This window comes from Sinohyriopsis cumingii, chromosome 19, assembly GCF_028554795.1.
Source record: "Sinohyriopsis cumingii isolate HCF-2022 chromosome 19, ASM2855479v2, whole genome shotgun sequence".
NCBI classification, from domain to species: domain Eukaryota; kingdom Metazoa; phylum Mollusca; class Bivalvia; order Unionida; family Unionidae; genus Sinohyriopsis; species Sinohyriopsis cumingii.
In genome coordinates, this window is record NC_142979.1 from 66,295,672 (window position 1) to 66,367,760 (window position 72,089).

General features: G+C 36.0%; 1 long non-coding RNA gene across 1 annotated transcript; it reads right to left on the reverse strand.

Annotated features, from left to right (window-relative positions):
* Positions 1–20,511: 20,511 nt before the first annotated feature.
* Positions 20,512–48,849, reverse strand: LOC149775872 (uncharacterized). Its single transcript, XR_016416566.1, has 3 exons — positions 48,747–48,849; positions 23,198–23,457; positions 20,512–20,755 (listed from the first exon to the last, which is right to left on the reverse strand). It is a non-coding gene; the product is annotated as an uncharacterized LOC149775872 (long non-coding RNA).
* Positions 48,850–72,089: the final 23,240 nt, after the last annotated feature.

Consider the following 72,089-nt stretch of genomic DNA (forward strand, 5'->3'; position numbering starts at 1 on the left):
GTAGAGTACGAATTACAAATTCTCAAACCTGTATGCTAGTATTATTTGTATTGAAATTTTAATATATATATATCCAAACCGCGAGAACACAAAATGTGATACTACCGTCATCAATGACATTGTTAGAAGATATACACCTAAGTTATAAAAACAAAGGAATACCTTACCACCAAGAACTCTAGGGCAAGCAGATATTACCTCCTGCCCAATAAACGGAAACCAGAAAATCCTAAAGACCAATAATTTCTGGTCATGGTAACCCTACGGAGAATATCTCGATTTTAAAATGCTATCTCATAGTTTAACACTCTCCTCTTATCATCCCTGGTACCGGAATATCCAACAAGATAAGTAAATAGCTACACTCCTGGGAGCATGGCATATAACCCCCCGAAAACACCAAGTTATAACAGTACAACAAGTTCAACTTACAACTAAATAACTTAGAATTCAACGGAAAACGCTTCCTGCAATTTGTTGGCACCGCAGTTGACACAGAGGTAGGTCCCAACACCGTTTGCAAATCTTTTCTTGTGCAAACCGGAAGGCCGGAAGCCGACTCTTAGCTTCAGTGGCTTATATTCTATTCCAGTGGCTACGTTTTGTGGAAAATATAAATGTAGGACCATATAAACCTTTTCAAAATATACTCGATTATATGCAATTGCACTAACTGTACTATATACACTTGTTGATGGACAATCGAGTTAATGTGAAAGTAAAGATTATATACGTTAAAAAGGTATATATGATCCTACATTTTTATTTTCAGCTCTACTTCTGGTTGCCATGAAAATCTCTCCTGCTGTTGTAATTATTCCAATATAATTATATAGTTTTCTTGGTAGACTCGTATTTGTAACTTACATTGCCTGTTCATTCTAAATCGAAGTGAAACCAAAACAAAATTGCTTGTTCATTCTTAATCCAAGTGAAACCAAATCGTTGTAATTACCCGTGACACAATTTCTTTACAACAAAATTGTCAACTACAAGAATGTATTATAATTGAGCAGCAAGACCTCTTAATCCTAGTGAAGTGTTCGCAGGTTTCCTCAGAAGTGCGATAAAGTGTTCAAACCACATTTAAACTATGAACAAGAATTAATTAACACACACACTCACACATATATTCAAAATCAACATATGTTCCTACCCCCACCCCCAACACAGGTTTGCTGACCTAAAGAGTATACATGTATGGGCTTTAATGGCACATTAACACAATACTGGCCGTATTGTGTCGAGTAAGTTTAGGCATCCGTAGGAAAGGTATAACGAAAAAAGATAAGGGCAGAAATAGATAACAAATCTCCAAAATTACGATGAAAACATGAAGAAAACATATACATAAAACAGTTAAAATTTAAATAGGCAAAACTATACAGGAATCGCCGGTTTACTCAAATCTTTATTGAAATTATCATTCCCTGTCTATTTCTGAATCGGACAGCAAGTCTATCTCTGTTTGTTTTTCCCATCCCCATGCTATGTAAATATAATATCTTATCATTGAGTCGACATAAAATAGTTCCATACATCGCATCGCTGAACAGAAAGAAGTCAAGGCGAGCAAATAGTTGAACTTAAAACGTTATCTGTTTAACTAGATGTAAATAACATTGATCGTTGGAACAGAAAACGAATTGCGCAAACTGACCTATCCATATCTTTTAGTTGTTACATCGTCGCTGTTCTGCAGAAAACAAAATGACACTATTTTCTGTTTTATTGTGATGTTTGAAACGAAGCAAATTACCCCCCACCGGCCACCCCCCCCCCAAAAAAAAACGAACGAAGAGACAAGACAGCAAATTCATCGTTTCGCTAATTTTATATAAGCTCGAGGTTAAATCGCCACGTGTATCACATCTAATATTGCAATATAATATGTCTTTAGAAAAATGTGTCAGTTACATGTGAGTATAAAATACCTGAATTATATCTTCTGTCACCCTAAAAGCTGTGGAAAAAAATTAGCGTTCCATTCACGCAAAGTTTCCAATACACTTAAAAAGCTATTTAAGGTTTTATTTATTTGAAGCTCCACGTTTCAAAATAATTTCGGAGTGTCAAGGTGAAAAATTCCATTTCTCTTGATACTGACAAACCAATGTATAAACAAAAAATAAAACAAGACAAGAAAAACACAATGGGGAGGAAAAGACAAAAAGAGAATAAGAACAAATCACCATTTCAAACTGGAGTGAGCACTGAAGGTTCAGGTCTAGTTATGTTAGGCTTAAATTCCCTGGATGGCTATGTCGTCTCTCTGTATTGTTGACAACATTTTGTAAGAGAAGTAATAAACAATCTTTCGTTTGAAAGAGATCAAGCCTCTGTAACGAGAACTGTATCTGACTTACATGCGGAGTGTCTGTAAGTCACATGGCGATTGGCAATAGACAACTGGTTATTCAGAAATGGCAGATAATACCCGCTATAAAAGTAATCCAAATTTAGGAAATATTTTATTATATACAGAAATGATTTACTGCATAATAAATTATTTGTAGAAATTATTAACCAAAAGAAGACTAGATTGTAAGTAAACAATGTTGATTTCGACTTTTTTGTGCCAAAGGGAGTAACTAGTATACTGTTTGTAAACAATGGCATTCAGAGTCAACAATGTCAGGCAAAGGATTCTTGTTTTTTTTTTCTACAAATAAATTTATATAAGTTTTGTGCGTAATAAAATTCACTGCATGTTAGTTTACCAGGGAGTACGGAATATTAAGACCATCATGAACCCCATACACCCTGAGTCAAGCATATAACCAGTGTTACTTTCGGGTTTGTTTGGTCGCAAAATGTACTGAACACTTAGAGGACTTAAGTAAGAGAATTTAAAAGATAAAATATCATGATCTATATGATACTTAGGCCTATATCTTGTATTATGCTCTAAGTAACACTAAGCTGGTGGCCTTTGTCTGTAAATAAAGATTATTGCACCTCCTCCCTTTATCCAAATTGAATGGTATTAATTGTTGCTCTTTCCTCGATGGTTTTTTTAAATACACGGTACAAGAAACTAATTGAAATATCGCCATGTTTCTTGATCGTGTTCTACTTGATCCTCCCATCTAATTTGATACACTGCGGGGATGTAACTACAAGATTCCCCCGTGGCGAGACTCAATAAAATGGTTATATAATAGATTAGTCTTGCTTGGCAGATCTTGCATATAACTGCGTTAACCGGTGTTCTGGTTTAAAACATAATAAGACACAAAAAAGAATGGCATTACATTGGTTTTGTTAGAAGCACTGTTGCCGCATCCGATATAACTTTAGATCGGAAGAGTCGGTCGCTAATATATAATTCCATATTTTTAAAAGCATTTCAACAATACTCAGTTTTGACATTCGACAAAGTCATGTTCCATTAGGCACACGTATCATTTTAATTCACTGAAGATGAAAGAACATCTTTGAATAGCTCTCGCTTTCATTCAATCTCATCATCCGTCCATCATCTCCACCACAAATACAATATTCGACCGTACTGATTAAAACGTTTCGTCAGCTAGGACATGTTTTCGCGCGAAGTATTTTACATAAGAGATATTGTATCCCAAAGACCATTGTCCGTAAATCACGTTTTATATTGCATTCTTGGGGACATGAAATGAAATAATTTTTGGAAACAAATCTCAATATTGTCTGTATGCCAGATATAACTACATTTCTATTTGATATTTGAAGGTTGAGGTGAACGAAGTAGATCGACACCTCATGGCTGGCGAAAATGTTGTAATCGTATCATGCATTTTTTCTTGTAAATATACACATTCCATGTGCTGCTGTCATAAAAAACAACCACAGTGGTCCAATTAGGAATTCTAAGAAAATCACTGTTTACTTTAGACTGATACTTGCGTCTGTATTGTTAGATTGTGTACTGGTCACACGTTAGTGAATATCAGATAAAACGATGTCTTAAAAAGTAGTATTCTATATAACGACCTGTGGAATTTGTAATCTGGTCCATTGAGACGCAGCTATTCTTTTGCAAAAGAGGTTAACCTTTCAGTCCCTTTGTCTTAATCAAGGTGTGTACATAAACTCGCTTAACTATCAATCTCGACATTTCGTGGTCGACACTATTGTAATAAGTTCCAATAAATATCATACAAGACCCGATCTCTCTCCTTTGCCTGCTCCATTTTATGAATGCCCAACTATCGTTGTCCTCGGAGCAGGCTCAAGAGAAGGAGGTGAAGAAGGAGCTGGAAAAGTAAGAGCTATTGTCTTTAACAAACATGGTATATTAGTCTGAACCTCATACACATAACAACTTGCTACGCATCTGAAATTTAGCTACTAGTTGATTAAAATGGAATGCATCAAACTGGGACGGTCTTCATATTAAATAAATATTGGAAGCTATACAAGCAATTCGTTTTCAAGAACTATTTCGACCTTTGAGATTAGAAGATATGGGTACACTTTTTAACCCGTGACTGTTTTCAGCGAAGAACTTTTAAATTTATGCATGTAATCATAAATAAATTTCCATCTTCACTAGCGAAATTAATTATTTAGATTGAAAAATAATTTAGGATGTTTATATCGTAAATACCGTAGATAAAGTGGCAAACTCACATTCCAACTACTGTCCGTGGACTCCGTCATGGAGATAATGACATAATAAGTACCATAACGGTACTTATTAAACATTTCACCTGAACAGCACATCGCTCTTTTCCGTTTTATTAAATGAAAGAATAAGAAGAAAGCAAACACGTTTATCTCAATCTCTCTCGTATGATTTAATAGATGGAATAGATATCTGTGTCTAATGGAATGATAGTACCCATGTAGCAGTTACTGATAAAAAGCATACTGAGATCGTATTTTATTATACATTGCATAGGGAGATAATGAAATATATTAGCTAATGAAAAATTGTATCGCCACTATGGTGGTATCGCTTTCATCGACGCAGTGGCGATATTACCTTTGGAACTACTCTCTTCTATTTAGGAAATGTATCTTACATTATGTGTTATTCAGGCACTGAAAATGGGTGACCTGTAGACCCTTTAGTGAACATTTATGCATTCAATGAGTTTCCATCACGAAAGGCCCAAAACTGACTCCAAACAGCTAATTGTAGACTCATAGTGTTATCTTTTTCATAATTAGTTTTCGAGATGACTCATGTCAGGGACTAAGCACAAAACACGTCACACGTGCAATTTTGCATACCGGCATTACTCGTCGACAAAAAGTGCAATAAAAAAAAGAAGAAAGAAACAACTCGTGATTAAATGTAGTAGAACAACTTTTTAAAAGAGCAATTTCAACTCACATCACAATCGTCTTTGCAAAATGAATAAATGAGGCGTTGCTTAGTGTTTTATTGCAATAAAATTAAGTGAAAATTGGATATAGCGTCTGCTACCTTGCTAAAGTGGAAACGTGCCAAAACCAACGCAAAAATTTATTTTTACTGTAGAAATGAATACAACTGAACATTGGAGCACGAAACTGTCCTTTAGGTACGTTTTGATGTATGATTTCTTTGTTAACACAGAAGTCGAGTTACAGGATGGGTCGGGTGCTCAGATGATTTACTATTGCACATATATTTACACATGCAACACTTCTAATAAAATGTACACAATCTAATATTTCAAATTCAGGCAGGTGTGAAATCTCTGCGATTAGTGACAAACCGTTCAATTATTACTATTTTTTATCTTTCAGTCTAATCTTTCTGTATTTCTCTCCTTTTAACATTATGGATACTCTAAACAACGCAACACATCTTTTTGAAAGTGATATGTTACTTGTCAGTGATAAATTAAGACGAGATATGCAATCGGAAAATAAACATGGCAATTACGACTTACTTTCCCCCAAATGGATGATGATGATGAAGGTGATGTTGGTGACGTTTATAAATAGCGCTACTTACGTTGTTACTGCTTCTGGTAGTAATTACCACCACTGCGACCACTCCTCATCCTCTTCTTACTATCTACTACTACCATAACCATCACAATTACTGCTAAACAGTATAATTCCAAAACCCTGATAGGACCTCTTGTCCTGCTTACCCCAGGCCTTTCAATTTTTTCCTAATTGTCTCTAAGGAAGATACTTCAATATTGCTGCTTGTTGGGTTTTCCAGTACTACACGCTTTTTCATTACTACGCGGTTTCAGTGCTACCGTGTTGCCCTGTCGTGTTATAAAGAGCATATTAAAAATCACCCGATGTTCGTTGTCTGATCGTTTTTGATAAATAATCATGGTCAGCCTATACAAACTTTACGAAACTTTCAACACTTGCATGTAATTATACGTCATCATTTGTAAAATTACATGCTTTTATCCCTAATACCAGGCGCCAAATTACAAACTCCAAGGTACAGGGGATAGTACATTCAAAGAAATCTTACTGATTATGGTTGCGGAGGGTAATACGTTAAAAATCTACATAAAGTGCACTCATGTGTTAAAAAGAGAAATAAAATAACATACAGCAATATTATAATGTTTAGTTAATAACAATTCTATGATGAAACATATTGTATTGTCGTAACATCATATTCCTAAATGGTAACATGGTCCGCACAGTTATGGATAATTTATCTTCACTGATAACGTTTGAAATGTTCAATTTCGTTCAGGAGAGAATGTATAGACTCACTGTTCCGTTGTATCCCGGACAATGACCGGATACCATTTGCTGGCAATAAATGAGTTATGTAGATTAATTTTTTTTGGATTCCACTTCAAAGATACATTAATTGAGGCAGGCGAATGAAATACAATTGCGGTCAATTCTGCTATGATCATAGGTTGAATGCACTGAAATGCGCCATAAATAATGAATTTGCATCAAAGGTATTTACGCGAGGACATGGAATTAATCCAGAACGGCGTAGATTGACAATGTGGGTACTATACTGGATTTCATTTCACTGTTTTTTATGCACTTTTCTCCAAAGAAAGTAAAAGTCCATTTTTTAAATACCGAGGGATAGTCTTCAGCTTAAATAAATGAGTGTAGTGGATATTAATGTGGGTTAACAATGTTGTCGACATTCTCCTTTTTAACGTGTTTTTTTCCATCTCTCTCTGTCTCTCTGTGTGATTTTGTTAAACGGCTTTGGTCGATTAATCGATAAATTGATCACCCGATTGTGGAGCAGAAATAAAGAACAAAGCTGAAATGATGCTAAATGAAGGTACATAATGTCTGAGGAATAGGTACATACTGTCTGTAGAATAAGTACATAATGTCCGTAGAATAGGTACATAATGTCTGTAGAATAGGTTGGAGCAATCTGGTTTTAACGATAGTGGAATTGATGGAGAAAGGGTGTATATGTGCCGCAGAAATTACAAGGGATGAAACTCGATAGGACGTGCTCAAGCCTCCGTACCAAATATATACCAAGTTACATAAGGCTTGGGTTACACTGATTGATTCTTCAATCATTTAAATATCGATCCTTGTTTCTCAGTTATCTCAGATTTTGTGTACAAACTTTAATTTGCTTATTTACAACGAATGTTGAGCTGCGAAATGAAAATTCAACCGAGTTCGCATCCTAGCCCCGCCCGAATTTCAGATTGGTATGTTTTAGGGTCACAAAGCAGGAAGGAGATGAAATCATATAATTTATAAAAATTATTCAACAGTGCCGTTACTAGGGTTGGTGTCACCCTCCCATGGACATCCTTCCTGCACACAAATTCAAAACTTGTATAGACAGTCATGTGCGGTAACTCATGGTGTCACCCCATGGACTTCCTTCCTGTACAAAAATTAAAATTGTTATAGACAGTAATTTTGGTGTCACCCCCTCTCATGGTGTCACCTGGTGCGGTCCGTACTCCAACTCCTAGTGACGCCACTGTTATGTAAGTTATCCGTCTTTCATGGCTCCCGTTGTTATAAAAGAAATTTCAGTGCTTTATTGGTGATGCACAAGAAGAAGACTGCGATTAAAATTATATTTTAAACATTGTGGTTATTACATTAATTCAGGTTTATTCTAATTGAATTATGGGTGTAGAGATAACGGAGTTGGTTAGATTTTCGAGTTCGAAGACTATATTAGTCAGCTGATGAGATCAAAGAGACATAACTCAGGCTATAAGATTCGCAATAAAGCCTATTGCTACTTAATAACACTTATAAGCCATAAGTGTTATTTCCCTTAATAAAGTTATCATCTTAGGAAACTTGCTCTCTTGGTAAGAATTACTCCCACCATGCAATATTTATACAGTCATTGTCTTTTTATTTATTTGATTTCGTCTCGCTGCATAAAGCCTTAAACACTTTGTCTTCATAAATACAATTTTCATATTGACAAATGAAATGCTAACATATAAAACGATACGATCGTGTATTGAAAGCGCCGCGTATTCGTTTAAGTTTGTATACTTACTTCTGCAAAGGGCAACAAAAAATACAAGAACAATAAAACCATACGTGGTATGCGAACGGGTATAACTGTCCGCATAGAATAGAAAACAAAGAGTGATTAAGACATGAAAATTAAATCTTTTGTTTGCGTGTTGAATTTGCTTTTAAGTCTGCTTACGTGAACTCATGAGTAGTATTGTATTACTCTTTGATAAAGGGTACACATTTGAAGGAAGAAGAAAACTCATGACTAAATACAGTTAAACAATATTTTTAAGTAGCAATTTGAACTCACATCAAAATGGATGGATAAGTTAGGCGTTGAGTAGTGTTGATTGCAAATCAAAATTAAGTGACAATCGAAAATTGGAAAATGCAGATCGACAGCTTTGCCTTTAAAATATACACTGAAAAGAAATCTACGGTTTTTTTAGTGTATATACGGAAATATTTCATCCGTAAAGTGGTAACATTTTGCATGTTATCTCGTGATTTCGGCACTGGTGACAAAACGACGTTTCCTTTTCACTCGTGAATTATTTCCATATATCAACTGAAAAACAGATAAATATGTTAACAGAAAACGCTGTAAAGCGAGCGATAACTATGCACAGCAATGTTCGAACATTTAAGCATACTTTTTCAACGTTTTGACCCCGTGACATGCGCACTCACTTTTGACACCGATCGTCACCTCCATGACAACAGCATATACATATACACTTACATACGTGTCTAATAAATGAAGATAAGAAACAGCGTACTCATTATGGACGCAAATTCCCTGAAGAGCGCAAGAGTCCTAATTTCAAATAGTCAGTCAGCGTACTCATCTTTCAAAACATTTTATTTATTTATCTATTTTATGTATCTATTGTTTTGGATCGTGCATGAAGTTTGATTTTGACCATAATTTGTAGCTAATGTTGAATCATTTTTAAAGAAGGTTACGTTCAGTTCCCAAACATATATTGATGTTAAATTATATAGACAAAATGGGAATTATTTTTCTTCACACATGTTGTATTGCTTAATTCAACGATCAAAAATGATTCTGTTTTCTCTTTAAAGTATCAACATCTCCTCCCATTTGAAGTAGCTTTCTTATATATATCTCAGTTTAAGCTGTCTTTATTCCCTTTTCACACTTAACCAATAAAGTGTGTGTGTGATTTGGATTTTTAACGTAGCTTTAACAATTTTGCAGTCATATCACTACGACGTCTGCAGTGTGACAGTTTATAGTGATGAAACTTCTATTCTTTCCAGAAAGATGAGACGTCAAGTTGTTTAATGTTGTGTCCAGTTTGGGCTAATTTTTCATTTTCTTAGCATTACTGAAGTTCAAGTGCTTGTTTTTTCTGGAAATACAGAAGTGCTCTGATAATTCTTGGACAAAGACATTCCCTGGAAATTATACAGAATTCAAAACCTGGAATAATATTTTCTGTCATTCAACAAGAGACTGTTGACACATCAGTACAACACGGACTACGTCATCGCCTTCCATCTTGGCGATTTGGAATTTGAACTGTGATTCACTTAGAACATGTCATTGATAAGACTTGTGTTTTTTATTCTTGGATTATTTTTTGACTTAATTCGCAATACCGTAAGTTCCTATATCTTATTTTTCACTTAGTATTTTAGGGAAGGTAATTATTTGTTAAATTTTACAAAGCTTGTTGTCTTCACTCTTTTCTGTTACTTTTTCAAGAGCATAAACTCGTAAAAAAGTTATGTTGTAAACACAATTTTACCTACTAAACATAAGTTTCATCAAATTACACTGGACAACAAATTTTTACAAAAGTCATGTTACTGAAATAAAATTAGTCAATTCTTATCAATTTTTATGTGCTGAACACGAATATGACAGTCAAATTGCAAAATTGGCTCTAGTTTTTTTGTAATCTGCAAGAAATTAATGTTTACATAACGAAATGCATTCTAATAGTAAAAGGTCAACTGTAATAGCCTACCTATAAAAAATCAAGTCATTGACTACATCTTAGATTTCTTCACCTGTCTCTTGTACAGCTGTTCGGGAGCATCTCTGAGGAGTGTCCAGCAGTAGTCAGCCAGCATTGTAGTGGACCATTTTCCCTGGTATCTTTGTTCCATTGTTGCGATATCTTGATGAAAACGTTCGCCGTGTTCATCACTAACAATACCACAGTTGCTAGGAAAGAAATCCAAATGGGAATGAAGGAAGTGAATCTTTAGAGACATATTGCAGCCAAGTTTCTTATACTTCATCAACATGTCTTCTACTAGTTCCTTATAGTTTTCTGCCCTAACATTTCCGAGGAAGTTTGTAGAAACTAGGCGAAAAGCATTCCATGCTTGTTTCGCGTCACCTTCCAGCAAGTTGTTGAACCGGTCATCTTTGAAAAGCTCTCGAATCTGAGGACCCACAAAAACTCCCTCTTTAATCTTTGCTTCGCTGAGTCGAGGGAATTTTTCATGCAGGTATCGGAATGCTGGCAAAGTCCGGTCAATGGCTTTCACGAAGTTCTTCATCAAACCTAGTTTGATGTGAAGGGGTGGTAGCAAGATTTTCTGAGCCTCAACCAGAGCTGGGTGTTGGATATTCTTCTCTCCAATGGCTACATTCTGCCTGTGAGTCCATTCCTTCCTCATGTAGTGCATTTCCCTTGCTCGGCTATCCCACTCGCATAAGAAACACATGTATTTTGTATATCCTTGCTGCAGTCCCATTAAAAGGGCAACTACCTTCAAATCACCACAGAGGTGCCAGCTGTACTTGTTATACTCAATGGAATTCAGTAGCTGCCTTAAGTTATCGTATGTCTCTTTCATCTGGACAGCATACGCTACTGGAATAGATGGAAGAATGTTTCCATTGTGCAAAAGCACAGCCTTGAGACTCAGTTTCGAAGAGTCCACAAATAGTCTCCATTCTTGTGGGTCATGAGTGATTTTTAAAGCATTCATGAGGCCCTCAATATCGGAACAGAATATCAGATTACTTTCCTTTCTGAAGAAAGGCTCCAATTGCTGGTGGTGCTTTCGATATGCAGTAATTGTGACATCTTCTTCTAGAAGATTCCATTGTTGGAGTCTTGATCCTAGCAATTCTGCCTTGTTCTTTGATAAGTCCTAATCACGAATCAGGTCATTTAGTTCTTCCTGTGTTATTCTGTGTGGGGTTGATGATGCACCACAGTGAAAATCTGGATCACTGCATGCTGATGGACCAGGAGAAGAACAGGTCGACTCACCTTTGTCTTCGTCAGATGAATCAAGAGAATATTCTGCTGGAGGTTCTGGAATAGGAAGTCCCTCACCATGTGGAACTGGTCTCAATGCAGACGGAATGTTTGGGTAGACTATTCTCGACTTCTTTCGCTTCGTTATTCCGCCGGAAAGAGGAGGAACCAAGCAGAAGTAACAGTCATTTAGGTGGTTGCTTGGCTCTCTCCACACCATTGGGACTGCAAACGGCATTGATGACCTTTTGCAATTCAACCACTGTGAAAGCTGTGTTGTACATGTAGCACAGCATATATGCGGAGCCCAAGGCTTGTCTTGGTCACCAACCTTGCATCCGAAGTAAAGATGATATGCCTTCTTCACTTGAGAATTGATACTTTTCTTCTGGTTGGCAAATGTCACTTCCCCACAAATATAGCAAAAATTGTCCGCGGTATTAACACACTTTCGAGGCATTACTGTTCTTTATTGTACGTAAATGGATAAAATAATAAGTTTTATGTAACAGTAGCTTGAACTGTCTCGCACAACGTCTAAAATATTTTAAATGCTGAACCTATCTGATTGGGCTTTATATAGTACACTGCTTACGTCAGCTTCAGCAGCCGCCTGGCATTAGTATAATAGGCCTACACATGTATAGTACACTGCTGACGTCAACTTACTTCAGCAGCCGCATGGCATTAGTATTGCATTGCATCAGAAAATGATGCAATCAACTGTGGATGATGTGAGCATGATGGTATTATGCAATGTTACATCATTATTCCGGATGTTGCTGCAGTCCTACTGGAGAAATTTACACAGTGAAACATAGAAAATGAGGTATATGAATATCTTCAAAACGAGAGCCAATACAAATTTTTCACGGTTATATTCGTGTTCGGCACACCAAAATACTACAGATTAGGGCCTTTTCAAGTCAGTAATGATTTCACTGTTGACCAGTGTTACCAAAATGTTTAATCACAATTCGAGTATTAGATAACAAAGAATTTCGAAGAATTCAAGTATGGTAAGAATTCAAGTATGGTGATATGTGCAACAACTTTTTCAAATATTAGGAATCCGTCCACATTTTAACTGAATCGTCTTTTCATCTAAACAATGGATGCCATGTTTAAAAGACATATATTTTAGGACTTAACAACCTCTTGATGCTTAATTTTAAATTATCATTGAACTAATTATATTGTACAGTGGACCAAATTTAATGTTTTATTGGAGAACAGGATAACAAACAGCGCAATAGCCTTATTCCTTTAGTATTAATTTGATGGAGGTTTGTTTGCTTGCTCTCTGTCTGTCTGACCGTCTTTATATATATATATATATATATATATATATATATATATATATATATATATATATATATATATATATATATATATAAGTTCTCTGTGGTTTTTTAAAATTAAATTTGAAAAGAATGATTTTCAAAAGTCATATTCCTACAACAGAAGCATTGTCTGTTGATTATTTAGTAATATGATTACATATTATATTAGTTAATGAATGTATGCCATTAGTTTCTACTGCAGCATTCCTACAGTTGTATACATGCAGACTTTTTCATTGTTGAATAAATACAAACTTTCAAATTGTATTTATAGTTACGACTCTGTGGTCTTATACTAAGTAACAGGAATAATTGATGACCAAAAAGTATTGTAAAATTCAATAAATGCAACAAATAATTCATTACATACTGTGTGATCATTTCGAAAGACCCTACAGTATCATGAATTAAATTCCAAATAGACCTATAACATATATCACAAGTCCAAAAGAATAGATTACTCCAAATTAATTTTTATTCTGAAGGTGATGATATGCGAATAGTCTCGAATGTAGTAATGTGTCCATAGTGTTGATGTATCACAGTGATATAATTCTAAATGCCCTTGTGTATTTTATTAAATTAAAGACTGTTTTCGTAGGTAAATGAAGACTTTTTGTAAACTTTCTGATCATGAGTTTACTTGGACAGATTTTCGTTCATAATTAAGCTAGCAGTTTTCGATTATTAGTATCTGTTATTGCCACATGTATTGAGCTGTATATTTTCTCAAAAATGCGTACCCTTTTTTGTCGTAACGTATTATATTTATGCAATACTGTTTGGTTAATACGTAGCAACAGGTCAAAAGTTTAGTCACCAATAGTTTACATTAATTATGTAGAAATCTAATTATGAAAAGGGGTACTACTTGGAGTCTACGTTCCGCTGTTTGTTTAGACATTTCTTGATGGCACCACATTGACTGCATAAAGTTACACCAGAGACTCGACCATTGTCCCTGTTAATAAGTGTACAGCCTGATGTGGAGAGAGAGAGAGAGAAAGAGAGAGAGAGAGCAAAATAAGAAGAAAAATGAAATAGACCTATATATGGATATACATGCTCGAATAGCAAACATAAGAGCAAATATATTACCTAATTAGTAAAAAAAAAAAGTAGTTCCAAAAGTGATTTCGCCACTGTGGCGATACAATTTTTCTCCATTTGTACTTCAGCGCTGTTAGACATAGTTCTCAAAATGTATGCAATTCAGTATTATTTTCCATTAAAATGTCTGCCCCCGCCCCAATAAAACAAAGGAGATAACCTTTGATATTGATTATTGGTGATCAGAGATTGGGATTATATATAATCTTTTCTCTGTAAAATCATGTAAACCAGATATAAATTAAATGTAAAAAACAAGATGCACAAATTTCGATAGAACAGTTCGTAGAAATTAGCAACCCCACCCCAACCCCCAGCACTTTAGAAATAACATTTAATAATTTGCAGATTATATCGATTAAAATGTTGAAATAGAAATATTTAGAGACAATATAAAATTATCAATAGTTGTTTGCATGTACACGTATATATTTATAATGTCGATTTGCTTTAAAAAGAACATATTTCTTCTTTTAAAATAAGTGTGTAAGTTTCTAAATTTAATTACAGATATCAAACTACTTTTTTAACATTTGAAATTCTGAAATATTTGGAAGCAAGTTTAATATGCTTAGTGCGATAGATTTTATCAGTTACAAAGTATTTCCTTTTCAAAATGCCTGAATTTTAGTACAATCATGATTTCAGTGACCTGGATTTCTGGGACACAATGAAATTAACTTGAAGTAAACCTCAACATAGATTGATCTTGTATTTCGTTTTGAGCGAGGAAGGTTGAATATTGGTCTCACTTGGAATCTTACTCATTTTATATCATTAACGTCGAACCTAATCAATATAGATCATTACACTCGAACGACAAAAGTATTTCATTCGATTTCTGTTCTTACTCTCAATTACAACAATGCAAAGTAAATATGTTCCGCATGATCGCTGTGTCAATGACACAGTAGTCAGTTTGTCGTTCTTAATATGTATTGGAAACATAACTACAATAATTTTTGTTAAAAGGTTTTATATTGCTGGGTTTCATAGAAAGTCGTTCTTGACATATATTTGACATAGTTTATGATACTAAGCAATTGTTAGACACCCAGATGATAATTTAGTAAATCAGAACCAAACTGTATCAATTATATTTGTCAAAGAAAGGACAAAAGTATTGGACGACATTAATTTTGAATGAGATGTTTTATTAAACTTGAGCTTCGCCTACTGAAAAAATGTCTTTAATTAATACGAACGGTTTACAACATAAAGGTAGATAGTTTATTGCGATATATCTCAAAATAAAACAATCCAATAGGTGAATAAGATAAATATGCTTATTATTAGACACCCATAATGTTCGTGATTTCACAAAATGCCTGTCTCACAAATGCAAACTGCCCCAAATGACGAACTCTGGAAACACTCGAATATGTCATAAACACCGGCCCTCGTTACGATCTACAAAGAGCAGAGCTACATACCAAGCATAGAAACATAGGGGAACACAGCAAATACCCGGAGTTACTAGAGACCAGAAACATATATATATATATATATATATATATATATATATATATATATATAAACCCTAGCCACAACGGGAAATGGTCAGAGTGGTTGAGGAACGACCTAAACTTAAACAGAGCCTGGAACAAACAATGCTAAATGAAAACTAAAAGTTAATATTATATCCCAACTTCTCGAACCTGTTAAATCAGCCTCCCCACCCAGCTACGAAAAACCAATAGTCGGAGTGGTCGAAAGACATAACTGTATAGCAACGACTTCATCAAAAACATGAGCTAGGGACACACAAGCTATAGTGACATATAAACAAATACTAACAAAGGAGAAACATCAACATTGTGATCAGAGTATGAATTAAACTAAGGCAAGGGATAACCAAATATATCAACCTCCCAGATAAGGATAGTTTAGCAAATAAATAAAGCAATAAATAAATAAAGCATATTCGGTATCAGCAACCATTCTAACCAATGATTAATCAGGTAAAGGGTACTATGGTAACCGAAACACAGGATCAAGGGTGAGTAAGAGTAGTGATAAAGGATATCAGGACGCAAGCAGAATACAACAACAATGCAGGACAAGGAAACAAGAAGCGGTAGTAAAGAAGATCAAGAAAAGAAGGTAACATCACAGCAGACAAAGAGAGAAGAGGACACGTAGCAGAAATAAAGAAATAAAGAAGACCAGGAACAAGATCAGGAAAAGAAACATCACAGCAGGACAAAGGGACAAAGAAGATTATGAGCAGAATGAGACACAATGGAAGTGTAGTACTAAAGAGGAGAATGAAAACAACCATAAAGCAGTGCAGAGCAGGGATAGACGCAGACACTGTGGGAGAAGCAGTAAAACAAAAAAGAAGCTGCCACCCCAAACAATTAAAATAATTCCCTATACCCGAACACACAGAAAACAATTTGCCATCCCTAAATCTAAATATACCTCCCTCCATCCCACCCACAATAGAAACTCAGGATTCTAAATGCACACTACCAGAAATGTACACAAGATTACATATACATCTATAACTGACATACATCATAGTACCCACACTCCTACCCATCATACCCCTAAAAATATGTACCATATAATAATCATAATGGCTTTCATTCTGACAAAAGAAAGCCCTCTTTAGATGTGTGGTCCTGAAAAGACATCGACTGATTTTGTTTGCAAACTCACGGCATCGAAACACCCGAATGGAGGTCTCAAAAGTCAGTGGCTGCTGCAAGCCAAACTGATTCGGCAAATCTCTCGGAAATCACAAGTAGACAAACTTAACTAGACTAGTAGTCATTGAAAATTTATAGGAGGCGCCACCGCTACCGATTCAGCAGCTGACATACACATATACAAATGCACTTTATAAAGTATGTTAAAGAATAGAACTTTGACTCAAAATCTGTTTAATGACGAGTCATAAATTGAGAGAAGAACTAAGAAAAACAAATGAGAGAATTTCATGACGAAAACATGAGCTGGTTGAAAGATTTGTATGTTAAAATTTGTTTCTCAGCACTTGTTAGACGATGTCCTTAATGAAAGCTAATTTGGAAATTCTTCAAAAACGTGTCGCATGTAAAGTTATTTTACGAACTTAGTGTCGTTCCCTGGTCGAGCGCACTTACAGTAATACCTCGTGCATTCGCGTTTCTGGATTCGCGAATTCACGGATTCGCGAAATTTTCATTGGTATCCTCTACGTACATGCTTTCTTTATTTTATTGAATTATACCTTCGTTATATGACTTCTGTGACATATGAAGTTTACCTAGTTTACCTTCCTGACAATGACAAAGGAAACATCAGTCATTAAGTTTACAGTCCCATTCGTTACTTGGTTTTACCTTACTGTGAGTGCAAAAGAAAATGGCAGCCAATGAATTAGTATAGGGGTAATATTAGTACATGTATACATGTACCGTACTGTAAATGCGCTAGTGTGGCAAATACCCATTAGGCGATACTGTACTCTATTTTTACGTCAGCCATTTATTTCTCTTTTTAAGGGTAATGTATTAAGCTAACTTTTAAATGAAATTAAAGTGCTTTGGAAGCATGATTTGGGTCATATTTAGGGTTTAAACCCTAGAAATAAGCATTTATTAGCATTTTTAGTGACTCGTACCAAACATTCGCGATTCCTCCTGATCCGCGACTGGTTCTGGAACCTAACCTCGCGAATGTTCGAGGTATTACTGTACCATAGACAAGGGTCGAATTTATAAATATTGTGTAATTGTGTCTCCATACCCTTAGATATATTAAAGCTTTAAAACAGTGTTTTCTCTCCTCGGACGTGTATATGCGTCTTGTTTTCTTCGGTCGGACTTTAAAGTTACGCCGGCTGAATATTTTAGAGGTAAGTGAATTTAATTTCCTATCAAGCTCCTTTCTATTTTCTTTTATGTTTATATGTAAATACACATTGCATTGCAATTAAATATAAGTCAGTATATTAATTATATATATTCACTGAGTTATTCATTTTTTTATACAATTTTAAACATTTTGGCTAGAGCTATCATTCTTTCAATATGTACTATTTTGCACTTATTTTTCTGTTATTTCATTTTACCCAGGCACACACTAACACGTACTCGGCATAATTAAAAAGGTATTAAACCTCACGTTTCAATCTAGGAAGCGTTCGGGCTAACATGCAATGCAACGCACGAACAGATAACGCCAAGTTAGCAAAATATTTTACTGTTGTCACAATGTCAAGTCCGCAATTATTGAACATGGGCGCAAATACCCTTTCCAGACTGAAAACATTATAAGCAGTAGTCTCTGGTTTTTTGGGTCTCTGGAGTTTAGTCTATCTCCTGACTTACTGTCCATCGAGACCACATTCTAGGTCCCTCTCCAATCCACGGCGAAATAGGCTGAATGTGTAGACCATTAAAAAATATTTGTGAAGGCATTTTTCCCCAGAACAGGTACAACTCCTTACCACAAGCAGCTAACAAATGCTCTTATGAGTTTATGTCTGTTAGACCCCCGAATGTTCGTTTCCACCTTACCGTATTCAACCTATCTTTGTAGATATTACCCATTCTACTTAAGAACTGGGTGAATGCTTCCTCCGTTTCATGTTTACTATATTTAATCTTCTTACTCAGCTGGAATCTCTTAAGAAGTACATCTATTAGGGCGTCATAATTTAGCGGGTCGTTGTAGACACACGCGAATTCATCCAGCGCTTTACCCTTAAGTAAGTATGTATTTATTCAGTCACATCCTGAGATGTTCATGTTAATTACTGTTCATGGGTTCTATAAAAAAAATCAAGATATATATATATGCAAGACCGAATTTCATTTGGCGTAAGTATACAAGAGTACATCGAGGTCGTCAAGCCGTCGCTTTTATTTATAAGGAACATCAACCAAGTTATTTTCGCCCGGAGGAGACCCATAAGATGATCTAATATGTGTGTGTGTGTGTGTGTGTGTGTGATACAGGAAATGGACAAAACTGTTGTATCGAACACGTTAGATCGATCCAAGGGTGTAAGAATAAATTGGTATGCACAATTGGTATGTAGAGTTTACTATTTTAATATGCCAGGTAAATGTAAACTTTCAACCACCGAGGTTTCATGTTCACCAGTACAAACTCTATTATTCTTGCAAAGATCACTATCATCCTGATAGCAAAGCACTATGCCACCTATTCCTTTGACATAACTTTCATTATCATAAAAGAGTCCACATAGTATTTCAGAAAGCATCATTAAACTCTACAACACAGCGCTTGCAAAATCGTTTCTCATTCTCTGACGTTCAAGAGTTGAGAGAGAGAGAGAGAGAGAGAGAGGAAGGGAAGGAGAGAGAGCGTTCTTATGTGTTGATTTTTATAGGGACAAAAGGGTTTTGAAAGGGGAAAAGGGAGTTTGATCGGGACAAACGAAACTTCGAAATACACATATACATATACATGTAACATGTTAGGGCCTGTCTTGCCACAAGGAAATTTAACATGGTGGGACAATATATGCAAAATGGGAATTTAACATGGCGGGCCTGTCTAGCCTTAGTATGTGGCTGACCATAGTCGGGTGGCTACTGAGTATCAGTGTTTCAAGCGGCATACCTCAATACGAGCTATAGGGACAAAAGTGTTTTTTTTTTATAGGGACAAAGGGAGCTTTAGAGGGACAAAGACATACAGATACGCTCATACACACTCCTAAGCTCTGCGTAAGCTTAGAATTTAAACGAAGGATATGAATATCACAAAATAGAATATCCCTTAAACGACACAAATACTATCCATCACATCAACTATCCCATTTAACACCTGTTTAAATGCACTTTCCCAAAAGTCTTGTGGTTTAGCTTAGAATGTAAAAGAAGAAGATGAAATCTCACTAAATAGATTATCCCATGCACCACAAAAATACTATCCATCACACGACTATACTATACAGCATATCATACTAACTATCCATAATGCCTTGTGTTCGCTCAGAATGTAAGACAAGAAGGTGAAATCTCACAAAATAAACTATCCCTTACACCACATAAATGCTATCCATCACACCACTGTATCATCCAACATCCCTTTTCTATTCAACATCCTATACAATCACAAGTGGCTTGTTTTAGCTTAGAGTGTAAGAGAAGAAGATGAAATAGCACAAAAAATACTCTCACATATGTTATATACCATACAAGATCCCATTATACACTCTATCCAAAACGCCATGGGATAGCTTAGAATGCAAAAGAAGTAGTAAAAAAGCGTAAAGCAGCTGGGTCACTTTTAAAACTATATAAAACTTGTCCATAATTTTAAGATCACAAAAAACATCATTCGAGGAATACATTTCACATGTTGCAAAAGGGTTGAATATTGTTCATCCCGACATGCAAGGGCGCTCTTCTATAAAAAATATAAATTCATTCCCTGCCACAAATGAACAAAGAAACGGAAAGAAATATATTGGCTCTGTTTAATGCATAAATTTTGAGCGTCCTGATTTTACAATGAGAATTAGTTATGATTAGATGTCTATTCAACATGACATACAAGACGAATATGCACAGGAAATTTACTGCAAGATTTTAAAAAGGATTCCAAAACGTTCAGGTCACTCAAGCATTACATGAGAGTCATTCACATTCCAATTCAGCTGTGTTCAGCTATGCAACAATCCTTCACTGTTTCTTTTGAATCCAATCCCTGAAATACAAAATATCGACATTAGTATTTATAATGATTAAATCAGGCATTTACATAGAATGCAGTTGTGTAAAGCTTACTTGCTGTCATTTGTCTGGCAAATGAATTCAATTTTCGTCAGATGCTGAATTGGCCCTTACCCACCCTTGCCCTTATGTGTGATCGCCCATGGGACGTGCTTAATTTCCCCCAGGACGTGCCTCCTTTTCATATTCTGTTTAGCTGTGGTTAAACTGCACCTTAGGTAACGATTAGGCTTAAGTACACAAGCAATAAAGTCAGTGTGACTAATTAACAGTTAATCCTTATTACTGTTTTTGTCTTGTGAATGGACAGCTAATCCAACATACAATAAACCGTGTTATACAAAATGTTTATGTAAACAACAGGCAATTGATTGCCAAATAAACGATTCCCTATTTTGTTGTTATTTATGATGCCACTGACTTCATTTTAACATGACAAATCTGCTGTCACAAGTCACCGTACATGTGGCAACTGTTCCACGTTTTGTATCCCACTTTATTTCCTTAAGGTCAACATGTAAGGCATGTAAAACTGTTTACTAAATAAAATAGTTATTCTGAATCCGTTCTTTGGAGGCACATATACTGCGTGGTATAGTTTATTCATTCCTTGTTTTTTTATTATTTAATCATGGTAATTGAAGTATATACATGTATACTGTGCATCAATGCCAGGCGTTTACTGGTGTAAAGTTCTTTGGTGGAAGTGGAGATGCTATTGTGCTTATAGAGAAAATTACACAGCATTCACAGTGATGATTCATCGGATTGAAACTAATTTGTGACAATTTTATTGTTGTGGTTTATTGTTTTACTACATCATTGTTGTAGGTGTTGCAAAAAATTCTGACATTTGCGTGAATAACGTTTAAGCCTCACATTCCTTTTACTGAAGAAAAAGAACTTTGTTGTGTGATATAATATTCACAAGTGATAAAATAAAACATGGCTTCTCTGGATTGCATACGATACATTAATTTATGTAGGATTTTTTTCGTAGAAATGAAATTCGACATACATAATGTACTAACCGGGAGTTCTATGCTAAAATTCGGGAGGTATTATGAGATCAGGAGGGAAGCGGGGAAGGACCCCAAAATTGTTTCTCCCGGCGTGAGAGCTGACAGGTGTGCTATTTTTACCTAGGCAAAAGCAATTCGTCGCGACACCGAACATTTTCAAATAATACTTCCAATAGAGATAGTAATGAAAACGTTTGCAATTTCAAAGCTTTTCATTGGTGTTTGTTGTTTTTCTTGTCTCTGTTTTATGTTTGCCATTGAGACAGAGTCATTGAGAGTCAAAAGCTGTTAGGGTAGGTAGAACCTAGTTTTACACTATTTGTTGCATACATATATATACACACACAGACAAACAGATAATGTGGAAAGAAAAGCGAAACACGACTATTACCACTATGATTATTACCAATTTCACCATCTGAGTCGAAAGCAATTTGGCCCGATATCGAACACGTTTAAACGATACTTCCAGTAGAGATACTAATATAAACGTTTATAATTTCAACGCTTTTCATAGGTGTTTATTGTTTTTCTTGTCTTTGTTGTGTGCTTGCCTTTGATGAAGACTCATTGAGAGAGCTAAAAACTAGTTTTTCACCGTTTGTTGCATATATATATATACAGGCAGATTGGGTGGAAAAAGAAGCAATCTATTATATCATTATTTCAGTACTGAAAATAATTTCAAAGAATAACAATATAATAGGTCATTAAAACGTATAATTTGAAAGAGTCTTGCTGCATAAATAATGTTATCATATATTATTGTGGACGTATGTTTATTCATGTTCATTTATTTACCAAGAAAAGAATGATTAAATATCATGTTCAAAATTTTTAATTATACGGTGGAAGCAGGTAATCACATTTGCAAGTATATCTGTACCTTATATTTATAAGTCACCTGTAAAATAAACTCAAATTCTTACAGATTGTTAGTATACAGAGGATTGGTTTAGAGCATGAACATTTCCAGAATTTATCAAGTTCCAGGTAGAGTATTTAGGTAATTGTCCATGTGTCTGATCTGACAGATGGTTTTATGAAGATCTGAATAATAAAGAAAATAAAATCATACTTAATGCTGATGTTTACTTACAGAAGATCTTTTCTAGGAAAATGATCTTGTGGTAATTCAGAAAGGTTGCGCTGAAACATCCTTTGAACTAAAACGCACAATTCCAATGTGAAAGAATAATTGTAAATTATTTACATATCTATAATTCTCGTATACCTATTTGTATTTGTAAATTGAACCTTTTGAACTGTATATTATTTACTTAAGTTTGTTTTTGTTGATAAACGGCCATTTGAACAAACTGCGAGTTTTATGTTGTCGTCTCTGTCCGTCTTAAGTGTTATAAACCAGTCTGTCCCGCCCATTTAGACCATACCAGTGCCTGCAGCAGCTTCGTGTGCTTTATCTTCAGCATCTCTCGCTCTCTTAGTGGCGTGGTACTCCACGAACTGAAGACCAGACCTTCCATTATTGCGTATTTCTCGAATTCTTCTACGTACATTTCTCGAATATCCATTCTTTAATCACCGTCAGGCATTATACAAGCACAGGCATCTCTGTTCCATAGACCTGATCCACCTCCTGTTTTCCTGGATCCACCCAACGATATTGATTAGCTTGTATTCCTCCTCATCACTATAATAAATAAAGTCATAACTGTTTAAGTGAAGGTAAAACAGGTTATGATTATTTTACGCTGATAAGCAAGTTACACGTGATCAAGTGCGTATTTAATGCTACCGCATATTTCAATATGTATATTACATTTGTAATAAGATCGCCATTAATATTAATGATTCGCGAAGACGAGGCTATGTTAGGCAGATCAAGAAAAACGGCCGGTCTCTTGTACATCGAGTAACGATCTGAGTTGTTTGCTGTATGTTTTTTGTATTCGTTGAGGATTTAACAGCGGACTTTTCCAGCAGTTCAGGGAGGGAACAGATGACAAAAGGATTTAAGAACTAGAGTGAGGGATATGTCCATTCGCTTAAACGTCAATAGATTTACGTCCAATCTAGGCTATCCATTTTCTCTACTGCACACAATTCGCGTCAACGCCCCATAAAAGAAAATAGTTGAAATATGACTTCTTTCCCTGATTGGGTTTGTTTTGTTTTAAATCGTCAGTTTTGATCAATTTTCACTGTGGGGGAAAACAGGCGGTCAGAATAATACATTTTCAAAATGTACACCAACTGCCTTTTTAATCAATCACGACCCCAAAAATACGTTAGGCAGTAGATAAGGCAAAACATACATCGTCAAGACCACATGCAATGTTGTGCTTTAACAAGGATTTGGATACATGTTGGCATATTTGCATTTTAATGTGTATCAAAAGTGCATTAATTTGTTATGGTGCTTACTTTGTGCGGGGTGGGGTGTAAGGCTCTTGAAATGTGTCTTTAAATGAAATACATTTTCTCCTTTGAACTCGACATAATTTCATTTGTAAACGGACAAAATGGATAGACTATTCCTACAAACATATTTTGTTTCAATACAAAATATACCATCCCCATATTCTCCGTATTCCCCTCCAAGAATTGGTCTCATATTTGTGTGAATCTGTAATAATTATAATTAATATTATTTTTATTGTGTTGATATGAATTTTATCACCCATTGCGTAAATGCAGACATTACACATAATAGCAAACACCGTGTTTGAACAGTACAATATGTTATCATTTGGGGATGGGATACACGAGTTATCTGTTTTGCAAAATAAGTTTGTCTTTCATTTTCAATGTATGAAAATGGAATTGAATACCTTGTCATGGGAATGTGTTTTTTTTATCAGAACCAAAAATGAATCACCACATGTTGAAGAGGTACATATGCCATATTCGTTTAAATTCCTGTACTGAACCATTTTAGATTACACTATGTAACACAATTTTTGCTCCTGGGTAGTAAGAGTTATTTCGTAATTGCTTATGCCTAAAAAGTATAGAAAATGGCTATTATTCCCCACAAACATTTCCTTTGTGACCAGGACAGTGGCATTTTGAGAAAAAGGGCGAATTTGTGTCTTCTCGTTCACATAAAGTCAGAATAAGAACAGTATTTGAATCACAATTAACATGTATTTATGCTAAAATAATACAAATATGACCACAAAAGATTCAGAAGTGAGTAGTTTTTTTTTTTGAGATTTACGATTATACACTAAATTAATTTCATGAATCAGCCCCAAAATGTAGTCTCCCATTTTGTTCTCATTATAATGTTCTTGGTAGTGGCGTTCAAAGTCCAGTATATCTTGGCGGAAGGGCTCGCCGTGCTCCTCCTAGTACGCTCCTATGTTGAATTTATCAAGATGAGCATTAAGGATATGGACTTTGAGGGACATCCTGCAGTCCATTGTGCCGTAGTTCTTCACCTGAGTCTCAACCAGCTCCACGTAGCTTTTGGCCTTGTGATTGCCAAGGAAGCCCCGACCCAATGCGAGAAAGTTGTTCCAAGCCGCTTTCTCCTTACTAGTGAGCTTCTTGGGGAATTCGTTGCACTCAGGATCTTCTTTATCTGTTGTCAAAGGAAGACACCGGCTTTGACCTTTGCCTCAGACAGCTTAGAGAAGAAGTCTTGAAGGCACTTAAAGGTTTCCAACTCCTTATATAGAGCTCTGACAAATTGTTTCATCAGGCCCAATTTGATGTGCAGTTGTGGCATTAGTACCTTCCGTCGGTCCACCAGTGGATCCCACTTGACTTTGTTCCTCTCCACAAAGATAGCGAATTTCATGGCTCTCTTTTCCCCCTCTGTACCATCCTACAAAAATACATCTTTTTTCACCCGTGACTGATGTTTATAAGATTCTCGCAACATTTTCCATACATATTTTTTCAATAACATTGAAAATTGTAAAACATTTTAAATTAAGAACTTTTACAATCTGAAAATGTTTAAGTTTATAACATAAAATTCCGAGCAACAATTGTCCATCTTACTTCCATAGTTTCTTTTTCTTTTAGTGCTCTCAGGTGAAATGAGGTACCCATGGTTTATCTTGGTCCCCGATTGGCATGCCGAAATATGCCTTGTAGACTTCACACATCTTAGCAAATGTTTCCACGGAGTACTTTTTCGCTCGTCTTGATAAATTGGCCGCAGGCAAAGCAAAATGCGTGTGCAGGATGCTTGCAGCCTCTTGATGCCATCTCAGAAAACTGGAGATATGTCTCCACTTAGGCAGCTGTAACTAAACTGAACTGATGGGCCTAAGGCCCATGCATTTATACTACTATTTATATTACTGGAAAGTTATAGAAAGTTCTAGAAGTTACTCCAAGTTTACTCAGCACTGAATCTATCTGAAATGTTCTTTAAAATATGTAATTTTCAAAATATCACTGTCCTGGTCACAAAAGTAAAGTTTGTGTGGAATAATAGCCATTTTCTATTTTTTGAGGCATAAGCAATTAGGAAATAACACTTACTACCCAGGAACAAAAGAATTGTTACACGATGTTATTTATGTAACTGGGATCTATCATCAAACATCAGTTCAGGATTGTTCTGCGGGTTACAGCTTGTGATCATAACTGCACAAATGTTATCAACAAAGAGAATTACAATTTATTTATAATAACATTATAATTCAATGACCAATTCGATTTATTTTATACATTTTGGATTTTTTCAAATGAGTTTGAATGTTTTCATTTATCCGTTTAACAGGGAAAAGCCAGCAGGTATTTTTATGCATACAAATGTAATGTGTTTAAACATTTACATCTTATAGGCTGTCATTTCTACAGAAAATGGATACTCGGAAAGACACGCATGCACAATTGACATAACTTGACCATTTTTTCAACCTTTTGTCACGAATTTTGTATGCACTCAGCAAATAGCACTGCTTTACAATTAGTAAGTGTGATGTTACATGATGCGTTATGCCAATGACTAAGGCTAGATTGTGTCTGCTTTAGGTAGGTGAATAAAATTCATGTTATAACATACTATTCAGGTCTCTCTCATTGGACTTTAAGATGATTAGAAAAGGACAAATGCATTAAATTATATATATATATATATATTAGAATACTTTATAAGCGTATATTATCATGTGAATCAGACAAATAGGTCCTAAAGTGAAAGTAACTCTCTTCTTGGAAGTCTAACCTACATATTCCATCAATATCAGGGACAAACGTTTTACGAAAAATGAGTCATCGTGTCATACCAAGGCTGTACTTATTATGAATATAAACCTATCCTTATCTTAGGTACCGACAAAAGCTCCTTCCAGATCAGTGGTTTGCAAATGATGTGAAATATGATTACCGACAGCATTTGTGGTTCAAGGCAATATGATTCGTGTTACCACAGCAATTACATGATCATTTTACTCTGAAAACGTATTGGTTATAGTTATAATGACATATAAATATGGGGCTCTTCGTGCTAAACAGTTCTTTACAATAATAATAATAATAATAATAATAATAATAATAATAATATAAATATCTTAAGATATTTAAGTAGTTTACATGCTGAAAGTAAATCTAACATTTTGAAATTGTAATTGAGAACATTAAACATTTTCTTTTTAAACAGTTACCCCTCACATTGTCTCTGGATTTTTTTTTATATCTCTTACATAATGGTAATTTTCTACCCACCCACCCCATTTTAATGATATTGTATTTGATTTTCACAGTAAAACGGTTATTATTCAAACCAAAGTTACTGAATACGACGTCCTGCATATTTTAGAGAAAGAAGATTAAAAGAGTGCTGATATTATGTAGAACTCATACAGTTTTATTCATAAAGGTATTGCCGTTAAAAGTTCTCACGCATAGTGGACAAAATGTATATTGTTCCATTGCAGAATATGGCGTTTGTTCAGGCATCAGATCTGTAAGTGCAAGAATTTGTAATAAACTTTCTGTGAGTTTGTCCTATGTGCCTAAAATTGCCTAAATTCTTAGGGAAAGTTTTAGGATGTACCAGTCTCATGAAGTTCTTCAACCGCTTGGTAATAAATACTATCGGGATCAATTGTCAGTTTTTTCATTTCCGTTTGAGCAGCAGAGAGAGTGAGCCCACCTCTTTTTTGAAGGGTCCAAAAGCCGAAATAAACGTTGTAAAAAAGACGATCAAAACCTCGTAAATAACGTTAAAATTGAACCTTCTAACTCTGTTGAGGCTACTCTAATTGAGTTTATTATATTTCGTTTTTTTTGTTCTTCTTCATACTGAGATCATAAAGCATGTACGTATATTACCGTGCTGAGCCTGTTTGAGGTCGCTCACTCCTCTGCTGCAATTCATAAACGTTACAACTATTTCTTATCCAAATATTTTATCAATACCTGTACGATATATTGATCTATCCATCACCGTAAGTTGTTTTATAAACCGGTAATCGCGAGTTTGTTACTCTAACCGTGGTTGGTCCACGTTGAGCATTATGTATAATTATTTTATTTGTTATTTATTTATTTAATCGCAGTAACCTAGTCACTATAATAATCATCGACAAGTTCATTATTGAGAGATCGATACACATTGATATCCATGATACCGCCTGTGAATAATCTTCGACAAATATCTGGTATTTCATTAACTTTTTCCAGCACGTTTTCCTCCAATCAGAATTTCTAATCTATCTACGTCAGAAAGAATATCACTAGGACAAGCAATAAGGCCACTTCCCATTGGCTGTGTCAAGGTAGTCAAACCATATCCGGTCGCTCCTGTGTCATGTTTGTAAAATTCATCAGGGTCATCAAAAATTTGCTTATATTCTTCAGTATCTATTTTCAATTTTTCAGATTCTCTTTTATATCTTTTATCCCTATATTCATCTATTTCTTGCTTAAAATTGATAAAATCTTGACTAGAAGTATCTAAAGAATCTCGATTTTTATGGGCGGCATATATTATAGCAGGCCATTTTTCAGGTTCTATATGTAAATATTTGGCTTTTAAATAAGATTCTACATTCATATAATTAGAAGCAATACCTACCGACATTGATCTATTTTTGAGTAACTTTTGATTAACCAGCGTAAATATATTTATATAAGACTTAGGTGGGTTTTCTTGTTGTTGTCGTTCTATTTGCTGCTGCGGTGTAGGAAGTTGATAAAAAAAGTTCTGGCCCATGAGATTGCGGTGGAGAAGGTTGTAGTGGTTGCATATGTTTAGGGAATTGAAATAATAATTTTCCTGGGGGAGGGGGGTAGTCTTCCTTTTTTAACATCTTCTAAATAACATTCACGTAAATCATTGATAAATTTGGCGTATTTTTTTTTCTTTTTCTCCAACTCTTTTTCTGTCATAATACACACACGAAATACCCATTTAGCATAATCTTCAGCATTTACATTAACAATCAGGTTTTAAAAATGCATGCACGAAAAATACTTTTGTATGTAGCGCGAGAAATATCCTTTTCATCATTTTTTAATAAAAATTTCAATAACACCTTCATTACATTTATCAGCAAATTTAATATTTATTTATTTTGCTCTAGATTTAGGAGTAAGTACTTCTTTTACACCGGCGATATCCGTACGAATTTTACCAATACTTTCAAGTGTCTCTTCACCTACAGGAGGAGGTTGTTCAGCAGATATACATCTGGAAGATCTCGTAAAATCCTTTTTGTCTTTTTAGTTCTTTCCGCTGTTTTACCGGTTTGTTCAGCAGTTTGTTTCAGCGTCGGAAGAAGACTTTCAGTAATATCCGCAACTTTCAGTAACTTTTGTAACAGGCTTAAATAATTGTTCTGCATCTTCTACAAATTCAACTTGTGCTTGCTGTCGTTGTTGAAGATTTTGTCGCACAGACGGGAATAAATTTCCTTATTGCTTCTAGTCGTTCTCGAGCTAATCTAGCTCTGTAAGATTCCTTATCTGGTGGCATTATTAATATTGGTGATGATTTAATTACAGCAACAGAGGAGTGAGCGACCTCAAATAGGTTCAGCACGGTAATCTACGTACATGCTTTATGATCTCAGTATGAAGAAGAACAAAAAAACGACATTTGATGAAGTAACTCAATTAGAGTAGCCTCAATATAGTTAGAAGGTTCAATTTTAACGTTATTTACGAGGTTTTATTCGTCTTTTTTTTACAACGTTTATTTCGGCTTTTGGACTCTTCAAAAAAGGTGGGCTCACTCTGCTGCTGTGTGAGATAGAAGCTTATGTTCTAATAGACTCTTTAACCACGATTATTCACCGTCAATATCCGTTTGAACGGTTATATCTTCACCAGGGGCACGGTTGTCAACTTCTTCCTGACGATATATGAAATTTACCATAGGTCCTGACTTTATTGCTTGAACACTCCAATAATCACCCTCTAATTTATGTTACATTCTCAGCAGCAGAGAGGGTGAACAGACCATAAAATTCCGACAAAAAAAATAAAAACCCAAATAAAATCATCTCGTAGAAAGGTCCAGATTTTTACAAATTAACGTTTCCTTGAGATGTTTTATTTCTGTAGTGACCGATTATACTAATGAAACCCCAGTTCGAAATAGTAGCTGAAAAAAAAAGTACTCTACGTGTTTATTTATTCTTGTTTATTTTTTTGACGACCAACGTCGGTAGGTACCCTCTCTGCTGCTATTAATTTACCACCATACCAAGTTTGATGAATATTTCTCAACGCGTTCTCGCTGTCGTTTCTTCTCATCTGTTTCATCTTTATTTGTTCTATGTTTCAAGTAATATTCAAGTTCTGATGGTGGTTTTTCTATTTTTGGATTTATGTTCTTTCTGTGTTTATAATATATCATCAAACTTCTGTATCGATCTCCACCGCAATTTTTGCAAATCTGATATAATTCTCTAACGCCGTTGTTACAACCAACACAACTTCGTGGACCAGCATGAGGATTTTTCTTCATAAGATAATTATGTTTCTTGCAATATTCTCCACGGCGCATTTGTTAGTGGTTCCTTGACGCAGCCACGCACAGCTGAATGATATCTTTTTAATTAAATTTACACCTCTTCTGCTGATATTAATTAAATCATTATGTTATAATAAAATGGTACATTCGGAATCTCATACTGCAAGAATAGCTCGAGAACGATTAGAAGCGATTAAAAAATTTCTTCCTGTCAGAGACTCATTCAGAAAAAATCTACAAGCGCAGCAAGAAGCACAAGTTGAGTATGAAGAGGACACTAAAAAACTGTTTAAACCCGTCACTGCAGCTACTAAGAAAGTTACAACTGTCATCAAAGAGGATCTTCTTCCGGTATCAAGACAAACTGCAGCGCAGACTGAGGAGATAGCAGGAAGAACTAGACAGACAATGGAGATTTTACGAGATCTTCCACCTGGCATAGCTAGGGAAATAGCTGCGGCTCAACCTCCACCTGTTGGTGAGGAAATACTTGAAGAAATTGGAAAACTTCGTGCTGAGATAGGTGATATGAAAGATCGTGAATCAACAAAACCAGAAGAAGGGAGAATGATTACGCTGAATAATAAATTTACTAGTGCGGGTATCAGATTCATAAAAGAAATGGGGAATATTGATACGTTATCAAAACTTGCAGTAGAAAGTTTTGATAAAAAAGAAAAACTTTTAAGACCTGAATATAGTTCCGCTCGTATTAGTAATCCTGAAATCTGGTATAAATGGATATATCGTATACATTACGATAAAGATAGCGTTTACTCCAATGATGAGGTATATAATGATTATCGCAGAAAAATAGACATATATCTTGCACAAAAAGAACCAAAAGTATCACAGTCTCTCAGAACAATAAGTGAGCAAGAAGAAGAAGTATCACCCTCAAGACTATTTAAGAAAACAGAAGAAAGATCACCCTTAAGACTATTTAAGAAAAAAACAGACGAAGGAGCTACTGGCAGTGGTCTGGGAGATAATTTTATTTGTCCTGATAATATCATTAATGATGTGTCACGGTTAGAGGTTCTCATAGGGTGAAAACGTGCCGGAAATAATTCACCAGAAATAATTAATGAAGCAGCTGATATTTGCCAGCGATTATTTCGCGGTGGCATCATGGATATCGGAGTTTACCGAGAACTTATCGATGAACTTGCTGATGACTAGTTGTTAGATAAATGGTAAATAAAAATAAGATGATCATACATAATAATCATCGCAAACCTGTACAGGTCAGAGGGGTAAACTCACGATTACCAATCTATAGAGCTACTTACGGAGATGGACTTGGTGATGTTATTCAGGGATTATTTACAAGGATAGCTCCAAAAGTAGCACCTGTTGCAAAACAATTATCGATGAAGGCTATTGATATTGTTCGTGATAAAGCTCCTGGTGCAATTGTCAATGTTGCTGGTAAGGCGTTCTCGGCGATCAAAGAAAGACTAGCACGATTATTGCGACGAAAACAACAACCGGTAAAATTACCAAGTACTGAGGTGATGCCTGCAGATGTCAGTAAAATAATAAATCAAGCTGCAAATCAAAAACTAGCGGAATTATCTGAAGCGGAAAAAAATATAACAGCAAATTTAATAGCAGGAAGCGGTCTTCGTCGACAATGATCATCATTTGGAAAAATGATAATTATAATAAAATGTTTAAACGCATATCCGACCCAGTATTTGATATGGAGGCACCTGTCCTTAAGTATGAATCTATACGTGATTATCAGTTTTATTCTTATGACGCAAAACAACCATATCAGCGGGGGAGAATCGAATTACAGGTTCATGATACAAGTAGATATTTCTTGCCCGCTGAGGCGTTTATTGAAGTAGAAGGTAGACTTGTAAAGAGGGATGATACGGCATATGGTGCCAATGCACGAGTTGGTTTTGTCAACAACGGGATTATGGCGTTGTTTGATAGCGCCACATACATGATTGATGGAAAAAATATTGAATCGATTCAGAAGGATGTTGATGTTGCTACAACAATAATTGGTCAAGTGAGATATTCTGACGACTTTACAAGATCAGCCGGTCCAACAATGATGTTTGCCAAGGATATTACTGACAACGCTGATCATGTTCAGTATACTAAAATACGGACACCACAAAATACTGCATCTGATCCACAACCGGTTGCTGATGGTCCTGAATACGCAGCCAGACCAGCTGCTGCTTTTGATATTATAGGAAGTGTCAGTGCGACTTTCAACCTAGGATTTCCAACACGCCGATCAGCGTTGTCGGGAGATAATAGAAATTTCTCATGTGCAATTCCATTATCTCACATCTTTGGATTTTGCAGAAATGTTAGAAAGGTAATCTTTGGAGCTAAACACACAATTGTGCTCGTAAGAAAAGGTGATGATAATGATGCAATCTGGCGAGGTGCTGGTGCTGCTGATGCTGGTAAAGTAGATATAACAAAACTTTCATTGTGGATGCCAGTAATGACACCATCAGTTATTGAGGAACAAAAATTACTCTCTTTTATGGATCAAGGCGGTAAATCATTGCTATCATGGTTAACAGTAACCACAGATGCTGCTCAAAGCAATATTAATGGTTTATTTACATGGAGTATAGCATCACAACAGGGCGTTTCTGCACCACGACATTTTTATTGCGCTGCAAAATAATAACCGGATAAATAATCAAGAACGTTCACATATGATATTTGATAACCTTGGAGTTAATGAAGTTTCCTTGAGGATAAATGGACATCAAGAACCGGATGAGGATATATTGTTAAATTTTAATCAAAATCATGTAGCGCGTGCATATCATCGTTTGATGTCATTTATGGGACGTGATCAAAATATAGATACCGGTTTGCAAATATCACAACTAGATTTTACAGGTCTATATCCGATTTATTATTTTTCGCTGGAGCATCTTGATTTATCCAAGCAATCTGTCGTTGATATACACTTTCGAGCTCATGTTACTAACCCGCCAGGTGGTGGTGCTTTCTACAGAGCAATCGCGGTAATACTTAGCGATAAAGCCATGTTACTTGAAGGTTGACAAATAATCAGATTAAACATTTCAATAAAGCCCTAGAATCAAAAACCGGAGTTGAATTTCATCTTTCTCCGAGCGCCATCAAAGACATGTTAAAATAGGTGGTATATTTCCACTTCTTGCGGCTATTCCAGCGTTAATAGCTGCTGCTGCTCCAGCCGTAGCAAAAGCAGCCGCGTTAGGTGCTGTTGGAACAGCTGCTGGAATGGCTCTAAAAAAAGCAACAGGAAATGGATACAAAAAAAGGGACGCGGCCTAAGATTACCGGGATCTCACTGGGGGAGAGGTCTAAGGCTTCCACGTTAGACGTTCCAGCATCAAATTTTGATTTACTTGATGCTGCTAAAAAATTAAAAATAAAAGCCTTTAGAGGTGTTTTTATGCGAGATCAATTACCGAAACAACCAAACAAACTCGAAACAGGTATTATTAATCTTGACGAACGTTCCGGACCCGGTACTCATTGGGTATCATACGCGGTTGATCCACGTGGAATCGTTTATTTTGATTCGTACGGGTTAGCTCCACCCGTTGAATTTATCAAGTATGTTGCACCACTTCACGCGCAAGTTTGGTATTCAACGCTACCCGCACAAACAATGACAGATCCGCCAATATGTGGCCGTGAAGTAATTAATGTACTCGACGCTATATCAAAATCATCCAAACCACCGCATAAAGTTGTGCATGATTACACAAGTAACCAATTCGTTGCGCGTAAAGCGTTTTAAACAACAGGTCTTATTATAATGGTTGATATTTACGGAAGATCTTCTACCAGTAAGAAAATAAAATCCGACGTTGATCTGTCGAAGTATGTGACTAAAGATGACCCCGCTGATATTATGAACCTGGCTGGAGTTGACCCAGATGAGGTTGTTATTTTTCAAGATCGATATGGTAAACTAAAAACCAGTAATATCAAATGGAATGATATAGTTCGACGAGTACTTGGTACAGTTACGGATAATATTTCCGTGTTTACTGACAGCGGCAAAATCAGATTCAAGTATATCATTTGCAACAATTAGAAATGAAATTGCAAGAAGCGTTGCTAATCGTGTGAAAAGCACCGGCGACACAATGACGGGTGAACTCAGCATGAACGGAAATAAAATAGTAGTTTTAAGAGATCCAACATCTGACGAAGACGCAGCAACAAAAAAATACGTCGACAACGTGGATGGAAAACTATCCACGCTGCGGGCCGAGTATGATGTTCACGTGGGCGCTTTTGCAAGATTTCGAAGAAATTTTCAAAAAACCGACGAAGCTATAGATAAATTCTTCGGCACTCCGCACGCCATTGATATAAAACTCGTTGATATCAAAAGTAACCTAGACACGATCAAACGAACACAGCAAGACATCGTAGCGGGGATTCCTGAGATCGTCAATAAAACCAATTTGATTAAAATTCCAGCTGGAATAACTCCCGGGCATATCACAAACATCGTATGCACGGTATCATCGGGATTTGCAACATGGTCCAAACAAAATAATACTATCAAATATACCGCAACAGTCACTGGCGTGTACAGGCTGTCTGTGTTTAGTGCTGCAAAATTTGAAATATTTTCAACGTTTCCATGGCGTCATTCCATTGCCAGGTTTTCCCGGGTTGTATCTGTTATATTAAATAGCGGAACCGAAGAAATTTTTATTCTGGAAGCAGCTGATAAGAAATTAACCGCAACATCTTACTGGTGGTGTTTGGAATTTGTAGCTGAAACACCTCAATTGGTTACTGCATAAAAATATATATGGACGGTGCACAATACAGGTACAATCAAGCGCGTGAATGGCAGGCGGCGCTAAAAGATCAAGTCGATCAATATACAGTAAAAGTAAAAAAATATCGACGACGATTAGTTATCGTTGATGTGATTGTTTATTCAGTATCCGCTGTTGTTGCTGGAACCGGTGTCATATTATCAGCGGTGACAATGATGGCACCAGCAGCTGTAACTATTTGTATTTCAGCAGCAACAACTACTGCAGGTGTGCTTAATATCATCGCAAAAAAAATATGTACTTGCACGAACGAAAAATTATCCGATTACAAAATAAAATTACACACAGCGACGGTAGCATACTCGAAATTATCCTCGTTGTTATCAGCGAGTCTTAATGATGGAATTATATCTGATTTCGAATTTTCAATGATGACCAAAATATACGACGAAAGTATCGGTATTAAAGATACAAGTATTAATAATGACAGAATTACTCCAGCAGATCGTGACCAACACAACTCCGCCAAAGATAACGATGATCTCGGTAAGTTCAACTAATCCTGAATTTAGTATTAATTTTCCTACTGCAATTCCAGTAAAAGAAATAGCACTAGCGCAATTACGGGTATATTACAGCTGGCCAAATATCAGATCAAAATCATTTCATGGTACACCAGCAAATAATTCGCTTGTATTTGCTAGTAAAAATAAATCCGATGGAACACCTGACTGGGTTGTTGTTGGAATACCAACTGGCAGTTATGAGATCGAACAAATCAATGAGGAATTTCAACGTAGAATAAAATCAATAACCGGAAAAGAAGCAAAAATATCAATTAATGTTTATGAACCGACCCTGTCCTCGACGATTGAAATAAACTCGCCTGATTATGCCGTTGATATTTATCAGTCCACGATAAGATCCGTACTAGGATGGCCTGATATTGCGCCAGTGTATGAAGGACCATCAGAACCAAAAAAGTCTGATTATGTCACGGACAGTAAATCATACCACGGAGTTTTACCATTATACGAGGAAAATTTAATTCGACTAAAAAACGCAACATTGGGTAGTATATTTGAATTTCACAGTAAGGATAATATTATCTGGTTTTTTACTTATGAACGAGATCTCCAAAGAAGAAAATTAATACTAAATTCAGGATTAGTTGAACTTACCGAGATCATCGTTATCTTTGACGGAGTTGTATTAGTCACGATCTGCTGGAGTAATTCTGTCATTATTAATACTTGTATCTTTAATACCGATACTTTCGTCGTATATTTTGGTCATCATTGAAAATTCGAAATCAGATATAATTCCATCACTAAGACTCGCTGATAACAACGAGGATAATTTCGAGTATGCTACCGTCGCTGTGTGTAATTTTATTTTGTAATCGGATAATTTTTCAACTGAATACATGACTATATACCTAGATGAGATCAATGATTACTTCAAATTCATTGATCAAGAACATAAAATACAACTACATCGACTACGGCAACTTTTCCAAGAACATCTTTTTGATATAACTTCACGCAGCGAAATTATTAAACAAATTGAGATATTAAATCAGCTAGCATATGACATGGAATATTTTAACCAGCGATTAATTCAGGCGATAATCGATCATGTTGACAGCGATAAAAATAAATATAAACAGCAATTTTTAGACTTCTTTAGAATATCAGAGGCGAATTTACCGAATTTTAAACTTCCCTGGTATAACGTAACCGAGTTAAGAAAATCCACCAGCGAAATCATTGATGAATATTTTCCTAAAATACTCGATGAGTGGAAAAAAACTAGCACCACCTCAAACTGTTGTTAGATATGATAATGATCCACATGGCGGCGGAAGACACGTATCTCCGGGAATCGTTAATATAACACCGACGGTCGCGGTCAATCTAGTTTGTGACGTAATCGATGGCAGCTATCAAATAGATCTCGGAAGATCAAATCAGGCTCAACAAGGATACATCCTATACACGTTTACACCACAAGTTTCCCCTGGAAGTTTAATCGTGCAAGAACCAACTAATCCTGTGTATCTACGGTGTCACAATAATATGTTAACACGAATAAATTTTAAACTCACAGACCATCTTAATCGCTTAATTGACATACGTGGAGAAGAACTTGTGATAAATCTGTATGTGAAATCTTAAATATTATGTAATGGAGTGTTTTTATACACGAGGATTTCAGACTCAAATTCGATCAACTTAAAAAAAAATATTTTATTATTACTGGCACAAATTAATCAGATTGTGTGTTTGGTACAAAATTAATCAGCCTTGCAAAAAAAAATATGTTTTTATTTTTTTTTCTAGCCCACACGTGGTCAGCGTTGACAGGGACCCCAGTTACCAAAACTTTCATTTTCATTATCACTCTGGATCGTTTCACCAGTAACGGGGTTACTCTCTGACATAATTTTTCTTAATTGTCTTATACGAGTACTAATCGTTTTCTTTGCCTCGTACTCGTGGGATAATAGCGATTTAATTCTTTCTACGGCGGCAGAGAGAGGAACGAACTCATTCACCTGATTATCTTCTACGGTAGCTAGCGACTGAAACATTGCCGCCTGAATCCGTTTCATGAGATGATAGTGTGTGTGTTCCCTGGTTTTTACGTTCTTGTAAAATCTCAAAATCATAAACTATTTTTTCAGGATTTAGTTCATTGGATATATTAATTCCATCTTTTTTCAATTTTTTAATAGCAACAATTACATCATTGATATTTTCATGGTTCATTATGTAGTATATAAATCTTTAAAATAAAAAAAGTATCCCTATAGAACCCCTATCGAGTCTTTAGCGAGTTCGTCGGGATGTTTCAAGGACAACAATGAATGAAGAGCCCCTATCGAGTGTATTAGCGAGCTCAGATTATGAATGAAGAGCCCCTATCGAGTGTATTAGCGAGCTCAGATTATGCATTGGACGGCACAAACATATAACTTAATTAAGGAAATGAAATGGATATATACAATGAATGAAGGACAGTACAAACATACACGCTCAGCAAAAATCCCACCCACAATAATTAATCCAGTGGGTGATACGAAAATGTATCAACCACCAGTCAATATTGTGGTTGAATTTTGCTGAGCGGGGGGTTTTGCGGTTCCCCCATTATTATAAAAATCGCAATTATGCGCACCACCGACAAATTGTCAGCCATGGGGATTCGATCCTGGACCGCGATCGTCACAGTCCAATACCATACTGATTGAGTCATCGAACCTTGTTACGAACATATGTTTCGGAAGTTAATATATAGCTAAGGAACGAATATTTACACTAAAACAGCGGTTTCTGAATAATAACTACTTCTGCATTAAAATAACGGTTTCTGTATTATAACAACAGTTTCTGAATATAAAACAGCGTTTTTCCTAAGCAGACTGCGAATCAATAATGACAGCGGTCCTAAGCGGCATGAATACACCTGCAGATCGATTTATACCATAACAACGGTTTCTGTTCTTCACCAGTTTCTGTGTTTGTGGAATTTACCGCCCTCTTTCCGATTGTTTTACATCTTCCTGTATTACCACATGCAGAGTTCACGCTTCGTGTGACAACTCGAAGGTTGTGCAGGGAGTTATTCTGAGGATCCCCGTCAATATGATCGATCATTAGACCGTCATTGATCATCCCATTATGACATTCATACGTGAATCTATGACAGAAATAATGTTTCTTTCCCCCCTCGTATGTGAACCTTAGATAACCATGATTATTAATACAACCAACTGGTTTTTTTAACCTACAGTGTCTGATGACACCATTAATATCTGATTCGTAATTCTTAATGACAGGATGTGGGACAAATTTATTTTGCTCCATTATAATAATATTATTTGTTTAAATCATTGTTTGTCTGAAATCTTGATATATAATCCTCCACGGATTTTATAGCATTTTCACCATTATTATTTTTTTTGTCATAATATCTTTTAAGTTCTCTGAACCGTTTTCCACCGCACTTTCCACATAATCCTGTTTTTCCTCGCACTCCAATACCACACCGCAGACATGGTATTGGTCCTAGACTTCCTCGTCGTATGTTTTGTAAGTGCATCCAGCAAAATTCCTTTCTGCAGGATTTGTTGCATCGATTTACTGAGCCGATCATCAACCATCTGCATTGAGACATTGTATATATATAATTTTTATTTTAAATATTTGTTTTAATTATATGAACGAGTTTGAGAGATTATCCCAAACTAGGCCTGTTAAATATAAATTCAACCTCGACAGATTATCTCCAGACTTGCCAGTGCGAGATTTGGTTGATCCGAAAAATAAAAGTTTGATCTCGAAAATTCACGACGCCAAGAAGGAATTTTACACGGATGGTGCATCTCATACATGGTCAACGTTCAAGATTATACGCAACACTGACTTTGTCACGGACGCCACAATGAATGACAAGCGAGCGGCAACTATCATTAACTACATCGCTGAATACGAGGGCAATCAAAAATATTTCTTCAGAGTAAAATTTATTGTATTAACAGAAACAGGTAGTTGGATTATCCGTGACAAATATGATCCTATCCTTGGCAATAATAAAACTGTCATATTAAGTAAAAATTCCAGACCGGGTCTACTGACGGGTATTGACAAACCGTATTATGAGCGAGCGTATCCTGTAACAGCGGTTATTTATGGAATCTATGAGATAAATAAAAAACCCAACGTTGATAAACTAGCGCCGATGAAATTTTCAAGGTTAAATTGTGTAGCCGAACGAGTAATAGAACACTTTACAAACGCGATGCGTGGAAATGGATTAACTGATTCAAGGCGTGAAAAAATAAACTCGTGGGCTGATTCAGTTAAGGATACCGGTGCTACAATAAAAGATGTTGCTGAACTAGGAAAACTATTAAAATTTCCAATAACCGTAGCGACAATAACGGGAGAGGTACTGTACGAATCGAAATATAAATCGAAAGGAGTATCAGTAAATATTATTGGTCATAACGCGCATGCATGGACTAACGCAGTAACAATATTTCCACGTGATCGAACTGTTAGATTTTACTCCGGAGGCATGTTTGATTTTATTAACGAAATAAGTAAAAACGATCCTGTATCGGTATGGTTATTTAAAAGTAATGAGGAAGGTGAATTTGATCAGTTTGTCAGACCAAACGGTGAAATATATCGAACAGAATCCCTCCATGACGAGATGAAAAATCTTGCGGAGATGTTATTAGAGTGCAAACACGCGGAAAATACTGAAAAATTACTAACTAATTGTTTTACCGTTCCATCTGTTGCGGCTCATTTTGCTAGAGAAAAAAATTCATGGAAACCAACACGATTTGATTTACTCGAGGACGTACGCGCAAGTTGCGTCGAATACGCACATGGCGGATTATGGAATACCAAATACAATTACAATGATGTTATTTCGGTTGATATGGTTGCATGTTATCCAGGAAGTTTTCTAGGATACGGAGATTGTTCTGTATAATTTAAAAGATTTGGTCACCCAGCAAACGAGATGACGCGAGTGGCAATTAATGGACCATTACCTGATTTTGATCTGACTGGATTCGCCTGTATTGAATCATTCGAGTTTAACGAAAATCTTCACAAGATTTGTTATGTTTGGTTTGGTAGACATTTTTGTGAAAAACGTTGGGCACCTATAGTTTTATTACGATATATGCTAGATGCTCGGATACAAACAATCTGATAAAAAAAATAAACGTGACTTTGATCTTGAAGTTGAATTTATTATTGAGTTAAAACAGCAGCAGAATAATCATTGCGCAAGTTGTAATTGCATAATGCTGTGGAGGTATTCAAGTAATGATTCAAGACAATTTACCGTAGATAGAAAAGATAATAGTCGCGGTCATACACGAGAAAATACCATGCTGACCTGTCTCGAGTGTAATCGGCGTCGGGGTGCAGGCACCCTTGGCGCTAGTTAAGTGATCGCGGTGGTAGTTGTGTATCCGTGGGGATTATTTGTAGTTGTTCACGTACAAATCCGCGTTGAGGAGCAGCCGAATCTAATCTGTAGACTGCAGGTCTACCTGAGGATCTTGTCACGGTGGATATTTTGTGTGTGGTAACACTCCAAAAAGGATCAGTCGCTCTCGCTTTACCACCTTCAAGTTCACCAGGCTCATATAAATATCTGACTGTAACATCACCCAATATTTTCTGTTTTTCAACATCTTTTCGTTGTGTTGGTATATTTTTTTTTTTGTAATTGCATTAATGGGTTTCATGTTGGTTGTTCGTGTGATCTCATTATTTAATGCAGTTATCACGCTTGGTAATCTTGCAACCCACTCGCGAGATCTTTTATCCTGAATAAATTCCCTCGCGTATTGATATCCAAATAACCGCTCAGCGAGTGTTCGATTAAATCGCTCAACAATTGCTTGGTCACGGTGAATTGCAGTATGACCTCGTCGTATTTTGGTATTATGTTGTTTCATCAACGATGATACTGGACCAAGAAATTCCTTACCAGGATCAACTTGTAGTAGCTGCGGCCATCGCAGACCACCTCGTTGATAAATTCGTTCAAGCGCATCGGCTACTTCAGATGATGTTTTCGCTGATAGCGGCTCTGCTTCTTTATATCTACTTGTAACATCAACTACGGTTAACGCATATTTGTATGTTTTTCTACGCACAGTATCATGCGGTAAAAACAGAATATCAGCTTGATGAACTTCATTAGGAACACTGACATCGAAATACGCGTACTGAATTCGTTTAGGACGTGGTAGATAAATTTGCCATATTGCTTGTTTGGATAACCACGCTTTAGCAGTAGAATGTTTAACCGCTGCTGCATCAGCAAGTTTACCAATTGCTGCTTTGCCCCTCCAATATCCTCTTGGTGAATAATAAATCGATTCCATTATTAATTACCAGCCCCAAGCGCTAATTTACATTTCATCGCGGATCTTACTAACCAATTAGCTAATGATTCTCTAATATTTTTATTTTTTATGGAATTTAATGCATGAATTAATTTCACATCTGCAATGTGTCTATCTTGTAGATTTTGACTTTTATAAGCTACATCATGAGCATGACAAGCTCGATCAATAGCGTTTATTGGTTCCTCGCCTGGTTTTGGTTGATCTTGATTATCGAGCCTGATATCAAGTCTGGTACCAGGACCGCAATAATTATATCCTGGTAGATGTATTTCTCCACTGTATTTAGCCCATGGAGCACCTGGAAACTTTGACATCAAATTAGCAATATCACCACCGCGCTTATTAGGTAAAAACGAAAATTTCTTTCTACCGCATACAGAACATTTTCCACCATACGCTATTTTTTTATTTTTTGTTGTAACCGTAGCTAAATCAGTAGTTGGAGTTTTAACTCTACAACGTAAGCAATATAAATTCATGACATAATATATATGGATATAATTGATTTCTCAGCAACAAGAAAACGAGAGCCAGTTAAACACCACCCTGCGTTACCAAATTCCATCAGAATGATTATAATAGGACCATCTGGATCGGGTAAGACGCAGTTATTACTTAATCTGATAATGAGATGGTTGAAATGGGATAAATTGTATTTAGTAGCACCATCCGCTGATGATCAACGATGTTATGATGTACTTAAAGATTTCAATGAAAACGCGCGATTACTGGATGAGGGTAATGATGTTATAGAGTTTATAACCGATATTGATGAAGCACCATCCGTAGATTCCATAGACGGATTTATTAATAATTTAGTTGTATACGACGATGTGATGCTAGATAAACAATCAAATCCAGCCAGAATATTTTCCCGAGGGAGACATAAAAATACAGACGTGATCTATGTTACTCAACGATACACACAAATTCCGAAGGTGATTAGAGACAACTGCAACATTTTAGTTGTGTTTAATGGCGTAGACACACACACGCTGCGAAATATTCATCAAACTTGGTGTGGTGGTGACATGGATATAATTAATTTCAAAAATTTCTTCTCACGAGCGCAAGCTACTCCACATGGATTTATAACAACAAATTTACATGATCCAAGAACAAGATATCGTGTGGGTCTTGATAAAATCTTTTAACGTTTTTTGATTTTTAAAATTAATAGCAGCAGAGAGGGTACCTACCAACGTTGGTCGTCAAAAAAATAAACAAGAATAAATAAACACGTAGAGTACTTTTTTTTTCAGCTACTATTTCGAACTGGGGTTTCATTAGTATAATCGGTCATTACAGAAATAAAACATCTCAAGGAAACGTTAATTTGTAAAAATCTGGACCTTTCTACGAGATGATTTTATTTGTTTTTTTTTTTTATTTTTTTTGTCGGAATTTTATGGTCTGTTCACCCTCTCTGCTGCTTTCTCTGTCTGAATGTAAGTGCACTGAGTTGCAAGGCAGACCGGTGTTGTCTCACAGATTGTGCACAATGTTTAATGAGTTCATGTGTTTTTGTATACAGGTATTGTATATGGATGTCCAAAGGTTGTTTACAGCTCGCCTTATAAACAATGACCTTGTTGCCATGACAACACTGCCAAAGTATAATGCATCTACTTAGGAGCATCAATAATGATACTGCCAAATTGCTCAATGGAATGAAGGATGTACATATGATTGATAGCACTGAGTCAACACTGTTCTCTTTATAGAGAGAGAGAGAGAGAGAGAGAGAGAGAAACAACATATCCTCTACGTATAGTAATTACCAAAACCAATTACAATTCGAGTATTAGATAACAACAATGTTAGGAAATCAAATTTATTTAACCTGTGCTAGAAATTATTAAACATTACAAATCTTTCCACTTATTCAAGGATTTGCTTTCTCTTTTTAAAAGTGGATATGACATTTAAAAGACATTTTACAGGACTTCAGGATGTTTTATTTTGAACTGGTACTGAATTTCATAAATTGTACAGCAGATCAAACTTAACGTTTCATTAAAAAACAGGAAAGCAAACAGGACAAAAATGTTATTCTTTTACATTTGATTTGAGCGAGCCTCTCTCTCTCTCTCTCTGACTAAACACATACGTTCTCTGTATTTAATGTTACCAATCTATGGTGTTAAACTAAGGAACAGAAAAACGCGAAGACCAACAAGTTTTGTAACTTTAACAAAGTCAGCAAATAATGTTTCTAGAATACAAATGGAGTATTTAAAAAAGAACTTACGTTAAAAAGGCTAAATCATCACAGAATACAAGCACCATGTCAGACTATCTCTCGCGTATTCCCGATAACATTTCACTTAATACCTTCCTGATCAAGAAAACTTTCCAGTAAAGGGTTTGAACTATTTTACTCTATACTCTACTCTATACTCTATAATCTATGCTATATTCTACTCTATGTATATACATCCCCACCATGTTGGCCAATTCTGCACGTCGGGTAATTCTGCGCAACGGTCGGACATTACTGTAAATATTGGATCACGTGTTGTTTTTAGTCGAAAATCCAATTTGTATCAAGAAAGAACGATTTTCCTTTAATTAAGGGAAGTGATATTCAAAAAGTGTGCTAAAATTACACACGTTTATACCCTAATTGCATATAAAAATGTGATTTCTAAATGTCAACATGAAAACTCACTCCATGGCCTTCTTGAACTTTTAACCCAGAAAATCCTATTTACTATGTATATTTTAGAATCATAAAATAAATACATTATATAAAGAGGGAAATGTATATCTTAATACAATGCTGCATTGTAATCCAAGTTTCCAAGTTTGCAAGAAGCTGCTCCACACGTATAAAATCGTACACTATCCAAAATGTGAACTTGCCGCTAGAACGGGATTTTCGAGAAATTTCCGGCGTACAGCCTGTTTCTAAATTTATTGGTACTTTTTTTTCCCCCCCATAAACAAGACGTTGTAAATATCATACATCCTATTCATTGTTGGTCTTCAACATAACAGCTTTTTTTTAAAAAAAATGTTGAACTTTTCTAATTTCTTTTACACGGTCAGTTTAGTTTACTTAATATATCTTTCTATTAACAGACATTGTTACATTGAATTTTGTAAAACCAAGAATGGATTATACAGTTCGAACAGGTGACTATGAGACATGCTCTTAGTTATCAATAATAGAATTTAGCTAATCTGGAAGCAAATATTTGTTGAATATTTCTTTTGAAAAGTGTACGAAGAAAAATGTCACAAGACAATTACATATTTATTGTGCTTTAAAAGTAATTTTAATCTGACACACACAAATTCCTGACTCGTTAATGTTGCATTAGTGATGCTGATAAAAAGGAGGGAGGGTACAACATGGTCTAGCTAACTTGAAACTGGGCAAACAATGGACAAAGGAAGGAAGTATGATGAGGCTAATGTATAATTACTTGCACATGCATAAAGAACAAGAAAATAATAACAGATAAATGCACCAATAAAAATAGTTTTTCTTAAAGGGGCAGGGGCGAGTTTTTATGTACAAATTCAATGTCGCATGCGCCTGCCTAATATAAAAATTCATAGAAATGTAATACACGAGTGAGATAAAAAAGGTCCATATTTTTGGATAGGTATTATGAAGCACAACATAATCATATCACACACTTGACCTGAAAAGTCTACTGAAGTTCTTTAAATAAAATGTTTATGCACCCGTATTATATTGTGTACATGCATTTTTCACATCCGAAGCCCATTTTTGACAGCATGTGGTGCTCACAGTGCAAACAAACTGCGTAGACATAAGATTTGCCACGCCACGAGCTGTCTCATCAGCAAATTCCATCGAGGACAGTTGATGACACTGTTCAAGAATTAGCCGAGTACTAAATGATTTAAGTAATTTTAAAAGAACTGAATCTGCAAGACAAGAACATTGCTTTGAATCTTGGTCGACATGTCATGTGTGTGTTAACTTTCATTAACCAATATATTCTTTGCTGCAAGTTTATAAACAGAATATCCGTAGAGATGACAATCATTGGAACTTGAAGTAAAGAACACGTTATCAATGTCAAAAAGGGCATTGGTTTTTAAGTAGCCTAAGATAAAAAAGAAGAAACTGGGTTATTCAAAAGCATAACAGAAAGAACCCATGACAGTAAACAAAATCATGACGAGATAGGCAGAAGAGGAAGAACCTATACCTGTGAAATGACAAACAGTAAAACGCGGACTTGTGTGTTGTGGTAGTTTCAAGAGAATATGCCAAAAGACATTACTTTACGTTTATTTTGATTTGTTCTTTTGTATGCATGCGATAATTAAACATTTACGGATAGAAAAATACTATTAAAAAATTTTCGTGTTGGAAAATAAGTGTGGGGACATGGATAGTGAATGAGGCGTGTTGTATAGTTGATAACTACTATTGGTCAATCTACCTTTTCGTTGGTTAGTAATTTTGATTTTTTTTGTTTGTTTATATCTTTCACGCTTGGTAATAATAAAAATTGAAATCTTATTGTTTTGTGTACAATGTGTAAAAGAACTATTTCCAATTTATGACCTCTTTCGGTCATTTTATCTCTCCATTAAGTCCGTGACATTTTGGAAACTTGTGTGTAAGAAGATAACCTGGTCGGGGTCGCATTATAACGAACACTAATGATGGTAAAAAAATTACAATGTTTATTTATGAATGATTAAATGAAAAAGATTCGTGTGCCAATAAAATCCAAATATTGGATATTTAACACAGTATGCACGAACCTGATAATGTATTGCCATTAAATGAAATGTGAACTTATGCGAGAAATCAACCTTGAATAGTAAAAATATACAATGATAACTATTCAAAGTGATTCCACACAATGAAAAAACAAATGCACGTAAGCATTGACAATATCAAATAGTAATACATGATATAGTTCACTCAAATAATGAAATATGACAAGTTTTCACTCAAATAATGATAAGCTGAGTCCTGTAAACAATAATTTATCATCCAAATAATGATGAACGATTCATACAGCCAATCACAAGCTTGAACTCAATAGTGACAAATGATTATAAAAATGCTAATGATTATGATTTAGAAATAAGTAATGATAACGGTGCTCACACAAATAACCAATTTCGCACACAAGTAACAGACTTTCGCTCCAACAGCAATAATGACGTTAACAATAACAAAAGATTGTAACAACAACAAAATATGTTCGCTCAACTTGCGATAATGACGTTAGCGCAGATAGCTATAATGATGGTATTTCTGGTCTTGTAGCAATGATGGTGGTTTTTATGCTCAAGTAGTGATAATGATATGTAACCCAAAGGTGGGAGATAACCTGTGGTGTCTAAATGACACGCACATGGGTATCTTCAGTCCCACCACTGACGAATGGTCAAGGAGCTATAACGAATGGCCAGCCCCTCCCAGCCTACCCATTGATCCCTTGGACCCTGCATGCCCGTTGGTCTGAGCCATGGTTCCTCGACACGAGATAACCACAATCTCCCTCCGAACCACCGCACCACCGACAGCATCACACTAGGTACATATCAAGTCACGAAGAACCACCACTCGACATCCAAACCAACACCAAGGCTACAAACACCCATCTAACATATTTTCACAGTTGACAACACGAACACACATCAATATTTCTACAGTGGCCCAACGCACATGCAACACGGAAAGTCACACGATGGCTTTCACGTCAGCTCCATCACATCACGTCACCAACAGCACAGTTCAGACACATCTCGGCTCCAAACCGGACATCATCGACAGCTCTACAGCTGCCACACTGCCCAGCACAGGCAGCTCAAACAAACTGGGTAGACCACGCAAAACATCGTCCATCCTCACAGCCAAACGATGGCTGACCCCCAAACAGAAACACAAACACTAACAGCTAAAAAATACACATCTTAAAGCTGTCTAACACATATGACACGGTAATGTATAAAATACAATAACATACGTTACGCATGCACGTACGTGGAGTTAGTTACTTCATAGTAAAGTATTTCAAAGGGACTACTGCACACGATTATCACAATAATCAGGTTCGTATGCAAATCTGCACCCGACTATTAGAATAGAACTTTAAGTAACATTATCTCGTCCCTCAATATATCCAACATTTATGTGAATGCAATCGTTCTGTCCACTGGTAAAGTAGAAAACAGACTATAATAAATATAACATTGCCTTGCATAGTTCAGAACTATCTAGAAATACACAATAAATGTTAGAACAAAACAAAACAATTCTATCCTATATCATTATTTATATATAAAAACAATTCACATACCTCTACAGCTGGAGATCTGCGCCGTAAAAAGGATGCTTACTGACAAGACTTCTCGTAATGTAAAGTTGGCATCTACCACGAACCTATATGTATACAGGCTATGTTGCAATGCACTGCCTGTGCTCTCATGGTATATCGGTTTTCCAATCATAAACACTTCGCTCGTGCAGCATGCAGTGAACCGAACTCACTACATCGAAATAATGTGTGATATAAATATGCATAAACCACCCTCGTGTAACGCAGTACGCAGAGTCGAAACCCGAATACATTTAATTCAAATAACACGTACACAGTAAATACACACAATTCCGTGACAATTGTGTAAGCCAAAATTTCTGTAATTTTCGGATTGTTTTCAGTCTCTGTTCATGACTGTGAAAGTTTCGAAATGCAAATACTAGTTTGTTTTGCAACAAAATATTTACATTTTTTCCGGATTTTTTTTTTATTCAGTCTTATCCAAAGACCCCATGAGTTTAGAAATTTTAGAAGAACTTTTCGTCTAATCCAAAATTTTCCATCGTTTTCCTAGATATCGTTTAATATCCGCTCAAATCCATGTTTCAAAATATTAGGAATATTTGTACGTCACCGCATATGACCGTATGAGTTTCGGAATTTTATACTACGTTTTTTAAATTTACGCTACCATCCAGTATATATTATTATTATAGTACTACTTTAAGTCTAGCCCATTTTATTCTAATATTCTAATGTTCCGGATTTTTCCTAGTCTCCAGTAAACTGAAGCACATTAATAAAATTTGCTACTTTTTTAGCCGTGTTCATTGTTAAGTTATTATAAATCGGTTTCCTTAATTACAAATGCATCTAACTTCACATCAGTAGATGCACATATCATATCCAACATGATCTAATCTAAGGTATACGTAATTTGTTATATATAAATCATAGATACATGTATATAGCCACCAGGTAGCGTGTTGATGGTATAATGTGGGGTATTGAATTTTAAGTATGGGGTTTTGGCCACTACACACGTGTTGGTTTATGGTACATGTAGGGTGCTGGTCGGTACACATGTCATGCTGAAGGTATAAAGGGGGTACTGGATAGTAGATGACCGAGTATTGGACACCTCACACGGCGTGTTGAAGGCATAGCGTGCGGTTTTAGTCACTAAAGACAGTTTGTTGGAGAGTACATGTAGGGTATTGGTTACTATACATATCGTGTTGATGGTATAGTGTGCAGTATCGGATAGTAGGGTGCGTGTTAGATTGTACATCAAAGGCAGATGCTGCAAGGTAGGGAATGCGTTGGATTCATTTGAAAAATACAGTGCTGGATAGATTGTATGTGTTTGATTGTTCGTGCTAGATAGTATCTACAAGTTTCAACAGTACATATCCCGTAGAGACCTACATACAATTTTCCACGTCGAAATGGCATATTACAGTCCCCACGTTAGCATTACATTTCCCGTAGAGACCTATATTGCCTCCCCCATGTTAACATATTGACAAGTCTGGCAGAGGATTTCCATTACATACCTCTAGTGACTCATTTTGAGGTTAACGATTGTAGCAATTTTACCTCATTGGTCGTCCTCCACATCTACGGCTTTTACAACGTATGCAGTTCTAACTGTTCCTAATTGTTAAACATTTGGAGTAAAATTTATTCCAGTTAGAGGCTCAGATATTGAGGTCAATCCCTTCTAACAATTTAAAAATGTACGCATCTGTAGCCTCAGTGATAAATTCTCAATGAGGCCACGTGTTAAACCTACGGTTGATCTCAATACTGAGGTCAACTACTTCTAATAGTGGCAGCAATGTGCACAATAGTACACAACAGCAGAGAGGACGAACAGCCTCTAATTGACTCACTCTCTATTTCAATAAATACGCCTTCCTGGAAATCGCAGAAAAAAGGTTCGAACTGAACGTCCTTGGAAAATCGTAGCGAAAAAGGATTCACCAATCCAGTGCCGAGTAGGAGACTTCACCCTCGCTGCTGCTATTAATTAAAAATTGTTATATCAAATAATTTTTCATCCGGAATCTTACACTGACCGGGTAGCTCGAGAGCGACTAGAAGCAATTAAGAAATTTCTCCCCGTGGAAGATTCTTTCAGAAAAAAATCTACAAGAACGGCAAGAAGCCCAAGTTGAATACCCAGAAGGTACAGAGCAGTTATCTAAACCTGTTACTAAAGTTACTGAAAGAGTTGCAACGGCTACTGAGGAGGGTCTTCTTCCAGTATTAAAACGAACATAACAAATTTTACAGGAGCTTCTAAATAAAATAGCCGCCGCACAACCTCTACCATTTCCTCAACTTGAAGATGAAGGTGAAGAAACACCTGAAGGTGCTGTTGGTAAAAAACCAAAAGAAGAAAAAAAAGAAAGGAGTTGATTTTAGGGAAAATTTACTAAAGAGGGTATACAAGAAATACAAAAACATAAATTGAAAAATAGACAGGAAAAATCCAAGTTTGGTGAGTTTGCTGCTGAAAGAGACAAGTTTTTAAAACCCAAATACGTTAAAAAAATAGATAGTTGTACATGGAACGACTGGGTGTTTAAAATAAATCAAAATGTTGATCATATAGACAAAGAAAATATTGATTATAAAATTTATTTAGAAAGAGCAAAAGGTTATAATAAAAACTAAAAGAACAAGAAATAGAACAGAAACAAAAAAAAAAAGAAAAAAAGAGAAAGGGAACATAAATAAAAAAAACAACAAAAGAAACAAAAAGAAAAAGAACACAAAAAAAAAATGCGGCGACAACCTATTAAGCAAGATACTTCCTATCAACTTCTTCCTCCATTGCAACAAACGGAAACAGATGAAGACTTTTATAAACTATATGGAGAACCAGGAGAAGAGTTTTTCGATTCACTTACAGGAAGTGGTTTTTCTACAGGAAGTGGTCTTGTTACGTGTCCCAGCAATATTCTCTCCGATATAGAACAACTAGAAATTTTTATAGGAGGAAAAGGAGCTGGTAATATTTCTCCAGAAATAATTAATGAAGCAGCTGATATTTATCAGCGATTATTTACAGGTGGTATCATGGATATTAGCGTTTACCGAGAACTTATTAATGAACTCGTTGACGACCTTGACTAGTTGTCACAATGATTAGATAAACGGCAAGTAAAATTAGATGATCGTACACAAGAGTCAGCGTGGACCTGTAATGGTCAGAGCAATGAACTCACGATTACCAACCTACAGAGCGATTTACGGAGATGAACTTAGTGATGATGTTCAGGGATTATTCAGAAGGTTAGCTCCAAACGTAGCACCTATTGCAAAACAATTATCAATGAAAGCTATTGACGTTGTTCGTGAAAAAGCTCCTGATGCAATCGGCAACGTTGCTCGTAAAGCATTCTCGGCAATCAAAGAAAGACTGGCACGATTAATATGCCGACAGCAAGCGGTACGACCACAATCAGTGAAATTACCAAGCACAGAAGTTATGCCTGCAAATGTGAGTAAAATAATAAATCAAGCTGCAAATCAAAAACTGGCATCGCTAGCAGATAAAGGACCCAGTGAAGTAGGGCATAATATTTCAAGTTTAATGTCAGGGAGCGGAGTTTCCCGAAGGGGTAATCCTCGTGTTAGACGAAAATTATTATAATAAAAATGTTTAAGCGCATATCCGACACAGCATTTGACATGGAAGCACCAGTCCTTAAAGATGAGTCTGTGCGTGATTATCAATTTTATTCTTATGACGCACGACTACCAAATCAGCGTGGAAGAATTTAACTGCAAGTCCATGATACAAGTAGATACTTTTTACCCGCTGAGGCTTTTATCGAGGTAGAACGTGAAATTATAAAAACAGATGATACTGTATATACAAATGAAGTACGAATTGGTTTTGTCAACAATGGCATTATGAAATTGTTTGATAGCGCCACTTACATGATTGATGGAAAAAAACATCAAGATAATTCAGAAAGTTGTTGACGTTGCTACAACAATAATAGGATTGGCAAGATACTCTGATGATTATACAAAATAAGCAGGCCCTACAATGATGTTTATGAAAGACAATTCTGATCACCCGGACAGCAGACCGTGTAATGTAAGACGGCCAACAAATTTTCCCAATAACGCCGACGCAGATGTGGCGCCTAAATTCATGATAGTAATCTATAATTTAACCTAGGATTTACAACACGCCGAGCAATGCTGGAGGGAGGTCGTAGAAATTTTTTCATGCGCTTTTCCATTATCTCATATATTTGGATTTTGCAGAAATGTTAGAAAAGTTATCTTTGGAGCTAAACACACATTTACTCTTGTGAGAAAGGCTACCGACGACGACGCTATCAGGAGATCTGCTGGTGATGCTGCTAAAGTAATACTGACAAACTTTCGTTGTGGATGCCGGTAATGACTCCAACAATCCCAGAAGAACAGCGACTATTATCTTTTATGGACACAGTTGGTAAGTCTCTGTTGTCGTGGTTGACAACAACTACAGATAGTATACAAACTGATATTAACGGTCAATTTACATGGCACATAGCATCACAGCAAAGTGTTTCTTCACCACGACATATATTTGTTGCTTTTCAGAATTATGATCGATTGAACTCACAAATTCACTTCCATATGATATTTGACAAACTGTGTGTTACCGAGGTTTCTTTATAGATCAACGGACAACAAGAACCAACAGAAAACATACTACTGAATTATGAAAAAAATCGTATAGCACGTGTGTACCATCGGTTAATGATGTTTATAGGACGTGATCAAAGCTTAAATACTGGTTAACAAATATAACAGTTAGATTTTAGAAATCTGTATCCGATTATTACTTTTCGCTGGAGCCTCTTGATTTATCCAAACAATCTGTCGTTGATATACACTTCAGAGCCAGTGTGAATACAGGTGGTGGTGTCAATTACAGAGCAATCGCGGTTATACTCAGTGACAAAGCGATGTTACTTGAAGGTGGTAGTGGTCGAATTAGAGTTGTTGATGCCCCTGTGGAAAATCTTTATTCCACGTTATTTAGATTATTTTATTAAATGTCTTACCATCATGTTAGTGTTAGTCTGATTCCTGGTCAGATCAAGAAGCTATAATCCGCATCAGCAAAAAAATGTGGAACCACAATAACGCTAAAGCACAATCAAATCACAGGCGGTGAAAATAAACTGTCGTTGATAGAACGCCAGCGCAAACATTTTGATAAAGCCAAACAATCCAAGACTGGGATACGACTTAAACCCTCCACTGGTGCCATCAGCGACACAGCTAAGACAGGCGGGATATTCCCACTTCTTGCAGCAATACGAGCGCTGATAGGTGCTGCTGCCCCAGCTGTTGCAAAGGCGACCGCGTTAGGTGCTGTTGCAACCGCTGCTGGAATGGCACTAAAAAAGCAACGGGAAAGGGTTTAAGACTTCCAGGAACTTATCGAGGAAAAGGTCTGAGACTTCCAGGAACACTGCGTTAAAAACCAGCTGTTTTATGCGTATGTCAATTTATGATTTACTTGATGCTGCTAAGCAATTAAAAATAAAAATTTTTAGAAGTGTTTTTATGCGAGATCAATTACCACAACCACCAAACAGCGCTGAAACCGGTATTATTAATCTCGATAACAGAACCGGACCTGGAACTCATTGGGTATCATATACGATTGACCCTCGTGGAATTGTTTATGTTTGATGGGTTAGCTCCACCGCAGGAATTTATCAAGTATGTTACACCGCTACAAGTAGCGGTTTGGTACCAACACAAAAATTAACCGATCCGCGAATATGCGGCCGTGAAGCAATTGCTGTACTCGGGTCTATATCAACATCACCATTACCACGTCACAAAGTTGTGCACAATTATACATGTCAGCGCTGGAAATCTGCGATTTCTAAAAATTGATTTAGATCAGAAAGAAAAGAATAATGGTAGATATTTACGGAAGATTCCGCGGTGGTATTACTGCGAGTAAAAAAAATCTGACATAGATCTTTCAAAGTACGTAACAAAAGACGATCTTAATGATCTCATGAACCTAGCTGGGGTTGACCGAGATGAAGTTGTTGCTTTTCAGGACAGATACGGTGTTTTAAAAACGAGTAATATCAAGTGGAATGATATAGTTCGACGAGTTCTCGGTGCTGCCACGGATATCATCCATGTGTTTACTAACGGCGGTAGAATCAGAGACTCAAGTATATCGTTTACAACCATCAGAGATGAAATTGCAATAAGTGCTGATAATCGTTTGAAGAATACCGGTGACACAATGACAGGTGAACTCAGCATGAACGGAAATAAAATAGTGGTTTTAAGAGAGCCAACATTAGACGAAGACGCGGCAACAAAACAATATGTGGATGTTAACTACAGCACCGTAGATAATAAATTATCCACGTTACGGGCCGAGTATGACGTTCATGTAAATATGTTCACGAATCTGCGTAGAAATTTTAGAAAAATTAATGAAACCGCCGAGGAATTCTTTGGTACTCCGTTGACCGTTGACATGAAACTCTCTGATATCAAGACGAACATTGACACGATTAAAAAAATACAAGAAGATATCGTTAGTGGAATTCCTGAGATCGTTAACAAAATTAATCTGATTAAAATTCCTCATAAACGGATCAGCAATAACGTATACACAGTGTCATCCGGGTTCGCAACATGGTCGCAGCAAAATAATACTATCAAACATGCCGCGGAAGTCACTGGTGTGTGTTCAGCGCTGCAAAATTTAGTATATATACTACATATCCGTGGCGGCACTCAACCGATAAGTTTTCCGGGTTATGTCTGTTGTCTTAAATAGCGGAAACGAAGAGACATTTATACTGGAAGCAGCTGATAAGAAATTAACCGCAGCATCTTACTGGTGGTGTCTGGAATTTGTTGCTGAAACACCTCAATTGGTTACTTTGTAAGGTATAATGGAAGTTCAAAAATTTAGATATGACCAAGTACGTGAATGACAATCAGCGTTAAAAACCATCATTGACAAGTATACCGCGAAAGTGCAAAAATACCGAAGACGTGTAGTTGCCATCGATGTTGTAGTATACTCGGTATCTACACTCGTTGCGTGCAACGGGTTAGTATTATCAGCGCTAACCCCGCTAACGGTATCAGCAGCAACAATATGTTTCATCATCAGCAGCAATTGCTGGGGTTTTTAATATTATCGCGAAAAAGATATCCACGTGCGCGAGTACAAAATTGCACGATTATATTACGCGGTTACACGCGGCAACAAACGTGTACTCGAAATTATCGTCGCTGAATATCCAGCCTCGACGACACAACAATATCAGATTCCGAATTTGCCATAATGGTTAAGATATACAATGAAGTAATTGATTTAGAAAATAACCATTTGAAAAATGACAGTTTAAATAATGACCGAACTACTTCAGCAAATGGCCGCAAATACAAGTCAGCGGAAAAACCACAATGATAACAGTAAACTCCACCAGAAATGAATTCAGTATTAATTTTCCAACTGCGATTCCGGTAAAAGAAATAGCCCTTGCGCCGTTGCGAGTATACTACAGTTGGCCAAATGTCCGGTCAAAATCATTCGGTGGATTACAATCAAACAATTCGCTGGTGTTTGCAAATAAAAGTAAACCAGATGGAATCCCCGATTGGAACGTTGTTGGAATACCAACCGGAAGTTATCAAATCGAACAGATTAATGATGAATTTGCGCGCAGAATACAAAATATGACGGGAAGGGAATCCAAAATAGCAATAACAGTTCATGAACCAACATTATCATCTGCAATAGAGATAACCTCTCCCGATTACTCCGTTGATATCTATCAGTCATCAATCAGATCAGTACTAGGATGGCCTGATGTTGCTCCTGAGTATCAAGGACCACCAGAACCAAAAAAGTCTGATTTTATTACCGACAAAAAGAAATGTATAGCGGAGCCAGGGTACAGAAAAGAATTTTGGGAAAAGGGAATGTTATTTTCTGGTATTAGTTTTGGATTTATTTTATCTGATCTTCCATTATTTAAGACAGTAAGAGATCCAGACCCAAAAAGAATTATAGATGAAGAGTATATTAATAAACTTTCAGAAAAAATTAAACCTGAACTTACGCGCGTATTTGATAATTTAACTAATTTATTTTTTGGTATTACACAATATTATTCTGATGAACTAAAATAACAAATCAGTGAAACAATACATTTAAATCATATTATCGATGATATTAAGTTTATTAATCAGTGAATTCGTGATGAAATATTAAAAGTTAAATATAAACCCTTTGGCACTGGTCGCTTTGGCCCTCAAAGGGCATTTTTTGATCATTATAAGATAACTGAGGAACAATTACAAACTTTTGTTATACCAGCGATTGCAACCAATAAACTAAAAAGATCACTCAACGATCTTATCAACGAAAACTTTTCCAGAATACTTGAATCAATATCCCCACCGGCAACTAATATAATATGGAAGAGTTTGAGAGATTATCTACAATCCATCCTTGGGAAAGTTCTTATCCTGAAACCAGATTTGATCTTGACAGATTAACTCCCAACCCGTATAGGCGAATTTTGGGTGACTGGAATTTATATCATTGATGCTAAAAAAAATTAGTGATGATGGGGCATGACACACTTGGTCGACATACTGTATTTGTGGCAGGGACAATGAGGGGAAATTGTGCATAGATGCCCTTTCTAAAATTTACTATAAGCGAGAGAAAAATATTCTAGGTTATCTCCACGATAAAAGATACTTTATCAGAGTAAAGTTTATTGAGCCAAATCATCGGGATGCGGCATGAATGGAATTCTTCCCAGAGTGAATTATTAGTGACGAACGTGGTCCCGTCCATGTTGATGATAAAGTCCTTTTGTTAAGTAAAAATTTCGGGTGGGGAGTGCTGGCTAGAATTGACAGTGAATATAGAGCTCAACTGGGTGAAAGGTACGCGATTGTTTATGGAATTTATCGGCTAAATCATAACGAATTTTTTTATATAAAATTTAACAGTGCGAGCTGTTTAGGAGCATCTGTAGAATGCGGGTTTACGAACCCATTAATCCAGTCACATTTTTACTTGATCATTATATTAGCATCAATATTACACTGATTTCTTATTTGAGTCATCATATATATATATATATATATATATATATATATATATATATATATATATATATATATATATATATATATATATATAATATTTTTTGTTTAAATAGTTGCCTAAAATATAATATGGAAGAGTTTGAGAGATTATCTACAATCCAGCCTTGGAAAACTTCCAGATTCGACCTTGACAGAAGAACCCCTGACACTTGCGGAGGCGAACTGATCCGACGATTAATCTGATCAATAATATCAGGGATGCTAAAAAGAATTTGGTGATGATGGGGCATCTCACACGTGGACGACATTCAAAAATTATACGTGACACCAAGGGTGTCGACAAAGGTGTCGACGAAGTCTTTGATGCTACAATGAACGATACGCAGGCGAAAACGATAATCGATTATAACAACGATTAGAAAAAAAATTCAGAATAAAGTTTAGTGTATTATCAGAAACAGATTATGATGGTTGGATTATCCATGACAAACGTGGCACTGTCTTTGCTAATGGAAAAACCGCAGTGTTAAGTAAAAATTCCAAGCCAGGAATGTTGACTGGTATTGACAGACCATATTACGTTCGAGCGTATCCTAAGACCACGGTTGTTTATGGAATTTATCAGCTTAAAATGATGACCCCAACATTAATGATCTTGAGCCTATGAGATTTTCCAAGTTGAATTGTGTAGCCGAACGAGTAATCGAACATTTTACACACGCGATGCGTGGAAATGGGTTAACGAATCTACGACGTGAAAAAAAAATGGGCTGAATCGGTTAAGGATACCGGAGCTACAATAAATGATGTTGCCGAGTTAGGAAGTAAATTAAAATTTCCAATAATATTAAAAACTTTAACCGGAGAGATTTTATATTAATCAATGAATAAGTCGAAGGGAGTTCCAATTGAAATTATTGATCAAAATGCACACGCGTGTACCAGCGCAGTCACAATATTTCCAACTGTATCAACTGTTCGAACTGTAAGATTTGCGAGAAATGAAACAACAAGGAGTACAATCATGTACTTGTCATAGTATTTTTCGATACAAGGGTGACACATGGACTCCTGACCGAATGGGAGAGAAATATATTCCAAATATTATTATTTGGGATGAAGTGTGCACAGTATCTAAAAATATATTAAAAATGTTTCTCGATTGGTTGTTATTGAAAAATACAGCTGTGATAATGTGCGGCGATCACGGTCAACTACCACCGTTTGTTGGACCATCTCCACAGGATTGGTTAAAGAATTTTGTAGATTATTACGAGGAGATAACTGATGATCAAAGATCTCTTGATGCAGAATTAAGAGAATTTAAAAAATTAATCAGACTACAGCTGAATAAAATTCAGTATGAAATAATGCGTAAAATAATTTAAGTAACTTCAATGAACGACTTTCTACAAGTGTGGAGACCAAATGATTTGAAAGTGACATGTAGAAAGATAGTTCGTGATACACTTCAACTGCAGTAATTCCTCATTGATTTCTTGATTTGATAAGACCCGGTTGGTATCCCAATGACGTTCCAGTCGGGTGTACCATCGGGTTGGTTTTTATGTGCAAACACAAACGAATTATTCGCTGGTAATCCACCAAATGATTTTGATCTGATATTGGGCCAGCTGTAATATACTCGTAATTGTGCTAGTGCGATTTCATTCACTGAAATTGCAGTTGGAAAATTAATACTGAATTCTCGTTTAGTCGAGCTTACTGTTGTCATTGAAGTTCTTTTGGGGCTTGTATTTTCGGCTATCTGTTGAAGTAATTCCGTCATTATTCATTTTCGTTGTTTTCAAATGGTGAGACTCTGCTTGCAGTCTGCGTATGTGTTTGCCATGCTTGTGAATTCAGAATGTGATATTGTTTTGTCGTTGAGGCTTGATGATATCAGCGACGATAATTTTGAGTATGCTGCTGCTGCTGTGTTTAGTTGTATGACATAATCTTGCAATTTTGTGCTCGTGCATGAGGATTTTTTTTTCGCGATTATATTAAAAACACCTGCGATTGCCGCTGATGAAGAGACGCATATTGTTACTGCGATTGCAGTTGTTACTGGCGTTAACGCTGATAATACTACTCCGGTGGATGCAACTAACGCGGATACTGAGTATACTATAGCATCCAGGATGACTGCTCGTCGCTTATATTTCTCTACATTTGTTGTGTATTTGTCGATGAGGGTTTTTAACTCTGATTGCCATTCGCGTACTTGATCGTATCTATAATGGTGTGTAACATCATGCTGCACATTTAACTCTGTTAAGGGGGTCATTTATTATCTTACGCAGTAACCAATTGAGGTGTTTCAGCTACGAATTCCAAATATCACCAGTAAGATGATGCTTTAATGTCTTGTCGGCGGCTTCCAGTATAAATTCTTCTTTGGTTCCCTTGTTTAATATGATAGTAACAACCTGGAAAACTTGTCGGTGGAATGTTGCCAGGGATATGTTGTGAAAATCTCAAATTTTGCAGCACTGAACACAGACAGTCAATAAACACCAGTGACTGTTGCGGTATATTTGATAGTATTATTTTGTTTAGACCATGTTGCGAATCCAGATGATACCGTGTATACTATGTTGGTGATATGCCCGGGAGTAACTCCAGGTGAGAATTTAATCAAACTGGTTTCATTAACGATCACAGGAATCCCACTTACGATATCTTGCTGTGTTTGTTTGATTGTGTCGATGTTCGTCTTGATATCAGCAAGTGTTATGTCAACGGTGTGCGAAACGCCGAAGAATTCTTCTTCGGTTTTTTGAAAATTTCTGCGAAGTCTTGCAAACGCGTTTACGTGAACGTCGTATTCGGCCCGCAGCATGGATAATTTACTGTCTACGTTGTCGACGTATAGTTTGTTTGCGGCGTCGTTGTCGAATTTTGGAGTTGTTACAGCTACTATTTTGTTTCCATTCATGTTGAGTTCACCTGTCATTGTGTGACCGGTATTTTTTAAGCGATTAGTCACACTTTTTGCAATTTCATCTCTGATGGTTGTAAATGATATACTTGAGTCTCTGATTTTTCCGCTGTCAGTAAACACAGGGATGTTATCCGGGGTAGCTCCAAGAACCCTGCGAACTATGTCATTCCATTTGATATTGCTGGTGTTTAGTTTTCCGTATCGGTCCTGAAAAATAACAACCTCATCTGGGTCTATCCCGGATAACGTTAAAAGATTGTCGATTTCATCCTTGGTCGCATATTTTGATAAATCAAATAAATTTTTATCTTTGTTTCGATGAGAGATCTTCCGTAAATATCAACCATTATTCTTTAGGGATTGTTTAAAATGTTAAATCGGTACGCGGTATACTCGTGCACGACTTTGTGGGGTGGTTTGGTTGACTTTGATAACGCGTCAAGTACATTAATTACTTCACGACCACATATTGGTGGATCAGTTAGTGTTTGTGTTGGCAGCGTTGAATACCAGACTGGAATGGAAGTGCTTTGCACGTATTTTAGAAATTCAACTGGCGGTGCTAACCCATACGAATCGAAATAGATAATTCCACGTGGATCGATCGCATAAGCAACCCAGTGAGTTCCAGGGCGTTCGCTGTTATCGAGATTAATAACTCCAGTTTCTGGATTATTCGGTTGTCTCGGTAACTGATCTCTCATAAAAACACCTCTGAAATTTTTTATTTTAAGTTGTTTAGCAGCATAGAGCAAATCAAAATTTGACATCGGTGTTAAAACCGTTTTGGGTACCATGAGGGTGGAGTTCCTGGAAGTCTTAGACCCGCTCCGTACTGTTCCACTGGTAATTTTAGACGACCCGGCTGAGGTATATTGGACTTTTTTGGAATGCCTTGTTGGTTTTTGTGTCCGTGATGATCTTTCTTTTTAAAATTCTCCTAGTATACAATTCCCTGCCCAGTTGCTTTCTTTAATGCCATTCCATCAGCTGTTCCAACGGCACCTAACGCGGCTGCTTTTGCGACAGGTGGGGAAGCAGCGGCTATTATCCCTGGCAATGCGGTGAGGAGTGCAAATATACCACCGGTTTTAACCATATCCTTGATAGCTTTTGGAGCGAAATCAAGTTGAAGTCCAGTTTTCGCTTGCTTCGCTTTATTGAAATGTTTTAGTTGGGTTTTAGTCAGCGATAACTTGTTTGGGCTGCCGCTATCGATTTGATCTTGTTTTAGTGTTATCCTTGCCCCACATGCGCTCGCGTTTTTCGATTGTAATTTTTTCACCTGACCAGGAGTCAGAGTGACATTAGCATGACTATATGACATTTTTATAATAAATGCGATTGATCTAAATGTCTACATGTTTTTGAAAACTACATGTTTTCTACTGGTGCATCAACGACTCTCATTCGGCCACCAACACCTTCAAGTATCATTGATTTGTCGCCGAGTATAACAGCAATTGCTCTGTAATTATCAGCTGAGCGCACGATAGCTCTGAAGTGTATATTAACGACTGATTGCTTAACTAAATCAAGATGTTCCAGCGAAAAGTAATAAATCGGGTACAGCTTTGTGAAATCCAGTTGTGATATTTGTAAACCAGTGTCTATGTTTTGATCGCGTCCCATGAATGTCATCAAGCGATGATATGCACGTGCTACCCGATTATTTTCAAAATCCAATAATATATCCTCGGATGGTTCTTGATGCCCGTTTATTCTTAAAGATACTTCTTCGACGCCAAGTTTGTCAAATACCATTGGATTTCTTTCTTGATTGTTTAATCGGTCAGCTAGTTGAAAAGCAACAAAGATATGTCTCGGTGCAGGAACGCCTCGCTGTGACGATATATGCCAAGGAATAAACAGTTGACAGGATTTTGATTACTGTCGGTAGTTACCGTTAACCACGACAATATTGATTTACCGCCTTGATCCATAAAGAAAGTAGACGCTGTTCTTCAGCGATTAATGGTGACATTACCGGCATCCATAACGCGAGTTTAAATAATATTACTTTACCCTCAGGAGAGCCGGCTTCTAACCAGATAGCATCATTAGCCTCTTTTCGATAAAGAACAACTGTGTGTTTGGCTCCAAAAATGACCTTTCTGACATTTCTGCAAAAACCAAAGATGTGGGATAGAGGAATTGCGCACGAAAATCTTCTACGAAACCTTCTAACATTAGTTTACGTGTAGCAAAACCTAAGTTGTAATTTGGATTGGGATCATAAGGTATCAAAAAATTAGCACCAGGTCTATCTATCGCTCCAGCAGGTTGTGGATTAACCGCGGTATCACGTGTCACTTGTACACGAATAAATGGGTTGGGATTAGGATGGTCAGAATTATCCTTAGCAAACATCATAGCCGGACCAGCTGATCTAGTATAATCATCTGAATATCTTGCTAGACCTATAATCGTTGTAGCAACGTCAACAATATCCTGGATTGTCTCAATTTCTTTTCCATCAATTATATAGGCGGCATTTTTAAATAGCGCCATGATGCTATTAACAAATCCAACTTTAACATTAGTTCCATATTCGGTATTAGCGGCAACGTTTGTTACAAGTTCACCTGTGACTTCAATAAATGCTTCAGCGGGCAAGAAATACCTACTTGTATCCTGAACTAGTAATTCAATTCGTCCACGTTGATTTGGCGATATTGCTTCATAAGAATAATACTGATAATCACGCACGGATTCATTCTTGAGTACTGGTGCGTCCATGTCAAACGCTGGGTCAGATACACGTTTAAACATTTTATTATAATTTGTTATCTTCTAAAACGAAGACCACTTCCTGATATAAAACTTGTATTTATTTGTTCAGCCCCTTGATTTATCAGCGCTGCTAGGTTTTGATTTGCAGCTTGATTTATTACCTTACTGACATCTGCAGGCATCACTTCCGTGATTGGTAATTTGACCGGTTGTGGCTGGACCGCTTTCGGTCTGCGTATTAATCGTGTTAGTCTGTCCTTGATTGTCAAAAACGCTTTAATGGCAACGTTACCAATATCGCCAGTAGCCTTATCACGAACAACGTCAATAGCTTTCATTGATAATTGTTTTGCGATCGGTATTGCTTTAGGAGCTATCCTTCTGAATAAACCCTGAACAACATCACCGAGTCCGTCTCCGTAAGTTGCTCTATAGGTTGGTAATCGCGAGTTTACCACGTAGACCGGTACGGACCCACGCTGAGAATTGTGTACGATCATTTTATATAATTATTCATTTATCTAACAACTAGTCACTGTGGTAGTCATCAACGAGCTCATTAATAAACTCCCGGTAAATATCGATATCCATGATACCGCCTTGAAATAATCGCCGACAGATATCAGCTGCTTCATTAATTATTTCTGGTGAGTTATTCCCATCTCGCTTTCCTCCTATGAGAACTTCTAGCCGTTGCGCATCATTGAAGATACTGTTAGGACAGGGAATAAGACCACTTCCTGTAGAAAAACCCTGTCCAGATTTTTCTTCTGCAGATAGTCGCTTCGCTTTAACATCTTGTTTAAATTTTATATACCCCGGATCATTTGGATTAATATGCGAATCTTCAGCGGCAAAATATACTACAAGAGGCCAATCGTGAGGCGTTACGTCTTTAACATATTGAGGTTTTAGATAAAAGTCCTCTAGATTTATAATCAAGTGCAATATTGATTAATTCTTCCCGGTTCGTAAAACCAGGGATTGTATCTGAAGTAAACATTTTCCTAGGTTCTACTGGTATTCCCCCGGAGTAAGATTCGGATTCTGTTCGTTGCAGCGGCGACGGCTCTTCAGGCAGTGAATAGGGAGGTGGTGGCGGTCGTGATGCAAACTCACTAAGTCGTTTCATTTCCTCTATCAAACTATTATATTCTTCACTCTTGACTTGATTTTTTTTGTAATACACGTGATACAGCCATTTTATAAATTTTTCATCTCTTACAGTGGCATTTTTTTTGGTTTTAAAATCTGGTCTTTATCACCTAAATACGCTAATATTGCAGAGGGTAATTTTTCTTCTGGTATTTCTCTAAATCTTTCAACAACACCTTCGTTAAATTTTGCAATCAGCTCAACACTTTCTTTTACTGGTTTGGGTTTAGGCGCAAGTTCTTTTTTTTACGTCAGCGACTTGAGTACGAATTTCGCTGATACCTTTAAGTATTTCTTCGTCGACGGGTAAAGAATGAGCTGCAGCTATATCAGTTGGAAGATCTCGTAAAATCTCTTTTGTTTGTTTAGTTCTCGCTGCTATTTTTTCAGTCTGCTCAGCGGTCTGTTTTAATAGTGGAAGAATACCCTTTCTTCTTTCCTCTTCCTCCTTAATATCATCCTTAGGATCTCCCAATAAAGCTCTTTCAGTGACCGCCGCAGCCCTTTCAGTGGCTGTTGTAACGGGTTTAAATAATTGTTCTGTGCATGTAGCATATTCAACTTGTGCTTCCTGCCGCGCTTGTAATTTTTGTCTTACAGAATCTCTCACAGGAAGAAATTTTTATATTGCTTCTAGTCGCTCTCGAGCTAATCTAGTGGTATATGCTTCTCCAATATTTGCCATTATCAATAACATAAATTTTTAATTCATAGCAACAGAGAGGGCGACGACAACGAGTTGGTTCATTTTTTGTAATCGAAGCGCCATTAATAGGTTTTCAACCAGAAACCACATTTGGACTAACTCAGGAGGACCTCCCAAAGAGGCTTATCTCTATGAGAGTTCCTCTTGAAACGTAGTCGACGTTATTTCTGGTTGAAACCCCTCCTTGTGGAGATCTTATTTCGGCATTTGGAACCTTCTAAAGTTTGTATGGTTCGCCGTCCCTAATATATATATATATATATATATATATATATATATATATATATATATATATATATATATATATATATATATATATATATATATATATATATATATATATATATATATATATATATATATATATATGTGTGTGTGTGTGTGTGTGTGTGTGTGTGTGTGTGTGTGTTTTAACACTTTATACACTTACATCTCTTCTTGTGCATATGAGAAATCCACCTTAAAGTGAAACTAACGATCTTCTTTGAAATCTAACCTACTTTTCCATCAATATCAGGAACGCACGTTTTGCGACATATGAGTTATTGTCATACTAAGGCTGTACTAATTATGAATAAAAATATATCCTTGTCTGAGGCACATACAAAACAAAGCTCCCTCCAGATTGGTGGTTTGCAAATCATGTGAAATATGATTACCCATCGCATTTGTGGCACAAGGAAATGTACGTTATGTTTCCGCTGCAATTATATGATGATTTTACCTGTAAAGTATTGGTTATGGCTATAAAGGCATATGATTAGACGCTCTTCATGCTGAACATTTCTTCGTAATAATAATCTAAATATTTTCCATGTCCCTTCTGTTTTATTTATTTTATTTTTTTGTACTTAGTATCATGATGCTAAAATTGGAATATAGCAATTTATAAGTTAATAAATAAGTACATTTATAACTTGCATGAAAATACAGCTTGCAAAAGGTAAATATTTTTAAGTAGCTTATTACTGAAAGTTACTCTAACATGGTGAGATTGTAATAAAGAATTTTTTGTTTTAAACTGTTATTCCTCACATATTCTCTGTAATTACCTGTTACATAATGGTGAATTCCTTCACAACCTATTATGATGATATTTGATTTTCTCAATTAAACTATCATTATCCAAAACAAAATTACTGAATAAGTCTTTCATGTTTTACAGGAGGAACATCCAAAAGGGTGCTGAAATTCTAGAGGACTCAAACAGCTTTAAACATAAATGTTCTGCCATTTAAAGTTGATACGCATAGTGGACAGACAGTACATTGTTCCATTGTGGAATATGCAAATGCGTTATATTTTTAATAACTTTCTATGATTTTGTTCCATGTGCTTCGTGTCGAATAAATTCTTGCACTAATATTATCTGGATCAGTTGTGACATATTTTACCTACATGCAGTGGCGTAGTTAGAATATTTGGGCCCCTATGCAAACTTACCAATGGGCCCCTGTCTGTATTTATATTCATATTTAATGCGATCGCCAATCTAAAATTATGGTATCATATGGGTAGTATATTGCCTGTTCCAAGTTTCTTTCTATAGTGTAAAAACAGACAGTTTGCTGGGATAGGCTCTTGAGCCACCTGTTTTAGGGGTGCCTATTCTTTGCATACCCTTACTATATGGTATCTTTGCCCCTGCTAGCTACACTCCTCCCTCTATGTGAGATTGAAGGTTACGTTGCAATAGACTCTTTGGCCATGATTTAGGCATCATCATTATTCTTTTCAACAGTTACATTTTCACCACAGAGTTGTCAGCTGTGTGAGATATATAAAATTTCTCATAGGTGCGGATTTTGTTGTTTCATCACCACAATAAATTTAATTTAATCAATTTAAGAAGTTTCTTAAGATAATGTCTTTACTTTCCGCACTGTCCTCAAAATGGTCCAAAAGCGTTTTACAAATTGATGGGTAATAGTCTTGTTCAAGTAACTACATAGCACTTGTTCAATGCCTATGTACAAATTACTTTGAATAAGCGAATCAACTGAAAACTATTATGATTCCCATGGCAACAACCACATAGATATATATTTATTTAAAGGGCATTGGTATAATTAACATTTATCTTGTACGTTTCCATACTCTGAGAACTTAACCATTTGAACATTGAAAGATGAAATGTGAATTTGAATTTGAATTAGATTGCATTCATGGACGAAAGTTAAACGACTGGTGTTGCAATTAGCCTAACAAAATACGAGGAAGCAGAAAATAGTTTTAGAAAGTTAATGTCTAAATTGTGTATAAACATAAAGTAATGTTTGCTATTATTATGTGACATCACAACATATTGGTACTAATTCTTGATTTGGATGGGGTTAATGTAGTTTACTTTGTTTTTATCAGTACCTTCCATAATATGTTTTGAATGACCGTGATGCAGCTGACACTACATTAAGTCAAAAATACATTAAACAAAAGAAATAATATTGAATGGTACCCCTTCATCTGTTCAAGATCCACCTGCCTAAATACACACGTTATTACATCATGGCGATAATACAATGTGGACAGCAATGCACGACTCTTGCAGGTCCTGCTACTTTGTGTAATATGTTATATTCATATGTATGCATTGACAATTTTGAACACAAACAGGAAGGTGAAACTGTCGTCATTACTGAATAACAATTCTCACATATTCAAAGGCAATTCGTCTTCTAGTGAGCCAATGAATGGTCTTAGAATGAAACTATGCAAAGTTCAATATGAAGTTTGTTGTAACTTTGTTATGTATGCAATAATGAAATTGTATAAACTCATAGTACGAAGAAAACTGAATAGTTATAGTGAATTCAAACATGGATATATATTGCTGTGTTTCCACAAAAGACTGTTGTTATATCAAAACCATACACATCACCATATGCACATCACAACACATTTAGCGTTCAACTTAATTTGAATTTCAATTAAAGTTTATTCAGAACTTGTATTATTAGGACTTGTGTTTGTAATTATATGATTATTTTGGGATTTAATTCGCAATACTGTAAGTTCTTGTTTAATTTTCACTTTGTATTTTAGAAAAATATATTATTTGTTGAAGTTTACAAAGCTTGTTGCTTTTCACTCTTATATGTTACTTAATTTTAGAGCATAGACTCGTGACAATATAAGTAAAAATAGATACGTTCTCAACAAAGAAATCCATGCACACATACATTACCACGGACTGATAGATGTATGGGTTGATGGATGGATACCCAGACATGCAGAAACTATCATTTGTAATATAAGTAGTAGCAGTTTGACTGATTTGATCTGAAAATATGATAATCACCAGAATAAACTTACAATGACTTTTACACATATCGTATATATTGTCAACGTTTTGGTGTCACTGTGTTATTATAGTGACTGCAAAAGTTATAGACGAAGTCCAAATAACGTTTTGCTTCATTTTGCTACGTACCTACCTACTTATATATCTACCTACCTACATACCTGCCGGCATACATACATACAAGGGGGCCCCGAGTGGCCGAGTGGTCTAAAGTGCTCACCATTCCGGATCACTGCCATCTCACCTATGTCTGCGTGGGTTCGAGTCCAAGGCTCGGCTAGCGTGGGTACGTAGGAAAGCCTGCCAGTAGCTTCTCGTGGGTCGGTGGTTCTTCCCTGGGTTTTCCAGGGTTCTTCCTCCATCAGTTATACTGGCCGCCATGTATAGCCTATCTTGTGCTGAAAAATGGCGTTAAACCCTAGAACAACAACATACATCCATCCATCCATCCACACACACACACACACACACACACACACACACACACACATACATACATACATACATATATCTGTAAGTAGGGCTTCACCTTTCATGAGCTTGATTGTTTTCCTTTTAAGCTTGTGCGTAGGAATGAAATCTGATGTAGCATGCAATTATATCAAATGCAAGAAGAAAAAAAAATTCTTTTCAAATTTCCTAGGTTTTATTTTTATAGCGTTCGGACGTCATGATATTTGCGTTACAAGAAGAATCCAACGTTGTACTATTCCGAGAGGTGAGCATGGATTATTCGTATATATAACTGTTCTAATAACTTTGATTATGGAACAGATACATGATCCTTATTTGTCCCAATAACCTATTTCACGGTAAAGTAAAGATAAAGAAGAAATTCAGATATTCGTAACGTTTATTTTCCCTTTTTTCTGTTCACAGATATGACAATTAACTTTCTTTCACAATAGACTACTGTATTGTATACATGTTTCATGTTTAATGTTTGAAATGTTCTTTACTTCTGGTAAGTTAAGTTCTATTTCGTGAAATATTATGTAAATTATTATCTGTAATTATACAATTACATATTTCCAGAGTCCATATGCTTTGTTCCGTTTTTTGTCTTTCCTTTTTTGTTTTTGTTTAAATAATGTCGGCTTCTTTAGTTTTTATTCATTACATGCATACCACAGAATGACCGCCCTATCTCACGCACCCTCTCTCTGTCTCTCTGTCTCTGTCTCTCTCGTTTGTATCAGTCGTACTATTTTCCCTGTTGATTGCTCAAGCGAATATTTATGGGACAAATCAACAGTCACTTATTAACTTTGTCTTCTCTTTCATTAGTTATGCAATTTCTTCCTTCATTTTGTTATTGATACTCTGCATTTCTCCTTTCTACATGTTGCTTTTTATATGTTATATGTATTGTGTTCTTTCGTAAAGTTAAAGTAGGAGTCAAAGTCTGTTTTGCGATTTAAGTTAATACTTTACAGTTCATATGTTGTAATGTTGAATTATCAGTTTTTGCTACATATCAGCAGTATTAATAGATGTGATAAAATTAAAGTGTAGTTTGTTTTCAAATCTAGTATTTACAAGTTTATTACTTTGTATATTATGGATATTTCTAGTTTTCGTATTATCTAGCGACATTGAAGTGAATCCATGGGCAATCTCTGTATCAGATTTAGATTCATCTGATTCATACAGCTGCATTTTTTTAAAGTCACTACTTACTACTAATACAACTACTATTAATACTTACATCATCAATGGATATTTCATTATCTTTAGTACCATATAATAGATTTCGCCGCTACATATTTTTGGATGATTTTGTCATTATTGTACTCATCTAAATAATAACATTACTGACTATGATCTCTGGTCAGTACAGTTTTCAAAGACCAGTTTGGTGTGATTGAACAAATTGTGAGGAATTGTAATGGTCCATGTTTCATAAAATTTGATTTTCAAACCATGTATGCATCTATTGATACGTAACCGTGAAGAAATGGGGATTTATAATATGTGCAAAGGGCAGGAAATATATGTTACTTGTAATCTATCGACCTCTATCTGTGCCATCACATATCTGGGATTCATTGAATATCATCACTGAGCGGGTCTTTGGTGTCTGCGATACTGTTATAATTATGAGGGATTTAATCGAGGACTTGCTCAGTAATGAATTCAAAAGTTTACGGAAAATGTACTAAAAGAGTCATAGATAGCTCGGTAACTCTGTTATATCCAGTCACATATTTTCAACTCGGAATTATCTATGTTGATAGAAAATGTAAGCAATCACAAGGAATCTCATTTGAGTAGTCTAGTACTAGACAACTAAGTTATGGACTTTTGATAAGAACTTTGATGCTGTTCCGACTTTTAAGGCATCCTGTATTCAATGTTTCAAGAGTTTGTATTATTTGGTTCAGTTCGTCTTTGTGACAAATCTTCGTGTGATTGCACAGAACAAGCAGGAAGAGCAGCCTCGTGATCAAAATACCACTAACAGCAATAACCCGAACCATTGGGTAACATGTAACACAAATTGTAAAAAATATTTATCTGTAGTTTGGAGAATATTGTTTCTATTGGTATAAACCCGAACGATTATCTGAAACTTGTTCATCATTATGTCAAAGAAACGTTTTCAAACTCAGCACCTCCAATAAAAAAAAAACATTTTCTCTGCTACAGCGAAGGCTGATAGCAAAAATTTCAATCTACCGGATACGCACTTGAAAACTAATAACTAACTTACTAATATATTAATAACATAAAAGATGTTTTTGATTCAATCAATACCTTACCGACACATAAAGCATGTGGTTCGGATGAAATAAATTAACATATTCTCATTGGAACGGATGTATTTATATTCTTTTCAACATATCCCTTGCTAATGAAGAATCTTCCATCTTTATGGAAAACTTTGAAAGTAATGCCAGTAATAAAGGACATGCCAGTGATCTTTCAAATTAAAGTTCTTTTTAACTATTGAGTTTTGTTAGTAAAGTTATGGTATTATTTTTAAACAGCTCTGCAACCATTTACATGCACCAGTCCAGTGCTGGAATACGCTGTTGTATGAAAGTGTTGTTTGGCTAAGAACACTTCAGTTCGAATCAGGGATAAAATAATCATGAATGGTGTTATTAGAAGTAGTTTGTTTATTAAGATTTATATTTACAAAAAAAAAACAACAACTGGTTGGACTATTTTGCCAGATAGGCGAAAGTTTCGTAAACTATGCTTCTTTCATAAACTTGTATACGATATCTCCTTTTTCTGCTAGCTTTGTACCACCACAGGTTAGTGTGAGAAGCGGGCTTAATATAAATTGTTTTACGTAGGAATTCATTCCTACTCTCTTCTGTTCATGTTTGGAATTACACCCAAGTCAATACAAGATGAAAGGAACTTGTCTATCAACAGAAGTAAACAAAA